We start from the raw sequence: 72,089 nt of genomic DNA on the forward strand, positions 1-72,089 counted from the left end.
TGCGGTTAAACTCAGGGGCCGTATTTTGGCCATGTTTTGGAATGCCCCTTGCCTTAATTTTTGGCAAGTTTTAGCTTATATACTGTGTGCTTGTTTCTTAGGTTTCCTTAGTTTAGGAGGTTGCCGTGTCAGCCTGCTGGCCGATTTAGGCGAGTCCTGTCATCCTGAAGAGGTCGACTTTCGACTCGACTAGTTGTCGTTTCGATCTATTTGAATGATTCGAGCGTATGCCCGCAATAAGGTGTGGTGGCCGTGTCAACCTAAGAGGTTTATTTAGACCAGTCGTGTCAGCCTGAAAAGGCTGATCCCGACTCAGCTAGCTGTCGTGTCAGTCTAATGACTGATTTAGTCGTATGCCGCAATTTTGGACTACTTACCTTATTCATGACGCAAGGTGTGTTCATCACGTTTAAAGCCAACATGGGCGTAACTTAAGCAAGTTTATCGTCATTCTAGAACCAATGGGACGCTGCAGGATTCTGGTAGCTCAGATATCTCTACGTTCCATGTTCGTATACATGCATGCTAGGGCCCTGATTAATTGCGATTAGTGCGAGCTACGTCCAGAGGGTGGTATCAGGGGTAGCTGGGTAAGCGTGTTTAGCTGTCAACCAAGCTCCCTTTCGTATGTTCCACAGTCCGCCTGGTGAGGGTGCTCCTTGTGGAGAAAATAGGTTTGGCATGTTGGAGTGTCATGTGCCTTATCACCCCGCGTTGGCAGTTGACAGTCCTGCTAGATATCCTTTCAACGTACCATAGACACTAGGATTCAGAGTGATGTATTTTGAGAAGCCTGAAAATAGGAAAATCTATTAAAATGATGTGAAGTACCTGACACCATCTCATAGGGTGCCAGAGCAATTAGGGTCCCAGGACGCGGCCAGACCACACCATCTCATAGCAGTTTAAAGTTTGAAACAGTTAGAGACACCAAAAATAGGAATGAAACTGGTGGTATGCCTACCACCGGATTTTTATTTCAAAATGATTTGGCTTTTCGTAGTACATCATTCTGAAGGCTAAAATCTACTTATTATTAAAAGTAATATCTCTTCAGATGAAGTATGTTCCATGGGCGGTGTATGATTTGACCGTCCATAGTCATCGGTCTATATGCACCATGGCCAACAACCCCTTCTACCTGGTATGGTCCTTCCCATTTGTAGGCAAATTTGCCTGCCTTTCAATTCTTAGTGTTTTGAAACACCTCTCGGAGAACCAGGTCTCCTACCTCCAGGAGCCTGACTTTCACATTCTTGTTGTAACTCCTGGACACTAACTGCTTGTAGGCAGCCATACGTATTTTTGCACTTGCTCGCAGCTCGTCTACTGTGTCCAGGCTTCTGACCATCTCTGCATTGTTCAGTTCCCCTGTCATACATCCATACCTATGAGTGGGAACTAGAACTTCTGATGGAATGACTGCTTCTGCGCCAAATACCAGGCTAAAGGGTGTTTGACCTGTTGCTATCTTTGGCGTGGTTCTATCTAACCACAATACCAGTGGCAATTCATCTGCCCACTTTCCTCCTAACTCCTGTAACCTCCTTCTCAGGTTGTCCATGATGATTTTGTTGCTAGACTCAGCTTGCCCGTTGGACTTTGGAGTCCTGGGTGCTGAGTTTTTCAGGGTGATGTTCCACCTAGCACAGTATCCCTCGGTATCGTTGGAGATGAATTGTGAGCCATTGTCACATATGATTTCTGATGGGATACCAAACCTGCAAATGATGTTTCGTTTTATAAACGAAATGACTTGTTTGTCCTTTACTTCTGTGAATGCTTCTGCCTCTATCCACTTGGAGAAGTAATCTGTCATTGCCAGCATCCATGTCCTGTTTCCTGTGGCTCTTGGTAGAGGTCCTACTATATCCATGCCATGAATGGCCAGGGAGAAATGATAGGGTGCAAGGGTTCTGCTGGCTGATGGATCATTGGTGCTGAGCGCTGGTAGGCGTCACACTTGCGTGCATATTCTGTTGCATCTGCCTTCATTGTGGGCCAGAAGTATCCCTGCCTGAGAGCTTTATTTGCCAGACTCATGCCCCCTACATGGTTTCCACACTCGCCGCTGTGGATAGCATGTAACACAGTCTGCGCCTCCTCCTTGTCCAGGCATCGTAAGTAGGGGCCTGCCAGTGACTTCCTGAATAGTATATCGTCAATAAGTATGAACCTGGAGGCCTTTACGCTGAAAGCCCCCACTTCCTTCTTGTCATCTGGCAGCTTGCTATGATGCAGCCAGTCTAGGCAAGGTGTGCGCCAATCCCAGTCATCTGCCTGTTTGGCTGTTTGGTCAGGCGGCTGATCGGCTGGATGAGAGTCCTCACCTACCTTTGTAGTTGTCTGGACTCCCTCTCCGTTCTGTGGATCCTCCAGTTCTCCTCTATCTATTTCATTTGCCTTCTGGATAGAAGGCTCTAGTATGTGTGCTATGGGGATGCTGGACAGTTCTGTCGGTTTGAATGTTGTCCCCAGGGTTGCTAAAGCATCTGCTTCCACGTTCTGATCTCTGGGGATCTGCTTAAGCTTGCAAGTTTGGAATTTCTGCTTTAACTCTTTTGCTACTTTTAAGTATGCAATCATTTTTTAATCTCTGGCTATAAACTCATCATTCACGTGGTTGACTATTAGTAGAGAGTCACTGGATATGTGCAGGTGCCTGACTCCTAATTCTAGAGCTAGCTTCATTCCTAATATCAAGGCCTCGTACTCTATTTCATTATTGGTTGCCTTGAATTCACATCTTACCGCTTGTGCTATCAGGTCTCCCTGTGGTGACCGTAGGATCAACCCTACACCTGCCCCCCTTTGGTTGGAGGCTCCGTCAATATGCATCTGCCAGACCTCTGCCTCCTTGTTCCCCTCCAAGGTGAGGATTTCCTCGTCAGCTAGATTTTGGATGGCTGGACTGAAATCTGACACAAAGTCTGCCAGTGCTTGTGATTTGATTGCTATTCTGGGGTCGTACTGGACATCGTACCCACTGAGGTGTACAGACCACTTTGATATTCTGCCTGACAGTTCCGGCTTCCTCATGATAGATTTCAGCGGGTAGTTGGTCACAACATCTATGGTGTGGGACCCAAAATAGGGGCGCAGCTTATAAGATGCTACTATTAGTGCTAGTACTAATTTTTCAAGAGATGTGTACCTGGTCTCTGCCGGCAGCAGAGACTTGCTTACGTAGTATACTGGCTTCTGCTCCTTTCCCTGCTCTCTAACTAGGACAGCACTCACTGCCACCTCTGTGACGGCCAGGTATAGGAATAGTGGTTCTCCTGGTTTCGGTTTTGATAGCAGTGGTGGGCTGCTGAGGTAGTGTTTCAGCTCTCTGAATGCTTACTCGTGATCCGCAGTGCATTCGAATTTCTGGCTCTTTCTTAGTATGTCGTAAAATGGCCTGCACTTATCTGAGGATCTTGAGATGAACCTCCTCAGGGCTGCTACCTTGCCAACTAGTCTTTAAACATCTTTAGGCTTTTCAGGTGACTCCAGTTGTAAGACGGCTTTGATCTGCTCGATGTTGGCTTCTATCCCTCTTTGAGTTACAATGTAGCCTAAGAATTTGCCAGAGGATACCTCGAAGGTACATTTAGATGGATTTAGCTTCATTTTGTACTCTCTCAGGGTGCTAAATGTTTCTGCCAGGTGCCACATATGATCTTTGGCTTTTTCTGACTTTACCACCATGTCATCAATATATACCTCCATAGTTCTTCCTATCTGTTCTTTGAACATGCAGTTAACCAGCCTCTGGTATGTGGAGCCTGCATTCTTTAGGCCGAATGGTATGACGTTGTAACAATATATTCCTCTTTCAGACATGAATGTCGTTTTCTCTTGATCTGCAGGATCCATCTTGATCTGGTTGTACCCACTCCATGCGTCCAGGAATGTCAACATTTCGTGCCCAGCTGTCGCATCCACCATTGCATCAATATGAGGCAGCGGGAAGGGATCTTTAGGGCATGCTTTGTTGAGGTCGGTGAAGTCCACGCATAATCTCCACTTTCCGTTCTTATTAGGCACCACTACTACGTTAGACAACCATTCTGGATACTTTACTTCTCTTATTTTCTTTGCTGCCAGGAAGCTATCTACCTCCTGGTAGATTACCTTGTTTCTTTCTGCTGCAAACTTTCTTCTTCTCTGTTGGACGGGTTTACACTTTGGGTCCACACTGAGCTTATGCGTTATGATGGACGGATCTATCCCTATCATGTCGTCGTGTGACCATGCGAAATAATCCATGTTCTCTTGCATAAATTTGATTAATTGTTGTCTTAAGCTTCATGTGCATCCAGCTCCAATTAGCACAGTTCTTTCTGGGTGCAGCTTGTCCAGGTTAATTTGGTCCAGCTCTTCTGCTGGGGGCTCGATGTATTCATCCTGGACAGTTGTTTTCAGTAATTGCTATTATGGGGGGGGGGCGGTGCACTTTAGTGCCTTCTTATAGCAGCCTTTAGCTTCCTCCTGATCTCCTCTTATTGTCTCTACTCCCCACGGTGTGGGGAATTTTATGCATTGGTGATACGTTGAAGGGACTGCTTTTATCTGGTGTAGCCACGGTATTCCCAGGATGACATTGTAGGTAGAGGGTCCGTCTATGACCAGGTATCTGATCTGCTTATTGACTCCTCCCACGTAGATAGGGATAACTATCTCGCCTAGTGAGTTGGCTGTCTCTCCGCTGAAGCCTACTAGTGGGATAGTCTTCTTCTGCAAATCCTTCTTGCTGAATCCCATGTTCTCTATGGTTTTCAGCATAATCAGATTGACTGAGCTGCCTGTGTCTACCAAGACTTTTCTAACTGTACAGTTAGCCATTGACAAGGTGATAATAAGTGCATCATGATGTTCCCGTTCGTCATACGTATCTCCCTCATCGAAGGTGACTGCTGGCAGATCACTATGAGAAATTCTGCAAGAATTTGTTGGTCTATCTCCTTTAGTACCGGTGGCATGCCTCTTGGCTGCCGAGTATGTTAGTCCACTTACATTTGAGCCGCCTGTTATCACGTTTATGATCTTGGTGCATGTGGGTGGATTTGCAGGCTTCGCGGAGCCTACCTTATCTTGGTGGTTGCCCCCACGTGGTAATAGGTGGCTCAATTCTCCTTGTTCGTATAGGCGCTTGATCTCTCTTCGTAATGTGTAACAGTCTTCAGTGTTATGCCCAATATCACGATGGAATTCACACTTTTTCTTGCTATCTTTCCGCCATGCCTGCCCTTCTACTGGTGGTTTGGGCCACCTTACTCCATCTCCCATTTCCTTGAGTGCCTTCAGGATTCTTCCGATACCTGTAATGAATTCGTATTCTGCCAGAGTAGGGAATTGTTGATTGTCTTCGATTCTGTTGACTCCCCTTCCATATGGCCTATATCTCTCATCCTTCTTGCTGGTAGTCTGCTTTCTTCCTGATTTCTCCACGGCTGAGGTACTTGAAACACTTGGTGTATTAGGTAGGCTGGCTCTGGCTAGGATGTCTTCTTCCAGTCTGATTGCGACAGCTGCCTTTTATTGTACTGCCTCAAAACTATGACAGGGATGCATAGTCAACTGCTTGTATAGAGTCATGGTAGAGGCCTCTCCTGAAAGCTTCTACTGCTGTCGAAACGTCGCACTCTCGTACTGCTACCTTCTCATTGTTTAATCTAGTATTGTATTCTCCAATGGTCTCTCCTGCCCCCTGGACGATTCTGTACAGATCTTCCGCGTGCTTTTGCGGCTTCCTGCTGCTTGCAAACTGTTGGGTGAACGCGTTTACTAATTCAGCAAATGTGGATATCGACCTGTTGGGTAGGCTGACAAACCATCGAAGTGTCGGCCCTGTTAAGGTGGATCCAAATCCTTTACACATGCAAGCCTCCTTGACTTGCCCTACGGCTGTTACTGTCATCATCTTCTGCTCGAACTGGCTTATATGGTCAAAGGGATCTGCGGTGCCGTCAAAGAGAGGCATATTTGGATTTGTGAATCCCTTTGGCATGGTTGTGATGGATATGGTGTCCACGAATAGTGAGTCGGCATAGCTGTCAGGTGATGCTTTCTCGAGTGGGGGAGGCAATCCTGGGACCCTGCTTAGCATCTCCCTTAGCTCCAAGTACTGCTAGTTCGTTATGCTGCCTGAGTCAGGGGTCCGCTAGTCAGCTGCTGGTTGATTCAATTTGCTACCTCCTGACCCGAATTCTTGAAGGTTCTGATGTGTCCCAGCAGCTAGGGGAGTAGAAGTAACGATTGTTCCCTGCTGCCAGTTCACTTGTTGGTTCCACTCGAGTCCAGCTCCAGGTGTCTGATCAATTGCTGCGAAACTGCTGACAGGGATGCCACCTGTTCGTGCCTCCACACAGCTGGCTGATGGCCAGGTGTCTGGTGTGAGGTATCCCAGCCCCTGTGGGGTTATTCTTCCATCCGTCGGTACTGTAGTTAGATCCAACCTTGTTACCAGTTCGGCTGGTATCTGTCGAAGTAAATTCCTGCTGCCTGATGCCCCATGTGTCAGATCTACTAGTGGAGACCTCCCTTCCCTTGCCCTGCTTATCGAGGTGGCAGACTGCTGTTTCAGGATGTCTATCTGCGCCCAGAGCTCTCTGTCCCTCTTCCTTGCTTCAGCTTCAGCTTTCTTCTGGTCTTCTCTCATGTTTTCCATGGCCTTCTGGAGGTTCTCCACGCAAGGGAGCAAGGTTTGTGTGGGGCTAGGTGGCGGGGTGAGGCCTGAGCTTATCGCTCCCTTATCGGATCTAGCTTGGGTCGTGACAGCAGGAGCTTTAGGAGGCAAAGAAGTTTTTGCTGTTGGTGTGGTTCTTGAGGTATGTCCGGGTGTGGACAGCGGGCCGCCCACGGGGGCGCTTGGCGAGGGGGGTGCTCGGAAAACAAGCGTTTGCATTTTGTAAGGAGTCGCCACCAATTTTTATGGGAAATTGGAACCGTTCGAATACCTCGTGTCATGTCAAGACACAAAGTAGTGACATGAACACTAAGCAATCGTTACCCTTAGCATTCTATGTCTAGAATGACTCTCGTGGATGCCAATGAACACGGGTGCTCACGGAGATCTGGAGTAAGGGGTGAGGGTACGTATTAGGAAGCTCTTTTGATCGAACACCTAATCCCGCCCGCCTCGATAGCGGCCTCTACTAATGATTAGGGAGTTTATTTGTACTTGATATACTGTCGGCTATATGCATGCAATGCAACATCCATTGAATTAATCCTAGCATGTGAAGAATTAGACTAAGTCGGTGAACAATTAGTTTATCATGCAATTTGGTCGAAGTAAGATTTAATATTGATTTACATGTGAAAGCAAGCAAACGATTCAAAACAATAATTATAAGTTACAATAATGAAAATTACATTAATTACATCGGAATAGGCGATTTACGTCGAAAATACCTTTAAAACGGATGATTTAAGAAAAAGGAATAAAAGAAATAAAAGAAATAAATTAACGAACAGAAGTTAGCGATAATACGAATATTAGTTGAATACTACGTATACTAATTAAACTACGTCAAGGCAGAAAAGGAGTTCAGAGACAGAAATCACCCTGGAACAGGCGCAGCAGGCACTGCGCCCTTTGGAAGAGGCGCGGCGATTCTTTGCGTCATTGTTCCAAGGGTGAGTTTCAGGTCGTGAAGCCGGAATCGCAAAACCGTTAATGTCGATTGGTGATTTTAATGATTGATTAAATTATTTTACTCGGATGAAAGTGATTAATGGATTATTTACATGCGATTAAAGTCATAAAAACAGTAAAACATGAAATTTAGACGGATTAAGCGGATTAATTATGTGAAGGGTCGATGTTAATGAATGAGCAATTAGTGACATCGATGAATAGAACAAACTAAACAATTAATTAGACTAAACACGACGAATGACGACGAACATGGATGCAAATATATCAATGACGAATCTCAGAAACCCAATATGAACAGATTGAACTTCTAAAATCCGGGTTTGAACATTAATGACGAAAACCCGCAAATATTGATTATAAGGGATTTAAGTCGGATTGATAACAATTAAAACATGTGAATTATGGATGGATAAAAATACATATGAATTATTAATGACGAATAATTATACGAACGAAACAAAAGAAATATTTTTGATACGAATTAACAGAGGACGAGGAAGAAGAAAAGAGGCAGGAACTGCGGCAGCCTCACGAAGAGGCGCGGCAGGTGCTGCGCTCCTTCGAAGAGGCGCAGCGATTCTTTGCGTCTTTTCTCGACGTCATCTCACCGGAAATCCGCAAAAAAGGTTTTAAAGACGGTTTTAGAAATCAGTTTTAATGAGGTACTTTCGACGTGAGTCTTACAATGATGATTACAATAAAATAAATAACAATAAATAAAATAAGGATTATTACACCCTCAGACTTACATGTTGACGGAACGAGATGAACTAAGAAGATCGATTAGTGATGCTCGACGCGAACGTAAGGAAAGAATGCCCTCGAAAGAGGAAAACGATTTAACAAGTTGATTAATTAGATTGATTGAGTGTAGTGGTCAAATTGGTCGGTCATGCAACGGAGAGGCTGGTACCCGGAAAGATCCGAGCTTACGTGGTCGAAGGTTCAAGCACGTAGGCGCCAATTAGTAAGAACGAAGTCTAGAATGCAAAGGGAGAAAAGAAGGGCGGACACTCGCGTGAGAAATATGAGGAACGAAAGCTCCTATTTATACTAATCACGCGGAGGTTTAGGGTTTCGGAGACTCTTTGGAAGTGAATCTCGGAAAGATATAAAAAAGATACGTAAATCATGCAAAGAAGGGCTTGGGAAGAGGCGCAGCGACCAGCTGCGTCTCTTGGAAGAGGCGCAAAGACTGCGTTGCGTCTATTCCCGGAGGTTTCTCTCTGTTTAAGAAAGATTTCCGTGTTTAAGTTATGGTAGGACGGAATTGATTCGATTATCTTTTGAATATTACGGGATATTATTTGCCAAAAGATAAAATTTGAGAAATATGGAATAGAATTATCCGGAACATTCCGAACATTCGACTCGGGGTTTAACGGCTATCGAGAAGATGGAGACGGTTTTTGACCGGACTCGAATGCACTCTAATTCTTGCCAAAACGACCGTATCGGGACGTAGATGACAACTAAGAGGTTGACATTAATATTTGAGCAATCACTTGACGATAATCTTACGAATTGTCACAAATCGTTCCGCGAACCAAACATGCGGCCCAATCATCACCGGGTGGTTTGCGAGAGGTGCGAAACGAGGTGTCTCTGAGCCCCCACTTTGACCGAGGCTTGGACAAGGCGAAAGTCAAAGTATAGCCATCAGGTCAATCGAAGATTACAACCTGACGACTATGGCGACGCGAGGCGGCTCAAGGGGTCTGAGCCAAGGACCTATCGTCGGGAACATTTTAGAGTCTGTCGACTATCGGGGAGGGTCGTTTAAAGTCCATTAGACTACGTAAGGAAGCTCTTGACCATAAGAAGAGATCATACCTGAGATACCCCTGGGCGAAGCGGGACTGAAGACGCTTCGGAAAAAAAAATCTTTGGTCTGAAGATAACTTGGTGTCTGAAGGCATTAGGGGGTCACAGGGAACTTTGGTCGAACTCTGCGGGGAACAAGAGATATTGAAAACAGCAGGACGTCGGTAGAAAGCTGGCGGGGGAGTCCGCTTGCGTCGGTCTCAAGCGAACTCGGCGAAATTTAGAGGTGAATTTGCTTGCGTTGGTCTCAAGCGAACTCTTGTTGGGGAATATCGATGACTTTGGGGGAATCGCTTGTCTCTGTCCTCAAGCAAACTCTCATTTGGGTGATTGTTTTGACGACTAGGAACATCTTGATTGTCATGGGAGAAACTTGAGTGAGCGATCGCAAAATACTCTGCGCCGGATAAAATAAATTGAGCAATACTGCAAAATACTGCTGCGCGGGGTAAAATGGGTTTGGACAATACTGCAAAATATTGTCGCGCTGGGATAAATATGGGCCGGAACGAAAGAAAATCGTCGAAACGGACCAAAATGGTAAGAAAAAACTTAGAAGAGGCGCACCAAAGATGGGCCCGCAAATAACGAACTCATAACGAACTTTTGAAAGTTCGTATGGAGGGAACAAAAGGAAGAGGCGCAGCAAGAGCTGCGTCTCTTGGAAGAGGCGCAAAGACACCGCGCGTTCTGTTCCCAATTTGGCAATTCTGCGTAAAAACGCGAAATCGAAGGTTTATGTTCATTTATTTTCGAAACTTATTTTCTTCAATTTCTCTCTCAAATCTTCACCATTTCCGTCAAGGTTGGATTCAAAAGCTTGCTTGAAATATGACTAATCGAGGTATGTGTCTTAATCTTGCATTAATCATCCGTATTTGTCGAATTTTGAGCCGCAATAATTAGGGTTTTCGACCCATTTGATCGAAAATTTGGGGCTTTTCCCCCAAATGGATTTGTCTTGCCAAATTGACGTCAGGAATGGATAATAGGTAATGTTAGGAACATAACCATGTATTTGCTTTGAATTTTCATCGAGTTTTGAGCCCTTGAGCGAATTTTGAGACGGTTTCACAGCTAGACCGCTAATGGCTTCGAAAATGGCCTTAGGATTGCCCATTTGTGATGAAATTTGATATTTGGGACCCTTGGGTGATGGGTAAACTTCCTGTCATCTTGGAATTTTGGTTTGTGACAACTTTTGCAGGACACTCTTCTAGGGCATAACCGCCATTGTAGCGAAATGCTGCCGAATTTCCGACTTGAACCCGGAACTAGGCTTTGACTCGGACTTGACTCGACCCAATTTGTCACATGAGTGATCGGGTTGGCGAGAACATGGCCAAGGATGGCCAGAAATGGGGAATTCCCGGGCCTTGGAGGCTCGAAAAATTCTTAACAAAGGCTTGTCGTCACGTGACGCGGCCTGAATTCACTTTAATCTTTGCGGTGATGATGCTTCTACTTCGGGGAGGACCCCCATGGACATAGACGCTGTTACTATTGAGGAGGCTTTGGAGCAGGCCTTCACCGCTGCGGTGATGGCTGCTGCAGACGAGGTTCCCGAGGAGGAGGCCGCTGACGAGGAGGAGATTCCGAGACGGGCCCACCTCGGACGAGGGGGTCGTCGGTGAGGAGCTCCGCGTGGCCGAGACACGGGAGAGTAGGCACCTTGTATGGGCTGCAGAGGGTCACTTATCCTACAGGACGGTGAAGAGTTTGGTAAATAGGAATCCCCTAACTCATTACCTACCCCTTTCTTCTTTTGTTCAATTTACTCAAAACTAAAGATAGCTTTATTTTGAATCATAATAGGAGGCCGGGAACATCCGGTCGTTCTCGGGGTATACGACGGCGATGGAGCACTATGAGCGGCTGTCGGCGGAGGAGAGAGCCATGATCGAGCGTGGAGCGTTTGGTCCTCTGGTTCAGGTCTGGAGGGATATCGTGAAGAGGAAGTTGCGGGCCAACCTTAGCCTGGTTCGCGCTTTCTTGGATCGATTTTGGGATACGACTTCCACGTTTCACCTGCCTTTTGGTGAGGTGGGAGTCACCTTGGAGGACTACGGCATGATTTACAGTGCCGTGCGGGGATCGAGGAGATGGTGTGGCCGGAGACTGGCATGAGGGCGGATTCGGCCGAGGCGAGGAGGTTGATCGGCTGGAACCTGTCGCCGAAGGCTGTTGCGGTGCCGGGTTTGGTACCCAGTACCTATGTTCGAGATTACTTTGCGGGGAAGACCCCGGCATCGGTGGTGATCGATGGGAGGGAGACTGCTCCTCCTCCTTGCACAGCTGAGCAGAGGGCTCGTCTTTGGCTTTGGTGGTTCTTGTCTTCGATTTACCTCGGAGACAAGGGTGAGAGGCTGTCGACGAAGCTTCTCCCCTTTCTTTCTGACTTGAGTTCCCTAGGGCGTTGGGACTGGGTCACCGCTGGTTTTGCGGTCCTCATCCGCTTTATGAGGGCCATGGTTCGTCCGGAGTTGATGGAGAAGGGGACTTCTCCTGGCGCCGTCGGACCTGGGCTACTGTTGGAGGTATGAACCTTTCTTTGGATCAAAGTAAGTTCTTTTCTTTGTTGAATCACGAAAGATCGTTATTGATTATTATGCTTTGCAGGCGTGGGTGTACTCTTACTTTCCGGGCCTCGCGCCCAAGAGGACGGAGCCACTGGAGAGGGCCTACCCTGTGGTGAGGGTGGGTCGGGTCATGTGCCGGACGAAGAGCAAGCGCTCTTCTCACAATGTCTACCGGCGGGATGTGAACGCTCTTCAGCCGAGCAGCGTGAGTATCCTATTTGTATGCACTTTATTCTTCTCATACTTTGTTTTAAATTGGTCATAGGAATGACTTTTGCCTTCATATCATCGCAGTGGGTGCCCAGACCTTGGGCGGAGTACGCTGGAGCGCCTCCTTTTGTCGCTGAGGTCCTTCGACCTAGGAGCTCGAGTCGGCTGCTGTTGTGGACGTCGATGGGTCTGTGTGGTATCCGGGCGGCGGTTAGCTCGTCGGTGCTTTCGGGGCGCGTTGCGGTTCCCGTCGATCCTCCTAGGACGATGTTTAGGGAGCCTTCTGAGGCTGAGAGGGAGGCGGACTCGGCGGGTGCTAGTGGCGACGACCTTCTTCTCCCTGACGAGGATTACTCGGCGTTCCTTTACGGGAGGTTGGCGTATTGGCCGGTAGTGGTGAGTATCTTTTGTTTCTTGTTGGATTTTGATTTTCGAGAATTGCGACAAAAGATCATCGACTAACGAGAGCCATTTGTCTTTGTAGGAGGTTGAGGCGGCGGGCATCGAGCCCCCAGAGTACCCCGAGACCCTCGAGTACACTGACGCTACTGGGAGGACGACGATCTCCGAGCTGCGTGACTTTGACGTGGCTGTGACGGACGCTGGCCTAGATGACTGGCAGCATCTGATTCGGAGGGTAAGCCTCTTATCTTACGCAGTTTTCGTGATTGAACTTGTTCAGCTTACTGACAATTCTTTTGAAATGCAGGTCGCGCCATCTCGGTTTGTGGCACTCTGGAGGGTAGCCAACCGGCTACGAGCTACGGCCATCGAGGCACTCGTCGGCGGTCGAGGTCGTCAGGTATGAACCTCATTTGTTTTTCATTGATCTTTGTTTTTTCAGTTTTGTTTGAATTGATTGACATGAGCCAATTTCTTGTTGTCCACAGGCCGATCGAGAGCTGGAGCGAGAGTTGACCCAGTCTCGGGAGGAGACGGCTCGTTTGTCGAGGGAGCTCGAGTTTCGGGATGCCGAGATCGCCGCTCTTATGGCGAGGGTTGCCGAGCTGGAGGGTACCCAGCAGTAGTCTGCTTGGTTTTGATTTTGAACATCTTTTTTTTTGGATTTGTTTGGGGCGCAAGCCCCCAGTTTACATTTGGACTTGTTTGGGGCGAAGCCCCCAGTTGCACATTTGAATTTGTTTGGGGCGAAGCCCCCAGTTGCTTGTATATTTGCTTTTTGTTGTATATACGACGGCCTGAGTGCCTTTTGTTGCTGGGTTGCATTATTTGTACCTGCAGGTTAGTTTTTGGACAGGTTTGGTAGATAACGGTTTACACCGTCATGCTGCCGAAATTTACATAGGCAAATCACGTAAAACATACATTTTTATACACATAAGGCCTTTAATTAGTGCAAAATGAGACTCGAAGGGATGTGAAAGTGCAAAAATTTTGTCGGAAATGACCGGATGGTAGGGAGGGTTACCCCCGAAAAAAAAGAAAAAAAAGAAATCTATAAGTTAGAAATTAGAATTAATAAAAAAATAAGAAAATGAAATGACTTAAGTAAATGTTGAAATAAAGAAGAATTAAAATGAAAATTAAATATAAAAGTGTGAGAAAAATGTCGGAAAATGTCGACGTCGCCTCGAAATGCGCGCTTGCGGATTAAGGAAACCTGAAGCATGGTAAATTACTCGGATTTACCAAAATAAAATCCCGTAGGAATAGGAAATTATTCGCTTATAGAATTAGGAAAGATCCAAACGCGGAAATCACAGAGATAAGGCTGGGGAAGAGGCGCAGCATGAGCTGCGTCCCTTTGAAGAGGCGCAGCAAGTGCCGCGCCTGTTCCCAAGCAGGTCGGTTCTGACGGATTTTTGGAAACAGCAAATAGTATAAATAGAAACGTCGACGAAGCTTTAAATCATATAATTCTTCCGTCTCTTCTTCGTCGATTCACACATAAAAATTCTCAATAAATTTTCAAGAGAAAATTATCATCATGAATACCTTAGAGGTTCGCTTGAAGGAATGGACTAATGAGTTTTCGAACATTGAGAAACATGACATGGGTGCTTATAACCTTGGATCTTTGCTGAGTTTGAAACTCATTAAGGTTGTAAAACCGTTCTTGGACGCTTGCCTTGATTATTGGGACCCAAATTACCATGTTTTTGCGTTCCCAGGAGGTGATATTTGTCCTTTTCCGGAGGAGATTGCTGCTATTGGGGGGTGGGACCCCGAACATTTACCTGCCATCCCTTCTCTTTGCTCGGGGTATAAGAGCAAGTTTAGAGATTTGCTTGGACTTACTAGACTTGAGGTAGATCGCCTTGTTACTCCGAAGGGCGTGAGGATGCTAGATTTTATAGACCGATTCATCAACAGGGCCGACCCTACCGTCTCTTATGTTGCTAGGAGGAGAGCATTTGGCTTCTGTTTGCTTCATGTTTATGTCTTTCAGGGACATGTTGATGAAGATTTGAGAGGTGACCCTCGTCTATTGGGCCTTATTGAGCAAATGGAGCTGCGCAGGAGCCCAGCTTGTCTATGTTTGGGGGAGATCATCTTGGGTTTGGATAATAGGAAATCCAACCGCGATCTTCCATTTTTGGGGAGTCCCGTTATCCTACAGGTAAAAGACACCCTTCTTTTTTCTTTTTTCTTTTCTTTTTTTTTCGTTTTTTTTTTTTGTTTTTGGTGTCTGATACCTGTTTTTGGTAGGTTTGGCTTATGGAATGGCTCCGATTGATCGAGCCCCCAGTTCATGCACTTTCCTATCATGCCCGTATGATTTCGATGAGGACACGGCTGTACATGGTGGACTTCACCCGGGTCTGCGATTATTGGAAGAACAAGCTGAAGAATGATGATGGCCCGCTGATCAGATGGATCATTCCGTGGTGGCACCTCAAGTCTGTCACTGGAGTGTCTTCTTTGGATCCTACTAGGTCCGTCCGCATTCCTGGATTGGAGTTTATGGTGTGCATCTTTCCTGAGAGATTGATGAGGCAAGTCGGGTTGAAGCAGATGATCCCTAGGCTTGACACCGTTCATGATTGCTATGGCGCTTACTACGAGAGAGCCGAAGAGAGTGGGCTATGAAGTGGGCCCAAAGAAACATGTGGTTCTTGAATTTCTCCTCCAATGCCTTGTGGGTGTCGGACTCTTATCTGATGTGGAGGAAGGCTTCAACTTCGGAAGAGCGTGAAAGACTGAGGAAGCGCGAGCCCGTTGACTACAAGGTGCGCGAGGGAGAGAAAGAGAAGGAGAAGCATCTGACTGAAGGAGAAGAAGAAGCCGGATTCCAAGTCATTCATCCTTCGAAGAAATCAAAGACTACTCTGTCGCGAGAGATGGTGGTTGGCAAGAATGGAAAAGTCGGGCCTCGAGAAAGACCGTTGGTGATTAGGTGCGAAGTGGTGCAAGAGCGCCGGCTCGAGGTCGTGACAAGAAATATGACAAGAACGACAAGGGCAAGGGAAAGATGGAGGAATAGCCCGAGTCCTTATTTATTATTTGATTATTATTATTATTGTTGTAATAAAAGGGAGGGATTTTTAGAATCCTAGCCTATTCTATTTTTTTATTATGTAACGTATTATTATTATTAGAAATTGAATGAAATAAAAGAGGTTAAGTGGTTACGAAACCGTTGTGATTTTCCTTAATTATTCTTGTCGAATTTCAAATGCAATGCAAATGTCCTTCTATTTACATTTTAAATATAATGGTGGGTTGAATCCCGTGAAGGATTGCCTACGTATTCACTTTAAGAAAGCGAAATCAAACCCTTGCGCGTAGTTCAAGTAAATGTAAAAGAATAATTGTTCGAAGCAAGAGCTTGTAATGAACATGGAAAATAGGCATGAGCCTTTGCTTACTCGGGAGGTGCGAATTTAGTTTGTTTGATGATATGAGGATGACAAGTTTGCCAAGATGCACGAGCATAGTGACATTCAAATGGGCCAGGGGCCGTTTATTTAGTGCCACAAGAGCGACACGTAGGTTTACGCGAGGCGCGTTTTTGTCCCTACTCTAGGCATAGTATCGTTTCAGTTGGTCGAGATTTGTGGGGTTTGAGAACTCATTCCCGTCTAGGTCTGTAATTCTAACCGCACCCCCTGGGAGTATTGATTTGACTAGATATGGTCCGGCCCAGTTAGGTTTGAATTTTCCCCTTGGGTCGACAGGTAAAAGAGCTCTGACCGATTTGAGAACTAAATCTCCTTCTTTGATGTTTCTTGGCCTAACCCTTTTGTTGAAAGCTCGTTTGATACGTGCTTGATATGTTTGGACATTATGTAAGGCACGAAGCCTACGCTCATCCAGGAGGATGAGTTCTTCGTATCTATCCCTCTTCCAATCGGCCTCTGGGATTTGACTCTCTAGTAGGATGCGCAGGGATGGTATTTCTAGCTCGACTGGTTGTACGGCTTCCATGCCGTAAGTCAAATAGAAAGGAGTAGCCCCAGTGGGCGTCCTGACGGATGTTCGATACCCCCACAGAGCGAAGGGTATTTTGCTTGGCCAATCTCTATAGTTGTCAGTCATTTTCTTGAGGATTGTGACGACATTCTTGTTAGCCGCTTCTACCACGCCGTTAGTCTGTGGTCTATAGGGCGAGGAGTGGTGATGCTTGATTTTGTATTTGGCTAGCAATTGTTCGGTTTCGGCTTGGAAGTGGGACCCATTATCACTGATGATCTCATGTGGGCAACCATATCGACAGACGATGTTATTTTGGATGAATTTGGCCACATTTTTGGCCGTAAGAGCGGTGTAGGAAGCCGCTTCTACCCATTTGGTGAAGTAGTCAATTGCTACTAGAATGAAACAGTGACCTCCTGTTCCTGCTGGGGTTATTTTCCCAATTATGTCAATTCCCCATGCGGAGAATGGCCAAGGAGATGTCATCGTGTAGAGCAATGAAGGAGGGACATGTTGTACATTCCCGAAGATTTGGCAATTGTGGCAATGTCTCACATATTTGATGCAATCGGATTCCATTGTGGTCCAATAGTACCCTAGACGTGTGATTTTCTTTGCCATCATAGGTCCACTCATATGAGGACCGCATTCTCCGTCGTGGACTTCTTCCATCACCTTTCGTGCCTGTGAATGATCAAGGCAACGTAGGATTACACCAAGAGGTGTTCTTTTGTATAATTCTCCTTGCATGAGAACGTATTGTGAAGACAATAGGCGTATAGCTCGTTGTCCCCTCTTATCCATATCTGGAGGATAGGTGCCATTAAGCTTGAAGTTCAGGATTGTTTGGAACCAGGGTTCCTGTGCGATTTCTTCTTCATTGGTAATTTGATGGACGTAAGCCGGCTCCGACCGTCGTTCGATACACAAAGGCATTTTCATCATGTAATCTGGCATGTTTATCAAAGATGCAAGTTTCGCAAGAGCGTCTGCAAATTGATTTTCTTCTCGAGGTAGGTGTAAGTAGGTTACGTGATCAAAGAATTGAGCGACTTGGTCTATCCTAGCCTGATAGGGTGCGAGGCTTTCACTTCGGATTTTCCAGGATCCCGTAACTTGGTTGATGATTAGTGACGAATCTCCATGCACTCGGAGGTTTTTGATGCCTAAGCTTACGGCTGCTTGTAGTCCAATTAGACAAGCCTCATACTCTGCGGCGTTGTTTGTCACCTCGAAGTCGAGTTTTGACAATCGGTGTATGCTCACCTTCAGGAGAAATGAGCAACACTCCTATTCCAAATCCTCTTAGGTTTGATGCTCCATCAAAGTATAGGTCCCAGGAGTCTACATCTGTTTGAAGTATATCCTCGTCGGGAAACGACCAAGTATCTATGGTTTGTGCGTCGTCGATGGGATTTTCGCAAAGAATTCGCGCGACGGCGCGACCCTTTATTACTTTCGGTGGCACATATTTGAGGTCAAATTCCGAGAGCATCATGGTCCATCTTGCCAGGCGTCCGTTGAGGACGGGTTTCTCGAAGAGGTATTTGATTGGATCCATTTTGGAGAATATCTTGACGGAATAGCTAAGCATGTAGTGACGTAGCTTCTTTGTTGCCCACACAAGAGCGAGGCATGTCTTTTCGAGTTGTGAGTATTTGCACTCATATTCCAAGAACTTCTTACTTAGATAGTAAATAGCTCTTTCTTCACTTCCTACGGTTTGAGCTAGCATAGCGCCCATGGCGGTTTCAGTTACCGTGAGATACAAACCAAGAGGTTGATCTTGTTGTGGTGGCATGAGCACTGGTGGTTTAGCCAATATCTCCTTGATTCGGTCGAACGCCTTTTGACAATCATCGTCCCACATGGTGTGGTCTGTTTTCTTGAGTTTCTTGAAGATAGGCTCGCAAATCATTGTAAGTTTCGATATGAATCGACTTATGTATTGAACTTTTCCCGGGAATCCTCGACTTCTTTTTTGTTTGGGGTTGTGGCATTTCAATCGAGCTTTGATTTTGGAAGGATCTATCTCTATACCTCGTTGGCTAACGACGTATCCTAGGAGTTTACCAGACGTTTCCCCAAATGTGCATTTCTGAGGATTGAGTCTCATGTTATACTTAGTAGCCTGGCGAAGAACTTGCGAAGGTTCGCAATATGTCCCTCTCTCTCTTTGGACTTGACGATCATATCATCTACATATACCTCAACTTCTTTGTGCATCATGTCGTGTAAGAGTGTAGTTGCGGTGCGTTGGTATGTAGCTCCGGCGTTGATCAATCCGAACGGCATTACTGTATAGCAATAGGTTCCCCATTGGGTGACGAACGCGGTTTTATGCATATCTTCCATGGCCATCTTGATTTGGTTGTAACCCGCATACCCATCCATGAAGGATAGTAATGCGTGGTCTGCAGTATTATCCACCAATATGTCGATGTGAGGTAGAGGGAAGTCATCTTTTGGACTCGCTTTGTTCAAATCCCTAAAGTCAACACAAACTCGGATTCTCCCATCCTTTTGGGTACGGGTACTATGTTAGCTACCCAGTCAGAATACTCGGAAACTTTGATGAACCGGCTTTGAATTGCTTATCAACTTCTTCCTTAATCTTGAGAGCCCATTCTGTTCTCATTCGTCGGAGCTTCGCTTCACGGGCTTGAAACCCGGCTTAATCGGAATTCTATGTTCGGCAATATCCCTGTCGATCCCTGGCATGTCTTTGTAGGACCAAGCGAAGACGTCTTTGAATTCATTTAGGAGGTCTATGAGGTCGGCCCGTTCGGTAGAGCTCAAGGTAGTCCCTATCCTAAGTTCTTTGGGTTCTAGTTCAGTTCCTACATTGATGGGTTCGGTGTCCTCATTCTTGGTCCCCCTTCCCTTTCTGTAATATTTCTTTGGCTACATAGGGAGGTATTTCGGTCAAGTCTGGGTCTTGGTCATCCTCAGTATCATCATAAACAGAATTGCACTCAAGATAACGCAAAGAGTAAGCAGAACCTGATTTATTCATATTAAGATTCGAGTAAAGTTGAAACAAAGAAGCCAACTGATCCATGGTCAGTGGCGGTAAAGGAACAGTAATTGGGGCATTTCCCGAACTACCGTGACTACTCGATGCTAGGCTAGGAGAAACGAAGGGAGTGGGGATGACAACAGGAGTAGACTCTCTAATGACTTCTCTAGACTCCGACTCTGACTCCGACTCGAACTCGTCGTCTTCTGGTTCTCCTTTGAACATCTCTCCTTCTCCAGTAGTGAGCTTGAAGAGTCTTCCTTGATTGTTGGTCCATTTGATCGATTTTCTCCATCCTTTCTGCTGTTTTGTGTCGATTTCTGTGATCAACGCGGTGGGGTTGAAGCGATCGTCCTGAAGTATCATAGTAATGATCTCATCCTGCGCGGCCCTAATGAATCGGTCCTCTCCAAACAATAGGCTAACGGCTTGTTCATCAAAGCAAGGTGCTTGACGGGTTTTGACGGTAGGAACCGTTTCGGGAGGAATGAAGTAGCAATCGTGAAAGATCTCGATTCCGGCTAACTTCCTTTCAAGGTAATGCCAAGGTTCGGGAAACCCGTGAAAGAGTTCTGAACTTCCTTCTTGAACGAAGTATCCATTTAAGGTGGGGAGATATGGCCTCATTTGGACTCCTACATACTTGCGATTTTGGACTTGAGCGAGCATTTCGAGAACTTCTTCAGTTGTGGGTTTGTACCCTAGTCCAAGTGGTATTCTCGATGAGTTGCCTTTCTTGTATGGCGCGAAGGTGTTCTTCCGAATCGGGTTCAAAGGCATTCCAGGGAAGTATCCCTGATTTTTGAGTATGTGGTTGACCACCAAGTTAGAGTAGGGATTATAATATAAGGGTGCCAACTCACTTTCTATGACATTTACACTTTGGAAGCCCCCAAGTTCGTATATGGGATCCGTAAGGACTTGATTGTTTGATTGCTTCTCAATTATTGCCTTGATGGGCGACGAAGTGATCGTCACAACTTTGCCATTGAGTGGGATCTTGATCTTTTGATGAAGGGTGGATGTTACTGCTTTGGAAGCATGAATCCAAGGCCTTCCCAGAAGTATGTTGAATGAAGCTTCGATGTCCACTATTTGGAAGTTGACCTTTCGCTCGATTGGTCCCGTGGCTATGGTTAGGCTAGCAAGTTCAACCACTTTTCGTCTTGTACCGTCGTATGCACGTACACCTTGATTGGTGGGAGTCCAATCCGACTCTTTCATGCCTAATTTGTACGCCGTTTTGAGAGGTATGACGTTGACCGCGGAGCCATCATCTACCAAGGTCATTGGCACATTCTTCTTTAGACAAATGACGGTGATGTATAAAGCAAGGTTGTGACTAGCGCCAAAAGGTGGCAAGTCTTCATCTGAGAAAGTAATAGGATTACTTAACCTCGGTGATTCTTGGAAGACCAAGTTGACTACATCTTCGGGAGTAGAGTTATGCGCTACATTCAGTTTGGCCAAAGCTTGCAGTAAAGCTTGGCGATGTGGAAATGAGCTTGCCACTAGTTGCGGTGAAAGATCAGCCTTGGTTTTCTGTAATTGCTTGAGCAAATGATCAGTGGGGTCGTCTTCGTTGTCATTTGGTGTGATGACATTGGTTGGACCGTTTTGAGTGGTGCTTTGGTATGGACGACCCGAGCGAGTTAGGTGATCCACATCTTGGTCTTCGCCATTTTGGACTATTTCTTTGACTAAGGAGTTTTCGATGAGATACTCGTCTTCGTCGTCATCGGCCCAAACCCCATTGATTGCAGCTAGTTCCTTCATCCTCATGATGTCACTTTCTAGTTGTATGATTTGACTGACTAGCTTGTCGACCACGGCGACTACTTCTTGCATAGTGGCATTTTGAGAGAAAGTCAATGGTACGCGTTCTTTAGGCGTTGCCTTAGGATCACGTAAGTTTGTTACCATACTTTCTAGTTCCCACACTTGTCTATCTACACTCCTTGCCCATGCGATGAAGTCGGAAATGGTAGGGGAGATGGTAGAGTAGAGTCTTTCTTTTTCAATTGCATGAATTTCATCTTCGGTGGGAGAAATGAGATGTGAGCAATCTAAGGTAGATTCGTCACTTGTAATCACTAGAACTCCAAGAGGATTCTGAGTGTTGTTGGGTTTACCTCCTGGTGGGATTGGGAGTCGACCGTCTTCAATCATATCCTGAAGCACGTGTTTCAACTTGTAGCATTTTTCTGTATCGTGCCCCTTGCCTCTATGATATTCACAGTAGGAATTTTCGTCCCAGAATTTGGACTTCCTTTCAGGTTCGGGAGTAGGCCCAATGGGTTGGAGTTTACCTTGCTTCATTAGTCTTTTTAGAGCGTTGGAGTATGTATCTCCAAGGTTTGTGAACTTCCTTGGTGGGCTAGTTTTCTTGGATGGCTCGAGAAGGTTAACTTCGTCGGTCTTGCTAGTAGAGCCGTATGAACGACTTGTGGACCCTTGGTATCCTCGACCTACCGTTTTGGACAAGAGTCCTTTACGGATGTCGTCTTCAATTCGTGTCCCTAGTACAGTTAAGTCTTTGAAGGTTTTGATGTTTTGATATCTCAAATGGTTGGCATATATGGGCTTGAGATTGTCCACGAACTTTTCCACAAGAGTGGCCTCATCCGGGCGTTCAACTAGTTGGGTACTAGTCTTCCTCCACCTACTTAGGAAGTCGGTGAATCCTTCTTTGTCATTTTGGGTAAGAACCTCTAGAGTGCGCATGTTGACTTGGATCTCGGCATTATCCGCGTATTGTTTCGAGAACTCGATGGCGGCGTCCTCCCAAGTAGCGACCTTTTTGTGATCTAAAGTGTAGAACCATTGCTTTGGGATGGTGTCGAGAGATGAAGGAAAGATCCTTAAGAACATCTCAGGTTTGATGCCTTTGATAGACATGTAGTCCTTGAATGCGCGGATGTGGTTCAAAGGATTCTCTTGTCCTTTAAACTTAGGGATATCCGTCATGCTAAAGTTAGTGGGCAATTTGGAATTGACGGCTTCATACTTACGATTATTGTTCTCCTGTAAATGTCATTCCCCTTAAGGTACATCAATTGCTCCTCTAGGTATTGGAGTCTTTTCTCATTGCGGTCGTCCCTTGGAAAGGGTTCTCATCTTTAGACTCGTCATCAGAAAATTGTAGTACTTCTTTTTCAGGAGAAGGTAACTTTCCCTCTACATCAAAGATGCGGCCTTCGATAAGTTCGAGGCGGTCATAGGTTTGTTCTTGAGTGATTTGCATTTGGGCTATCGCGGCTAGGATTCGATCACTATTTTCTTGAAGTTGCTGGAGGTTTGTTTCATCGCTTGACCCAGGCATCTTGGAAACTGGATAAGAGATCGACGACGAATCAAAACACGATCGACCATTCTATCACACTTGCTAAAAGAGGAAAAGTCTTGACTCGTGAAGTGGGTGTGTGCCACTTGTGTTGAGTGAGTTTTGAAAAAAGACAAGGTCTTTGAAAATGTGTGTCCTAGCCAACTGTAGTGTAGTTGTAGGAGTGGACTCGAGGTGAGGTTTGAAATGGGCTTGTGGCCCGAATTTTGACACGACAAACGGACAGAGTTTTGACCGGATTTTGCGCTAATTAAAGGCCCCTTTTTTCGAAATTTTCGATTGAAATTGGGTTTTGATTTTTTGAAAATTCGTCATGATTTGTTTTGAAATGGTGATCACGTAAGGTTTACACATTTATACAAGCATTATAACGGGATGCTGAGTGCATTTAGAAGGGTTTTGGTTTAAAGGGTGGGTTGCCATACCGAACCATCAAACCCGAAGTCTGTGGAGAGGCTCGTGCCAAACAAGAGTAAGGCCGATTCCTAGTCCATTTCCTCAAGTAGTGAAGGCCCTTGATACAAACAAGAGTAAGCATCATGGTATGGATGACGTCAATCGCTATCCATCCTTAGGCCCAAATAAGAATTAGGACCGTTTAGACGGGACGATTGGTCGAATGGGTTGGGTTGGGCCTAGGAAGGCCGAATTAAACGGTCTAGGAAGACCGAGTTATGAAAACCGACAATTGTCTTGTACAAACTTATTCCCTAACCTTGTTCGAGTTTCACCCTAGCTACACGTAAGTGTATATCCCAATGAGTCGCCAAACGTGGACAGCGGGCCGCCCACGGGGGCGCTTGGCGAGGGGGGTGCTCGGAAAACAAGCGTTTGCATTTTGTAAGGAGTCGCCACCAATTTTTATGGGAAATTGGAACCGTTCGAATACCTCGTGTCATGTCAAGACACAAAGTAGTGACATGAACACTAAGCAATCGTTACCCTTAGCATTCTATGTCTAGAATGACTCTCGTGGATGCCAATGAACACGGGTGCTCACGGAGATCTGGAGTAAGGGGTGAGGGTACGTATTAGGAAGCTCTTTTGATCGAACACCTAATCCCGCCCGCCTCGATAGCGGCCTCTACTAATGATTAGGGAGTTTATTTGTACTTGATATACTGTCGGCTATATGCATGCAATGCAACATCCATTGAATTAATCCTAGCATGTGAAGAATTAGACTAAGTCGGTGAACAATTAGTTTATCATGCAATTTGGTCGAAGTAAGATTTAATATTGATTTACATGTGAAAGCAAGCAAACGATTCAAAACAATAATTATAAGTTACAATAATGAAAATTACATTAATTACATCGGAATAGGCGATTTACGTCGAAAATACCTTTAAAACGGATGATTTAAGAAAAAGGAATAAAAGAAATAAAAGAAATAAATTAACGAACAGAAGTTAGCGATAATACGAATATTAGTTGAATACTACGTATACTAATTAAACTACGTCAAGGCGTAAAAGGAGTTGAGACGAAATCACCCTCGAACAAAGCGGCGAGTAATCTGCGCCCTTTGGAAGAGGCGCGGCGATTCTTTGCGTCTGTTCCAAGGGTGAGTTCTCGGGCCGTGAAGCCGAATCGCAAACCGTTAATGTCGATTGGTGATTTTAATGATTGATTAAATTATTTGACTCGGATGAAAGTGATTAATGGATTATTTACATGCGATTAAAGTCATAAAAACAGTAAAACATGAAATTTAGACGGATTAAGCGGATTAATTATGTGAAGGGTCGATGTTAATGAATGAGCAATTAGTGACATCGATGAATAGAACAAACTAAACAATTAATTAGACTAAACACGACGAATGACGACGAACATGGATGCAAATATATCAATGACGAATCTCAGAAACCCAATATGAACAGATTGAACTTCTAAAATCCGGGTTTGAACATTAATGACGAAAACCCGCAAATATTGATTATAAGGGATTTAAGTCGGATTGATAACAATTAAAACATGTGAATTATGGATGGATAAAAATACATATGAATTATTAATGACGAATAATTATACGAACGAAACAAAAGAAATATTTTTGATACGAATTAACAGAGGACGAGGAAGAAGAAAAGAGGCAGGAACTGCGGCAGCCTCACGAAGAGGCGCGGCAGGTGCTGCGCTCCTTCGAAGAGGCGCAGCAGTTGCTGCGTCTTTTCTCGACGTCTGTCTACTGGAAATCCGCAAATAAGGTTTTAAAGACGGTTTTAGAAATCAGTTTTAATGAGGTACTTTCGACGTGAGTCTTACAATGATGATTACAATAAAATAAATAACAATAAATAAAATAAGGATTATTACACCCTCAGACTTACATGTTGACGGAACGAGATGAACTAAGAAGATCGATTAGTGATGCTCGACGCGAACGTAAGGAAAGAATGCCCTCGAAAGAGGAAAACGATTTAACAAGTTGATTAATTAGATTGATTGAGTGTAGTGGTCAAATTGGTCGGTCATGCAACGGAGAGGCTGGTACCCGGAAAGATCCGAGCTTACGTGGTCGAAGGTTCAAGCACGTAGGCGCCAATTAGTAAGAACGAAGTCTAGAATGCAAAGGGAGAAAAGAAGGGCGGACACTCGCGTGAGAAATATGAGGAACGAAAGCTCCTATTTATACTAATCACGCGGAGGTTTAGGGTTTCGGAGACTCTTTGGAAGTGAATCTCGGAAAGATATAAAAAAGATACGTAAATCATGCAAAGAAGGGCCTGGGAAGAGGCGCAGCAGCCACTGCGTCTCTTGGAAGAGGCGCAGCACCTGCTGCGTCTATTCCCAGGAGGTTTCCTCCTGTTTAAGAAAGATTTCCGTGTTTAAGTTATGGTAGGACGGAATTGATTCGATTATCTTTTGAATATTACGGGATATTATTTGCCAAAAGATAAAATTTGAGAAATATGGAATAGAATTATCCGGAACATTCCAGAACATTCTGACTCGGGGTTTAACAGCTATCAGAAGATGGAGACGGTTTTTTACCCGGACTCCGAATGCACTCTAATTACTGCCAAAACGACCGTATCGGGACGTAGATGACAACTAAGAGGTTGACATTAATATTTGAGCAATCACTTGACGATAATCTTACGAATTGTCACAAATCGTTCCGCGAACCAAACATGCGGCCCAATCATCACCGGGTGGTTTGCGAGAGGTGCAGAAACGAGGTGTCTACACCGGGAGCCTGCGTTACCACTGTCGATGCTGGGTTTTGAGTAGAGGTCGGCGGTGGTGACGGTTGTCTGCCCCCTGACACGGATTTTGATGCTTGCTTATCCATTGCGTTCTTAGATTATCAACGATTGACGACCACAATGCCCCACGGTGGGCGCCAAACTGTTTTGGTATTTTTTTACCGACTTGGTTGATTCGGGTCAATGCGGTCTTACTCGTCGGATGTTTGATAGTTTGTTTGTATGGCGATATTTAAATAAGGAAATAAAGTACGAAATATAAATTAACACGTAAGATTTGGTGACGCGAAAAACCCAATGTGGGGAACAACCGCGGGAGGGACGGTACCCTGCCAAATATTGCACTAGCTTTAAATAGGAGGATGATTACAATTGTATCGTAATGCTAATCTTGCTAGCACGAGGTATCGAGCTTGTATGATCTTGGACGAATGTATGTGTGCGTATGTGAATGTGTGAATGTCCTTCTTTGATTGCTCCCTTGGCTATTTATAGGGTAAGAACCCTAGTCATATCCTTCCTTGATTATGGAAAGGGAATATAACTTCCATAACAACTCTTTCCATGTTTGGTCGTCTCCCTCAATTCTCCCTGATGTCCCTGACTTCTCCCTAACTCCTCTTTCTTAATTCCATGCGTCTCCTCCAATGGGCTTTTGGTCTTTTCCCGCATATGCCAGCCCACTCCCCTTCCCCCGTGCTTTACTCCAACTATAGGCTCCCCTTCTCCTTATCCTTTCTCTTATGACCCATTATTTGTTGAGTGGGCCTTTCCCTATTATGTGATTTTTAGCCCAAACAGTGGAGAGGATTCTCCGGATTATCGCGAACTGTAACTGTAAGTAGACCGGACGTCAGAATTTGCTCAGCTAAAATAGAGAAATTGTCCCGCATTGCGCAGAATAAGATGCGTAGGGGTGAGCAAATTTTGGTCCGGACCGGAAAAATGGACCGGACCGGACCATTTGGTCTGGACCAAACCCGGACCGAATTATTTTGGTCTGGTCCTCCGTCCTCATTTTTTCAAGGTTTGGTTTTCGGTCCTCATTTTTTCAAGGTTTGACCAAACCCGGACTGAATTATTTCTCTATTATTCATTGACCCGAAACAACCCGGCCCGCTTAACCTGAAACAGACCCCAAACCCGAAATGACTCGTCCCTACTCGAATTAACCCGTAATCAATGAGAAACCCGAACAGCCCTGACCCGAATTGGCCTGACCCGAACCCGACTCGTTGACCCGTTTTGCCAAGTCTAGTGATATTATAATATCTTTATTTAAAAAAACTATGAAAATAATATAACTAGATTCGTGCTAAAAAAAATGCTATCATTATAGTTTAGCTTTCATATAATTTGCCCATATTTTAATTATGATAAAAAAAATTGAAAAAAACGTACGATTATTAATAGATAGCATAGTATTTGCTCATTATTAAACCGGGTTTGTTGTCGAATTAGGTGCGAAATGTATGGTGTACTTCTAAATATATTATTTGTCCCACATTGAAAATAATGTGGGTGTGATGAATATACTACATATAAATAGTTGAATTTTCCCACATCAAAATATTATCATAAGAAGGGGGTGATCTCATGACTATAAATACAAATAATTAGACATAAGATGTACCAAGTTAATTATCCCGTTGCAACGCACGGGTGTCAAACTAGTATAAGCAATAAAAGTAACAATAATAATAGCGGGCGTAGAGAAAGTAATAGTAACAACAACTAGAGTTGTGAAAATAACATTATTAAATGGGGAAGTAGTGAAAGAAATGGTAATGACGGCGGGAGTAGTGAAAGTAACAGTAGTCACAACAAATGTAACGAAAGTAATAGAATGGTAAAATATTTTATTTATTTAAATATGAATTTGACAAAATTAACGGGAATTGATATAACTGTAAAACTAGCGTGAATAGTCAAAGTAATAATATTAACCGCGGTCCGCGGGAGTGGTGAATGTGTCTCATAATTTGTTGATAAATTTTAACATTTCAGTATAAATGGTAAACATACGAGTTAAGAAAGTCTAACGTAGCCTAAAAAAATAAAAAAAAATTGACAATAAATAGAGATAGCTCGGACAAGTTCGGATGGAGCATAAATTGATTATGATGTGAGAACCATACCAACTCATCACATTATATGTCTCGGCCGTAAGCCTTAAACAATATCCCTTGATTGACCGCTTGATTTTATCTTTACCACAACTCTTTTATGACGGGCCCAAAAATGGTTGGTGCACTACCCCACGGCCCACGGTCCTCGAAAATGCGTAATACTCTTCGTTGAAAAGTATAGCCCAAGTTACACTCCAGAAGACCAAGACTTAAAACCATAGATCAACCTTAACCATAAGACCTAAGACTTGACTAATTAGAGCGAAGATTCAACATTCTTTAATAATCACACATTTATCTTACTTAGCTTCATTTGAAGGATATGGGTCATTCGAGCAGGATTTTGGATCAGGTCATTTTTTGATCCCGGTATATTGGGTTGAGTTGTTTTCGAGTCGAGTCACTTCTCCCGTTGTGTTTGGGTCCTAATTTTACTTAATTGTCCAAGGATTATTCGATAGACAAAAATTGTTTTTCTTCTCTTTGCAACTGTAGTTAACAATGATTTTGTCTATGAGGCATCCCTAAAGGCCTACATAAATTCCCATTTGTGACGGACATATCCATCGCAAGCTTGCGACGGGTCAAGTACTACCTATGTGGGTAGATAAGACAAAAGCAGAGTGTTTAGAGAGTAGCAATCCGTTTTGTCTTATCTACCCACATAAATAATACTTAACCTATCATCATAAGCTTGTGACGAATATGCCTGTTACAAGGGAGACTTTGTGAAACACCTAAGCTTACTTAGCTAATCCTTATGTATTCTAGAAGAGGTTTAATTAATCATGATTAAAAATAATCAGTTGACCAAGACTTTTGTTCAACCATAACCATACAAGTATCAATCATGATTAAAAATAATATCAGAAGACCAAGACTAAGCAAGTGCGAACATTCAACTATTCACCATCGTGTTTAACTATAAAATATAAATTTTATTAAATTTAATAACAAATATATTTTCAAAAATAAAATCGTACATATATAACTATAAAATATAAATTTAAATAACGTTTCCCGTGTCCTAAATGTGCCGTGTCTCTTTATCCGTTTCCGTTTCGGTGATACCTAGCCCAAGAGTCCATTATCTCCATCAAAGTAGAATGTGATTAAAATTATGCACTGCATTCTACTATAAATAAATGCACATGACAACCTTCTAATCAATATAAAAAAATATTATTGTTACCCAAAAAAAAAATCAATGTAATAAACATTATTCTCGAATTAATTCTATTTATACTTCACCATTTTGAAACAATGACTGCCCATTTCTTTCGTGGATCATATAAACACCTTCTCATTGTATTGTTCAGTGTTTGGCTAACATACTATAGTTGCCATGGCTTGGTAGGGAGGTCTGCGGATCGATCCCCCACAACTGCGATTGGGAGGGGTTTAAATACCGTAATCCTTGGACACGCCCCGAAATCCGGATTAGTCGGCCCAATGTGGTTCGGATTACCGGATGGTTTAGACCAAAAAAAAAAATAGTTGCCATGCCGGATCATTGGAGGTTAATAAAACCCACTTTCAATGTGTGGAGAGTGAGAGAGATGCCCTGCTTCACTTCAAACAGGGCCTTAGTGTTGACCATTGTGGACTCCTCTATTCTTGGGGACACACTCAGGATTGCTGCCGATGGCCCGGTATTCGCTGCGACAACCAATCCGGTCATGTCATTGGTATCAAACTTCATGGTTCTCATTCCGATTATGCCTTTGGCATTGCGGAATCCTACAATCCTTGTTTTGAAGGTACACTCAGTGTTTCTCTGATTAATTTGAAGCATTTGAAATATTTGGACCTCAGTTGTAATAATTTCAGTGGGCAATTACCCAAGTTTATAGGTTCGCTTGCTAGTTTAGAGCAACTTAACCTCTCCCACTCTGGGTTTTGGGGTGTTATTCCTCAAGAGATCGGAAATCTTTCAAGATTAACATCCCTCGATCTTAAGGTTGAATATTTATATGAAGACTATAACATGAGTCCGATGAGGGTGGATAACTTGTGGTGGCTTTCGCGTATGAGGTTGTTAAGGGAAGTGGACTTGAGTGGTATTGATCTGAGTGCAACTACAAATATCTGGCTCTCTATTGTTAACAACCTACCTTCTTTACGAGAGCTTCGTTTGGGTAGTTGTCAATTATCTCAAAACTCACCTTTTTCTCTTTCATATATTAATTCATCAACAACCCTTACTGTCATCGACCTTCATTTTAATAACTTGAATGACACGTCAATATTTGAGTGGTTGTTCAACTTGAGTGGACTTAAGACCAACCTTATATATCTTGACCTATCCGATAACGAAATGTTTGCTAATAATATGCAATTATCTTTACATGCTATGAAACTTCTTGATAACTTATGTAGCTTGCAAACCTTCGACATGGCAAATACCAATCTCAACTACAAGTTTTCTGACATCCTCCAATCATTTTCTACATGTCCTCACAAGGCATTAGTGTCTCTAATATTAGATGGAAACCAAGTTTGGGGCTCGATTCCTGACAACATTGGGGCATTTTATTTCTTAAGGGAATTAAGAGTTGGAGAAAATAACCTGAATGGGACCATTACTCAATCCCTTGGGAAACTTACGATGCTCGAGATATTGGATCTTGCAAATAACTCATTGAATGGAACTCTCACAATTGCTCACTTATTAAACCTTTCAAAACTACGTATTTTGAATTTGGCAAGTAACAAAGAAGTTGTGGTTAACATTAGTGTTGATTGGATTCCTCCATTTCAGCTTGATAAGCTACTTCTAGGTTCATGCAAGATAGGCCCTTATTTTCCAAGATGGATTAAAACTCAAAAAAACTTGTTGGTGCTTGATATATTCAATGCTAGTATTTCAGACACTATTCCTATTTCCTTTTGGAGCTCGAGCTTCTTGTCGGGAATTGAGGCTCTAGTCATGTCTTGCAATATGATTTATGGTATGATACCAGATGTATCAATCATCTTTAATAACTCCCCTATAATTGACTTGGGTTACAACTTCTTGGAAGGCGTAATACCCTCATTTCTAAGGAATAATGTATCAATTCTAAATCTAAATAATAACAAGTTTTCAGAAGGCCTTTTTAATTTATTGTGCCCACACCCACAAGTTATCAGAAGTCCTCTTTCCGAACTTGATATATCCAATAACTTGCTTTCAGAAATGTTTCCAAACTGTTGGAGCTATTTCGATCAATTAGTTAGCTTGTATCTGGAGAACAATAGTCTTTGGGGAAACTTATCAACCTCTATGGGTGCGTTAGACCAACTTCGTGGTTTACACTTGAGTAACAATAATCTATCAGGTGAGATACCAGCATCCCTAGTAAATTGCAAGTCATTGGCGTTTCTTGACGTTGCAAATAACTCATTGATTGGTCACATACCCCCTAGCTTTGGGCATAGTTTCAGGAATCTTGTCATTCTTAACCTACAAAATAATGGTTTTACCGGAGTCCTTCCTATAAGCTTTTGTGATCTTTCACAACTTCAACTCATGGACCTTTCAGGCAATCACTTCTCTGGTACTATTCCAAAATGTTTATACAAACTGGTAAGCATGTCTAATCTGTTGGAACATTATCTAGACGATGATGACGGCTATGATAATACACGCGTGATGTGGAAAAGAAATGAACAGACATTTGGTGTCAGAGATTCATTAGGATTACTTAAAGGCATTGATATTTCCAACAATAAGCTAGAAGGTCATATTCCAGAAGGTATATCAAGTCTCGTTGGATTAAAATTCTTAAATCTATCACGAAACAATCTTACGGGTTTTATTATGCCAAGAATAGGTCAACTGACCTCTTTGGAGTCACTTGATTTATCACATAACCATCTTACCGGAAAAATCCCACCAAGTTTGGCTCAAGTTAGCTATCTAACTGCATTCGATATTTCTGCCAATAACTTGACCGGGAAGATTCCAGTTGGTACCCAATTGCAAAGCTTTGATGCATCAAGTTACATGGAAAATCCTGGGCTTTGCGGAGCACCGCTCCCTACATGTGCTGGAGATGAAGCACCCACCATCGCGCCAAATGGTTACCACGAGCAAGACACGAAAGACGACTTTATGCTAGGACTTTACATAAGCCTGATACTTGGATTCATCGTAGGATTTTGGGGAGTTTGTGGCACTTTAGTCGTGAAGAGATCTTGGAGACATGCCTATTTCCGATTCTATGAAGAAATTAAAGACAAGGTGTATGTTATATGGGTTGTTAACATAGCTAGAGCTTGGAGGAGATCTTAAAGCTATTTTCTTAATCTTTGTATCATAATTTTGCTATAACATCAGTAAGTGTGTAGTTTAAGCTTCTTTATAATTCCTGATCAATAATAAAGTTTGAATGTTCTTTTCTTTCTTGGAATTGATGTATATGGGTCTGATTTTTGGGGGTTGTTTGCGATAATAAGTTACCGCGTTATATGTTTAGGCAAATTGGTAACGATATCCTTGTCGACAAATTGGCATGTACTACTACGTATATGCCAAGGGCTGTCCTATGAAGGTGGTTAGACAATTAGAGTGACGACCAAACTAAGGTAACGATAGTTCTTGTTGTTAGATTGAGAATTACTTCGTATATGTACAGGGCTGTCTTAAGAGAGTCGTTAGAAAGTTATTGTGACCGACCTAACAAGGTCTCGTAGTTGCGTAGCTGTCGGATTCCTTAACAAGATTAATCAAATCCTTAACATCACAAACTTGAAAAAATGATAACTCAAATGATCCAATTATCTATAGCTCTCGTGTACCCCTGAACTTTTTCGTAAGATGTGCCTCTCATTTTTCACACAAAAAAAAATTGACTGACAATAATTCGATGTTATGAGTTCAGAAAACGGTAATTTTTTTTTTCAAACCAATTATCTCGTCAAGACCCTGAATTTGAAAAACAAAATCACCGTTTTTTGAACTCATAGCCTGTAGCTATGGTTGGTCAAAGCTTTTTTAACGAATAAGCTTTGATCCACCATAATTCTCAACTACGAGTTGAGACGTCGGTAAATTCTTTTCAAACTGAATATCTCTTCTGACGGTCAATTTGAAAAAAAATGTTTTATCGTATTCTGAACTTGTAACCAAAAGTTATTAACGGTGAAAGTCTTTTGCAAGAAAAGAGGGTATATCTTAGAAAATGAAAAAGTTGAGGGGTACACAAGAGAATATCCTTATATTTTTGAGATTTTCACTTGTACCCTCGAAATAAACATGTAGAATCACTGAGAAAATCATTGTATGGATAATAAATTGGCAGGTTGTCATGTATAGCAGCAATAATAGTCTACTTCATCGGAGGAGCAAAACAGTATGGCGTTCAATTACCCGAGTCAGGCCGTGTGTCGTCATTACGCAGTATTTGGGTTGATAATACAAATTGTTACAAGGTTAAACCTGGGATATTTGATGCAGCTGCTGCATTTTCTTTTGGTGCTGCATTTCTTGGAATCATAACTTACCTTATTTCGATTTCCAAAAATAACGGGACAGAAATTTCAGGTACTACTGAGTTTCAGAATCATGGTAATTCTCCTGATCATATGGATCGTCCGACTGACATAGCAGTAGTGCTACCAGACGTCCCAGCAACACCAGTGCGCCGGTTTATGACAGCTGAACGATATCAGCTTCCATCAGAACCACGCCGAATTCCTGTGATGGTACAATCTTGAGTAAAGGATTTTTCCAATTTCGAAATGAATGTATCAAAATCTATGATTGGACTGGAAACTGAGAGTCTCTTTATTACACTCGAAGTTATTTAATTTCTATTTTCCATGTTATATTTAGTGGGAGACGGTCTCTCAGAAGACCGACTGATTGCTAAATAACGGTGATTCAGTACTTCACATCGTCATTTCCCCGTAAATCCCATTTCTCTTTTATAATCTAATTCATATTCACTAAACCTTTTTTTCTCGGAGACTTATTGTTATTTGTTAAGTCGAGCAATTTCTTTATCGTTGGTTACAAGGTGGAACCTAGAGTTACTATCTTAGCTGTGCATTGAGTAAAAACCCGAGTCAAAACACAAACTCGGAGAAAAGGGGCTGCTAGTCTTTTTTTTTTTTTTTGAAAGTTGGGGGTGCTAGTCTTATGTAAAATATCAATCATGCAATTTGAAGTCAATGAGTCAATGATGCTGATGTTTTATTGACTACCCAACTTGTTTAGCATATAGCCATAATACTACGAGTACTATGGTACTCCGGTATTTAGACCTGACAAACGGGTCAACCGGTCGGATCGAGGAGGGATTATTATCAACTTTTTTAGCCATATTAGTACGTCTGCGATAATATCGGGTCAAGTTAAGCCAAGTCAGGTCGGATTATTCAAGTCAATCGGGTCAGTTTTGTCAGGTCTAAATTAGTATTCCATCATTCTTCTCTATTAGAAATATAAGCATAATTCTAAGATTATCTTCAAACTTCTCTGCTTCAATCCTTAAGAATATGACCCCAATTTCTAGGTCCATCTCTATATTTGTGTTTATTATCCTGTCATATCTAGATACTAAGTACGGAGTATTATGTTTACTATTCTACTAAATACTCCTAATTGATACTCCGTACTTAAAACTTAGGACTAAAATGACCTTTTCCTGCATTACATAAACCAGGCATCATATAAAACAAATCTAAAAAATACCGTGTTGTAGCACGGGAACTATACTAGTATGGTAAACAAATAAACATGGTTGTCTTAGTATTACCACTGTTAATCCTCACATCCCTATTAGCCGGTCTCTGCAATGGGGCCAGAATTGCCACGTATTGGGGTCAAAACACGGGGGGAAGGCACCTTAGCAGCCGCTTGTACGACAGGAAATTACAAATTCATAAATATTGGTTTCCTGAATGTATTTGGAAATGGTCAGACACCTCAACTGAACTTAGCTGGTCACTGCAATCCAAATATTGCAGGAAGTTGCAGTAGCATCGAAAACGATATCGCTAGTTGCCAAAGTAGCGGTGTTAAAGTATTTCTCTCTTTGGGTGGTGGTGTTGGCACTTACTCCCTTTCCTCTCCTTCTGATGCTCAGCAGGTTCTTACTAATCCCTCCTCCTCATACTGTAACTTCTGGCAATTTGGCCTTACAGATTTGAGTAGATTTGTAAATTTATTGTTAAAATGATTTAGCGATTTATCTTTTGTTTAGATACAAGTCAAGGTTTCCTCTACAGTTCCTGGTAGAAAAAAAAAATTGATGTTGACGGGGTTTGAACTCCTGTCATCAATATCACTTCTTATTATTGACTTTATCAGCTAAATTAGATGGACATCAGCATACAAGGCTGAATATAAGGCCAATAAATATTAATGAAATTTTCTCATTTATTCCTTTCAATTATTTATTTTTCTCACTTGTACAGTTGTACCTCCGTTCTCTTTTTTTTTTTTTTTTTTTTGAAAAAGAAAAAAAAACTCTGACTAGGCTAAAATCTTTCTCCCCCCAAAAGGATTGTTTTTACGATATTTTCGATATGACAAAAGAAACTGTTTTTGGAACTTGTATTAAGAGTTCTAGTCGGTCAATGTTTTTTTACGGAATAAACTTTGACTGCTTAGGATTCTCAGATAGTTAAAAATCCCTAGACTTTCGGTAAAGAGCTTGGTTCTTGTAAGTTAATCATTTGTTAATTTCTATCTTTTCTATAGGTAGCAACCTTCCTATGGAACAACTTCCTAGGCGGAACCTCAACCTCGCTCCCATTTGGAAACGCAATTCTAGACAGAATAGACTTTGACATAGAAGTCGGGACAGGAGCAAACTACGACGTCCTAGCCAAGGCCCTCTAAGGACACAGTACCTCACAAAGGAAAGTCTTTCTATCTGCAGCACCACAATGTCCTTTTCCTGATGCACATCTAAGTGCTGCAATCAACACCGGTGTTTTCGACTTTATTTGAGTTCAATTCTATAACAACCCTTCGGCTGCTTGCCAATACAATGGCAACACCAACCAATTACTTAGCTCCTGGAGTAAGTGGTGTACAGTAAATGTTGGTCAGGTTTTTTTTGGCATTCTTGCTGCTACTGGTGCGGCGCGTAGCGGGTTTATTCCCTCTCAGGTTCATATATCTCAAGTCTTACCGACTATTAAATCATCGCCTAAGTATAGCGGGGTGATGCTCTGGTTTAGGTTTTTTGATACCAGTTATAGTAACTCCATCAAGGGTAGTATCTAATGGTTCCATTCACTAGACTAAATGAAGGACCTCCAATGTTTTTTTTACTGAATAAATGAAATGACTGTAATTCTGTCTCTTGTGTGAAATTACGTCTTTCCGGTTGAAATGAGTTTAACTGAATTGAATTTAATTGAATTGAACTGGATGGTTCTTAACTGAACTAAACTTAATAGAATACGGCTAAATTGACTAAGATAATCTAAACCTATTGGAGCTGAACTGATGAGACTAAGGTTGAACTTAACTGGACTGAATCGAAGTAAACTGAAAAAAAAGTTAGAAAGAACACGGTCTTGCTTTTCTCTATAACTCACACTACACTCTTGAATGTGGGTCTCGGCCTTTTATACCGCATTTTTTTTACAACGATAAACTAATATAAAATTAAAAGAAAGTCCTACATAACCATCAATCACATATTACCCACTTTTAAATGGGCGGTACCAAAAACTTCTATACAACTCGACATCCAATTAACCGAACTAAACTGTAAGGTAGAACAAAGTGAAACATCAAGACGACTTTTCATGGTGGGTAGTAGTCGTCGAACAGAATTGGGTAGTCGTCGAGCCTCTTAGTCTTCCTAACTACAATACAAGTATTGGTGTACCTGCAAAAAGAAGATAAACGGGTGACAGAAACCGAAACTCTCTTCTTCAAACTAAAAGTGGCATGAGCCACTCGACCACGAGGAGAGGAACGAATTCTTCTATGGTAGACGTGCTCTTTAACATGCGCCCTAACTGCTTCAAATTTATACTGGATTATGGAAACCTTACTAGCGGAAGAAATGTCACAAGAAAGGCTTTTCTTTTTATCTGTTTGGACGAAGTATTCAGCTTCAACCGATGCTTCATCCACTGAACCAGAATGAGTTTGCAGATGGCCAGTTGCTTCCTTTGACAGACTTATATTCGGCAAAGGAACAGACATAGGAACTTCTGCTTCCCATGACATATCGCCATGGAGAGTTCTCGGCTGGATAGGTTTTGAAGTGAGGGGTCGAACCCTCAAAACTGCCCCAGATCTGGGGTGAAAAAACTCGATATTCTTCCCAAATAACAAGTTATTTTAGTCTTGAGCCGAAAGATGTAATTTCTTGTTGGCTTGCTTTTTGTTGGTAAAGACAAATTTGGCTTGTTCTGGGGTAGAAGCAGAGGACGGATCATCAATACTGGCTACAGCTTCAGGTGCTGACAAAGAGTAGTCTTCATTCATGGAGTCAAAGATTACTTGGGCAGGATCTGAGGTAGTGTTTGTGGCTGAAGCAGGGTCAGAACGCCTATAACCCTCAAATGAAAAAGACGGTTGAAGGAGTTCCATTACCTCTGAGCTAGTACCAATCCCGTCTTGAACACAAGGAATATCAGTGGTCAAAGACGATTATGCAAAACTAGAAACTAAGCCTTCTTCAGAAGGAGGTAAACCATTGTCAGCTACACCAAAACTCCAAACCAGTTTCTTACCCTTTTTGCTTAAAAATGCGGTATCGAGATAATTATTGTACTTCAACCATCAGCGTGGACTTTTTTCTAAGGAAATTCACGAGGGTACTAATTCATCTATACTAAATTTATTTATTTATCTTATTAAAATTCCTTGTATTGTACTCCGTATCTGATAAGAATCGCTAGCTATAGGCCTACGGTATTTAATACGGAGTATAAACTTACTACTAGGATTCAAGTCCGAACGTTGACTCGGTCATCTCGGTCAATATCCAAACAATAACTGCACAGTGTTTTTCAAGAGGTTAGTGCTGAAAATATTTTTTGAGTTACATTAGAAGTACATTATAAATTGAGCTTAATATACTTGCCTAATTATGTAAAACTTGACATAAAGTTTTACAACAATGTTCAAAAACTTTATAATGAACTTAAAAACCTAAAAATCCTTGCGCCAATTAGGGTTGAGCAAAAATATACGATACGGTGTCATAATACGGGTACGATACGGTATACGGTTTTAGTCATACGGATTTCTGTATATACGATACGAAAATCCGTATATACGATACGGTTTTATAAAAACCGTATCGTATATCCGGGTTGGGCAAAAACGAAACTGTATATACGGTTTCTGACACGGTTTGAAGTTTTTGTATAAACAATTTTTTAAAATATGCAAAGTTCCTCTTTCAACTCCACTCTTTTAATGTTTTTTACGACTTTTTTTTACTAACTTATCTCAATAAACAAAAATCAGCCATTTATAAGAAGTGATTATGTTAGAGGTAATTATTAGCTCTTGAATAATTACAATGTTTAATTGGGCATTTGTCACCAAACCGTATCCGTATATACGGATATCATATACACGGTTTTTCAGGGTACCCAAAAACAGTATATACGGTTAAACCGTGTATCTGGTTAAACCACATTGGATCCGTATAGTGATGTTTTGCAATATACGGTTTTGAAAACCGTATCGGCTACACGGTTTTTTCACCCCTAGCGCCAATCGAGCCTGCCAAACCCTCCTTACAATTCACGACACGATTAAGGGTGAGCCTGACCCAGGATCGGGCCATTCTCCTCACGGGTGCGGTTCGGCAGGTGGTCACCTTTACAGGACATCACTTGTTGATTACTTAGAACTAGTTAAGATCCAGTGCTAAAGTACGGCATTTGCGAGGTTTAAATTAATTGAGCTTGTAAAAATTAACAATTTTTACATAAATGAGTTATAGTTATAATAGCATGTTGTAATGTACTGATTATAATATTAATAAAATTATAAAAAAAAAAGGTTTACTATTCAAAGGACTTTTAGATTAAGTTTTTTTTGTGTGAATCTATTTTTATTATTAAAAATAATGATAGCCGGCTATTATGGAATAACATAATCTAATAGGGTCAGTACTCTGTTATTATCAAGCCCATATTGACCTTATAACGGAAACATATATAAACAATATACGACACATTTAGAAGGACGATTTACGAACAATTAAAAATACTATTTACCCCTATATTCTTTTTTCTTTTATTTTTAGTGGGAAAATTAGAATTATTGATTCTTACTCCTTATCATTTATGAAGAATAACCCATATTAATAAATATTGTATTAGTTAACTTAAAAAAAAGGACAATTTATTTTAGAAAAAAACACAAATAAAATTGAAACTTTATCAACTTCAACCACCAACTTAAAAAATAACAAATTAGAATATTACGGGTATATTAAGCGTGAATAATGACAGTGTTAAGCCTATTTTTAGTTGGCGTTTGATTTGATTGTAATATTTTATTTTGTGGATGGAATGTTTAGTCAATAAATTAAAAGTCATAATTTTAATGTGGGTCATCATATTTATCAATCAATTGAGCGGGAAAATTATGAGCAACTCTTATTCTTTTAGTTTAGTGGGGATGAATGAAATAAATTTTGCCTAACTATAGAAGCTGCGGTGTTTGATAAGATACTTTGACACATAAAGACCATATATTAGGTCCAATACATATCTAGATAAAGTTAGGCCCAATTTCTAGTCAAAAGCATTTAAGCGATTTTTTTTTTTAATTTTCTTATTATTTTAGTTTAAGGGGATGTACCGCTATAATAAAAAGAAAAAATTTGTTCTAACTTAATTAAAGGTTGGTTCAAGCCCTAGAAACGCATCCGTTTTAAAATTTGAGGTTCTAAGTTGCTCAAATCTTGACTAATAAATCCGCATTCTTTTCCCTTGTGGCCTTTTGCTATCAGACAATCAGATATCTAGGGATTGCTAATATTAGAGTACTAGTATTGGTGCCCGGCTTTGCCCGGCTACCTCTACTTACCATTAGTTTTTTTTTCATTAAATAAAATTACTTAAAGTTGCATAACCCTTAAATTTATCATTAATATATTTTTCAATGATATATCCTAAAATTACGATGAAACAAATTTTGAGACAAATTCACTACTCCCGCTATTAATATTTTACTTTTATTAATGAAACAATAGTAATAACATTTCACTACTTGCCCGTAATCATTATTACTTTCCCTACTCCCGCCGTAATTATGTTACTGTCAGTATTGCTGCATTAATATTGATAATTTCACTACTCCCGCAGTAATTATTGTTGCTTTCACTATTGCCGCATTAATATTGATTATTTCATTACTCCCATTGTTGTTTCTACCACTTTCTCTAATCTCGCTAATAATATTGTTACTTTTACTATTCAAATGAGTGATTACTATCATATAACTATATCCAATGTTACTGCAATTCTTTTCTTTACTGACGAAATTACTTTTACTACTTAGGCATGCAATTTTAAGCGGATTATATATTTATATAAATATATTACATATATGCATTAAATCAAATCGAAAGAATTATGCAATATTATATATTATGGAATCTAACTTGAATTATTTATAACCTACTTATATTATATTTTTTGTATGTTAAATAATTAACATATCTATACATCTAATCAATACTATATATTAATTCCAGAAACCAAGGGACTTCCATGTAATTAAATAAATCTATACACATTAATTATACTATATAGTTTTAAATCGCTACCGCCGTGTGATGGACCTGAACAAGGGACTTCAATGTAAATATTATATAGTTTTAGTTAAAAGTATAAATTTAGAGAATATTAGAATATGGCGAGTTTCCTTAAAAAAACGGGTCCCACTTATGATATTAATTAGTATAAATATGTTAGTTATTTAACATACATAAATATAATATAAGTATATCTTATATTTTGGAAACTATTAAAAGGTAAGTAAATCAATTCAGATTTCTAAAAAATATAATATTCCATAATTCATTAGATTTGTAATTTAATTAGTAAATGATAATGATTGCTCTTAAATAATATTCTAATCTAATATTTCAGATTTATTTAAATATATAAACGGGAGTAGTGAGAGTCATACTAGCAACAACGGGAGTAGTGAGAGTCATACTAGCAACAATGGGAGTAGTGAAATTAACAATAATAAATGCGGGAGTAGTGAAAGAAAAAAGAATGACGGCGGGAGAAGTGAAAGTAATAGTAGTCACAACACATGTAATGAAAGTAACAGTAAGAACAACGGAAAGAGTATGAAAAATTAACTAACAATTCGATTTTAAGAAAATATTAATTTATTTAAATATACGAGCTTGACAAAACTAACGAGTTAACCGTAAAAATAGCAGGAATAGTAAAACAAACAACGAAGAATCAAGAAGTAGTGAACGTAATAATATTAACAGGGGATGTAGTGAAAGTAATAATATTAACAGCGGGAGAGGTGAACGTGTCTTATAATTTGTTAATTAATTTTACCTCTCATCATAATTTCAATATATAAATTGTAAATGTATGTGTTAACCAAATTTAGAGAAATCATATTTCATAGAAAATTAAATTTAAATGTTAAATAAAGGTAGCCCAAGCGTAGCGGGCACCAAACCTAGTAAACTATAAAGTTTAATAAAATTGCATAGATTTTAAATTTAATATATAATTTTATGATGATAATAATTAATACCATAATTGTGCATGTTTATACTAATTAATTATTTTATTTTAAGAAATTGACCATATTCTAATCTTCTATAAATATTTAGGAAAATTATCAAGCATCTTTTTTTCTTTTAGTCCCTTTGAAATTGACCATCTTAATTAATTATTTTATTTTAAAGAAATTGACCATATTTTAGTCTCTTATAAATATTTAGGAAATTTACCAAACTTCTATATAATCTAATTTTAACCCAAACTATATAATATTTGCATTGAGGTCCCTTAATCGGGTCCATCACATGATGCTAGTGATTTAAAACTATGTAGTATAATTAATTTGTATAACTTTTTTTATTTACATTGAAGTCCCTTGATTTCTGGATTTAATATATAGTATTGATTGATAACTAGTATTGGTGCCCGGCTTCGCCCAGACTACCTCAACTTACCATTCATTTTTTTTTTCATTAAAAAAATTACTTAAAGTTGTATAACTTATTAATTTATCAATTACGATGAAATAAATTTTGAGACAAATTCACTACTCCTGCTATTAATATTTTAGTCTTATTAATGAAACAATAGTAATAACATTTCACTATTTGCCCGTAATCATTGTTACTTTTACTACTTCCGCCGTAATTATTATTACTGACACTATGCCGCATTAATATTGATAATTTCAGTACTCCCGCCGTAAATATTGTTACTTTCTCTATTGCCGCATTAACATTGATTATTTCACTACTCCCGTTGTTGTTTCTACCCTTTTCACTAATCTTGCTGATAATATTGTTACTTTTACTATTCAAATGAGTGATACTATCCAATGTTACTACACTTTTTTCTTTACTGATGAAAATACTTTTACTACGTAGGCATGCAATTTTTTAAGAGGATTATATATTTATATAAATATTTTACATATATGCATGAAATCAAATCGAAGGAAATATGCAATATTATATATTATGGAATCTAACTTGAAGTATTTATAACCTACTTATATTATATTTTTGTACGTTAAATAATTAACATCTCTATACATCTAATAAACTATAAAGTTTAATAAAATTGCATAGATTTTAAATTTAATATATAATTTCATGATGATAATAATTAATACCATAAGTGTACATGTTTATACTAAATAAGTGTGCATGTTTATACTAATTTATTATTTTATTTTAAGGAAATTGATCATCTTCTAGTATTCTATAAATATTTAGGAAAATTACCAAGCATCTACTTTCTTTTACTCTCCTTAAAATTGACCATCTTAATTAATTAATTATTTTATTTTAAGGAAATTGATCATCTTAATTAGTTATTTTATTTTAAGGAATTTGACCATGTTTTAGTGTCTTACAAATGTTTAGGAAAATTATCAAGCTTCTATATAATTTAATTTTAACCCAAATGATATAATATTTGCATTGAGATCCCTTAAACGGGTCCATCACATGGTGCTAGTGATTTAAAACTATATAGTATAATTAATTTGTATAGATTTATTTAATTACATTGAAATCGCTTGGTTTCTGAAATTAATATAGAGTATTGATTGATATATTTAGATTATCTAGTTTTCTTAAGTCGAGTTCTCGGGTTTTACTATATAATGATTGTATCGGATTGCCCTTATCAGTTATCACAACAACTCAATAACATAATTCAATCTTATATATGAACTGAACTACTAGTCTCCGGATCTCCCCTCTGAAATTCCACAGAGAAGATGACGTGTTTGATATATGATGTATTTACACCTAATTTCCCTCTTTCTTTTATGCACTCCGACTCATATCGAGTCGGTTTCGTGTGCCTTTCCTTGCATTTTGTGCCCAATCCCTGTACTTGTTATTTTGTGTATCCTTTTGCAGGAACCGAGCCGAGTATAGAGGAATTGGGGCAAGAAAGACATTCCAATGCCTTTACATGAAGAAGAGGTGAAAAATGCTGAATGTTGTGTTCTGCCGGCAGACCGACAGCCGGTCTGGCCACCGGCAAAACACGTCCCACAGCCTTGCCAAAGAAAATGAAGAAATGACCTGAGTATTGTGTTCTGCCGGCAGGCCGGCAGCCGGCCCACCCCAGAGAACACAAAGCAGCCTTGAATTAAATTGAATTGGAAGAGAAAAAAAAGAGGCTTGACCTCGCGCACGGTTGGAGCACCTAGGAGTCGGTCCTCCAAGCAAGACGCAACATCAAAGGTATTTGAAGATTTCGAAGACAAGTGTTCTGCCGCAAGAGCAGCCGGCAGCCGGCCCACCGGCAGAACACACTTGCCAGCTAAAATTCAACTTGGAGTTCATTTTTGACCGTCCTGCCGGTAGGCGAACCGGCAGCCGGTCCACCGGCAGGACGCAGCAGCTGACGATGTCCACCGGCAGGACGCAGCAGCTGACGAGATTGGGCTTTTCTCCTATTTACTCCTCTTTTCTTCTTAATCTTGGGCAAGACTATAAATACCCGCTCCTAAAACCCTTTGTACACACAACCCTAGATCTGAAAATTCTCCATAATTATTGTAATCTTTCCTTAATCAAGCTTTAATCTTTCCTTAATAATTAGTAATTACTTAGTGAAATTAGTTAGTATTAGTGAGTATCAATTGTTTACACTTGGTTTTTGAAGATTGTATTGGGAGATTTTGGAGGTTTTCCTTCATATTATTCAATCAAAGCAATCACCTTTACTTTGTTGGTACATCTCTTCCCTCATTCACTTGTTAATCAATTGTTTACATTTTGGTTTGTCTCTTATAATTGCTATAATCATTTCTATGTCTTCTCTTTATGTTGTTTGTTCTTCTCTTTTTGTTAGCATGATGAATTTCAACATGAGTGAGTAGTTACCCTTCTAGGGTTTATGGGTAGTCTAAATCGGATTATTGGGCATGATAAGTTGATAGTTTTGAGTCTTTGGTGTAGAAATTGTCTTTCTTTGCATTGCATACAAGGTGTTTGACGAATTGTCTAAGTGAAAGCTTGTGCCTTTTATCTTGAATGCTTAATTCCTCAATTAAATAAGAGTTTGTTGGTGGTCTTGTTGCATGTTTTAGAATGGGTAGTTGCTCAATGAGAGTTGGTGATCACCTATAGGATAATCAAGAGATTGAATCCGTCCTAAGACAAACCTACGCCCTAGACTAGTTTAATCGACTTGCTTGCCCATAGTTCACTTAGATGACCCCGAAAACCCTAGTCTTTAATCAATCGAATACATACTTCTCTTAATCACTTGCATTAGTTCAACTAGTTTAAACAAAACTCACCTCTTTACAATTTTTGACTAGACTTGACTCTTTCCTAGACTAAGTAGAAAACCCCGCCGTCTTCGTGTTCGACACCCGACTAAATACTACATTTAATTGGGTTTTTATAAATTGTTTTGATAAGGGTAGCGACGACAAATACCCACTATCAAATGGCGCCGTTGCCGGGGATGGCGCTAGGTTATGCTTAGTTTTTGCTTAGAGTCTTTGCTTTAGTCTTATCTCAATTGTTATTTTGTTTTAGTAGTTGTGTTTTCTTTGTAGAGTGTGTGATTTCTTGCCTTCCCCTAGTGTGTAAAAACACTAGGAGACTAACGATTTGTCAAGTGCATGCCTAAAAGGAACCACCAAGCTCTTCTCTTCAACTCCGACCCCGAAAGGCTTTTTAGAACCTTGAGGACAAGGACCCTTAAGAGAGTTAGGAATAGTTCCCCTCAAGCAAACTTTGACCAACCAAGTTCACACATCCCACAAAATATTGATACCACAACCACACTTCAACCAAACCTCACAATTGAGACTCTACTAGAAAACCCTTTTCATAACTTCCCTAATTATAATAGCCCACCTCAAACACCACCACATCAAATACCAAATCCACCACCACAAATGGCTCTTAGAGATCATAACCGGCCTAACCATAATGATTCATGTAACCCTATCAATTTCGGCACCTTGGCCCCAAACAACTTTGAAATGCATCCCGCCCAAGTCGGGTTAATTGAGAAGGATTTGTTCGGGGGGCATATTGAAGAGGATGCCCATGCTCATCTCCGGAAGTTTAAGAGGAAAGTTTCAATGATGAAGAAGAATGGGGTGTCCGAAGACACCTTGAGAATGATGTTGTTTCCGTTTTCGTTGACGGGCAAGGCGGACCGATGGTTGAACATTCACCTACCGGATACCTTCACTACTTGGGATGCCTTGGCTAAAGCATTCATGGCCAAATATTACCCTTCCTCAAAGACCGCGATGCTCCGTAATGAGATTCATACATTTCAACAAGAGGACGGGGAGTCTTTGGGTGAAGCTTGGGACCGTTATCAAGACTTGATAGCAAGTTGCCCCCACCATGGAATACGGGAATGGTACATCACTCAAACATTCTTCCAAACTTTGCTACCAAGGACTAAGGAGATGGTAAATGCCTCCGCGGGGGGAGGATTTGATCACTTGAGGGATGAAGAGGGCACGACATTGATCAAGAAAATGGTAGATTCGGAAGCAAACTATAGTTCTAGAGGAAACATGCTAAGAAGGAATGAGAAGTTTCCTAAGAAAAACTCCTCCAACTACGAGATAAATGCCAAGCTCGACTTACTCACAAAATAATTTGAGAAGTTTCAAAGAAATCAAGTGCACCAAGCCGCAACCTCACATGGGGCACCCATGGAGGAAGTGGCTCAAGTCTCAAGTTGTGAACTTTGTGGAGGAAGTGGTCACACATATGACTTGTGTGCCAACAATTACAATGGTGTCTACGATGAAAATGTGCAAGAGGTTAACGCTTTTCAAAGCTTTAACAACAATTCAAGACCCACAAGACCACCTTTCAACAACCCAAACGTCTACAATCCAAATACCAATTTCTACCACCCCGGTTTAAGGAACCACCCCAACTTTAGTTACAAAAGAACCAATGTTCAAAACCCACAACACCTTCAACCACAAGCCCCAAACAATCCACCCGGTTTTGCTCAACAAAGGGGAATATTCCCCAACCCAAGACCTAATCCCGGGAATCAAAACCAATGGCCAAACAACAATCAAAACCAAAATTATGGAAATCAAGCACAAGGATACCAAGATTTTGGTGGAAATCAAGGCAACCAAGGGTTTTACCAAGGGAATCAAGTGAACCAAGCAAACCAAGGATTTGGGCAAGGGTATGTTCAAGGGTTTCAAGAACAAGGTCAAGGATCAAACTTCAACAACAATGGTCCTAGAGCTAACTTCCAAGGGGGGCAAAACAACAACCAAGGTCCCAATGCTCGGTATGACTATGGGTTCCCTTTACCCATAGCCAACCAACCTTATCAAGAACCCCAAGGTGAGCTCTCCCAAGTTGAGCTTTTGAAGATGATAAAGAACATGCAACTTCAACATAGTCAAGAGATGGCAAATTTTGATAAGGCAACTCAACAAGAACAAGCAAACTTGAGGGCTACCTTACTTAAGGACATGAGGGAAATGGAATCTAGGATGGCTTCTCATGCTATGGCTAACCCTCAACGGCCGCCCGGTGGTTTGTTGGCCCAAGGACAAAGCTCCAAGGATGCCTCAAATAGCCACCATGCTCATGCGGTAGTGCTAAGGAGTGGTGTAGAGCTTGAGGACCCCTACAAGGACCCTGTGGTAGAAATGGATGAAGATCCCAAGAGGAATGAGTTGGAAGTGAATGGTGAAGAGGAAAGCTTACCCATTGAACCATTGGGTAAAGCTAGTGAAGACAAGAAAGGGAAGAAAGCTTGTGAAGATTTGTCTAGAAGGGTAATACAAGAAGACAAGGATGTTGATGGATATGTGGAAGACCTCCCTTATGAGGAGGAAGCTATTGAAGAAGTGCCTTTGCAACACTCTAAAAAGGTAACAAAGAATTCGGATCCTCCAAAGGTACCTTCCAATTCTCAACTTGTTCCAAAAATTCCTTACCCTTCAAGAGCCATAAAGAGTAGGGAAAACCTCAAGTATGCCAAGTTTTGTGATATGCTTAATAAACTTGAGGTTACCCTACCCTTTACGGAGGTGATTATGAACATGCCAACCTACTCAAAATTTTTAAAAGATATTTTGACAAAGAAAAGAGTCTTGGGTGACCAAGAGATAGTGGCTATGGAAGAAGCATGTAGTGCTCATATCCTTAACAAAATGCCCACTAAACTTGGTGACCCGGGGAGCTTTTCAATCCCATGTGTAGTTGGTGGCGTCCCCATATCTAGAGCTCTTTGTGATTTGGGAGCAAGTGTAAGTGTTATTCCTTTGAAGGTTGCCAAGAAAATCGGAATTCAAAACCTTGCTCCCACTTCAATGACTCTCTAATTGGCGGATATGTCCGTCAAGCACCCTATGGGGGTGCTTGAGGACGTACCCGTCAAGGTTAGAAAGCTTTAATTTCCCACCGATTTTGTTGTCCTCGATATTCCGGAGGATAGCCACACTCCCATCATCCTTGGTAGGCCATTCTTGGCTACCGGAGGAGTTCTCATTGATGTAAAAAATGGGCGGCTAACCTTCCAAATTGAGGGCAACAACATCGAATTTAACCTACCGAATTTGATGAAAGGACCAAAGATGGAAAGGTTGAGCACTATTGAGTTGGTAGATGAGGTGGTACATGAAGTAGCCCGTGAAGAAGCGGAGATGGAAGAGGTTTTTCAAATCTCCTTGCATGATGAGGCAATGAAGGAGGACCATGAAGTTGATGAGGAACTATTAAAGAAAGTGGAGGGCTTTCTCCCTCCAAAGGTACAACTCAAACCCTTGCCTCCCTCACTAAAGTATGCTTTCCTTGATGAGGGAGAGGCCTACTCGGTGATCGTTAATGCTAACCTACGTGAGTCCCAAGAAAAGAAGCTTTTGGAAATCTTGAAAACTCATAGAGGGGCACTTGGGTATAGCATTGATGACATCAAGGGCCTAAGTCCGAGTTTGTGCATGCATAGAATAGTTTTGGAAGAGGGGAGTCAACCCAAGGTTGACGGTCTTAGGCGGATTAACCCAAAGATGGCCGAGGTGGTGAAAAATGAAGTGTTGAAACTTCTAGAGGCCGGTATTATATACCAAATTACCGATAGTAAATGGGTTAGTCCGGTCCACGTGGTACCAAAGAAAGGGGGGGGGGGGTATAAATGGTTGAACAAGAGGATGGCACCACCATACCTACTAGACCCGTGACCGGGTGGCGCATGTGTATTGACTATCGGAAGCTCAATGCTGCCACCCTAAAAGACCATTTCCCGATTCCCTTCATTGACCAAATGCTAGAAAGGCTCGCGGGCCATGCATACTATTGCTTCTTAGACGGTTATTCCGGGTTTTTCCAAATTCCCATCCACCCGGATGACCAAGAGAAGACGACCTTCACTTGTCCAATAGGAGTCTATGCCTACCGTAGGATGCCAATCGGGCTTTGCAATGCGCCCGTCACCTTTCAGAGGTGCATGATGGCAATCTTTTCTGATTTCCTAGAAAAAAGCATGGAAGTTTTCATGGACGACTTTAGTGTCCATGGAGACTCGTTTGAACATGGTCTTGAGAACTTGACTAGTGTGTTGAAGCGATGTGAGGAGCACAACCTCGTCCTTAATTGGGAAAAATGCCATTTCATGGTAGAGGAAGGGGTTGTACTCGGTCACATCGTCTCAAGTAGGGGTATTGAGGTCGATGGGGCTAAAGTTGCCGTCATAGAGAACTTGTCACCCCCTTCCAATTTAAAGGGAGTGAGAAGTTTTCTAGGCCACGCCGGGTTCTATAGGCGTTTTATCAAGGATTTTTCAAAAATAGCAAAGCCATTGACCTCACTACTCCTTAAGGATTCCCCCTTTGTGTTTGATGAATCTTGTCTTGAAGCTTTTCATAGGTTGAAGAAAGCATTGGTCACGGCACCAATAATCCGGGCTCCGGATTAGAACCTTTCCTTTGAGATCATGTGTGACGCTTCGGACTTCGCGGTTGGTGCGGTACTTGGGCAAATGGTGGATAAGAAGCACCATGTGATATATTATACAAGCAAGACCCTTGATCAAACACAATGCGGGTATTCTACAACCGAGAAAGAAATGCTAGCAATTGTTCATGCCGTGGAAAAGTTTCGGCAATATCTTGTTGGGTCTAAGGTGGTGGTTTACTCCGGTCACACCGCCTTGAGACAATTGATGGTGAAGAAGGATGCTAAGCCCCAAATTTTGAGATGGGTGTTACTCCTTCATGAATTTGATCTAGAGATTAAGGACAAGTCGGGATCCGAAAACCTTGTGGCGGATCATCTTTCGAGGTTAACTAAGGAGTCCCGAGGGGACAAAGACGATGAGGTCCCTATTGATGAATGGTTACCCGACGATTCTATCCTTGCTATTACCCATTCCACCCCTTGGTATGCGGATATAGCCAATTTCTTGAGTTCTAGCTTTATCCCCGAAGAATTTGATAATCAAGCTAGGAAGAAGTTGAGATATGAAGCTAAGAGATATGTATGGGAGGACCCTTACCTCTATAGAAGGTGCAATGATGGGATTTACAAGAGATGTGTTTCTCAAGAAGAAGGCCGTGAAATTCTCCAAGCTTGTCATGCTACCACTTATGGAGGGCACTTGTCCACATCTAGGACCCAAGCTCAGGTTCTTCATTGTGGCTTATATTGGCCCTCCTTATTCAAAGATGCTTATGCCATGGTTCACTCTTGTGATTCTTGTCAAAGAAGAGGTAACATTGGAAGGAGAGATGAGATGCCGTTGAACAACATCTTAGAAGTTGAGCTTTTCGATGTATGGGGTGTGGATTTCATGGGACCATTCCCATCTTCATTTGGCAACCAATATATATTGGTTGCGGTGGACTATGTGTCCAAGTGGATCGAAACAATAGCCGCCCCTACCAATGACTCAAAAGTTGTTTCCAAGCTTTTCAAAGACTACATTTTCCCCCATTTTGGAGTACCCCGGGCCGTTATAAGTGATGGTGGTTCACATTTCATCAACCGAACCATTTATGCACTCCTCAAGAAGTACGGTGTCCGGCATAAGGTAACTCTTGCTTACCACCCCCAAACCAATGGGCAAGTGGAAGTATCCAATAGACAAATCAAGGCTATATTGGAGCGGGTTGTGAACAAGTCTAGAAAGAATTGGAGTGCTAAGCTCAACGATGTGTTGTGGGCTCTAAGAACCGCATACAAGACCCCAATCGGCACTACTCCTTACCGGTTGGTTTATGGTAAGTGTAATACTCCGTATTTATATGTCTTGGGGTACTCTATCGAGTAGCCCTTACTCTGTCGAGTATGGGCAAGTTGCGAAATAAAATAGTTTCTGACCTGTTGGGTACTCGATCGAGTAGCTGGGGTACTCGATCGAGTAAGGGGGTACTCGATCGAGTACCTTGGGTACTCGATCGAGTGTCCGGTTTTACGGGGAGTTTTCTCGGGTTTTGTTAATTATGCGATTAAGGTATTTAAACATATTCGTCATTGTTTTAATTCACTTTTACAAAACCTAAAACCTGTTTAAGAAAGAAAGCAGCCGCTTCATCTTCCTAATCGCATTCTTAGCAATTCCCGGAGTTCAGACGGTCAGTTCGTGTCGTAGTTCGTATCGTTGGATTCCTTGCGTCGAGGGTAAGCTTTTAATACAATTTTTATAATGTTTTGTTGGGATTGATTAAACCCTAATTTAGAGATTGGGGGTTTTATGAGTAGTAAGTAATTGGTAGTCCTTATGTGCTATATGATAGGAGGAGGATTCGTAGAAGAGGCGTTTTGACTGTTTGTAGATACCGTCGCTTGTTGTGCTTTCCGGTAGGATTTCCTACTCAAAGTATTAGTCCCATAATGGGATATTGGTGATGTCTTTGTAATTAGTTGTTTGATATGATGATTGTGATGGTGACTGTGATTGTGATTGGTTGTCTGTGGTTCTCGAGATGCGTTCTCGGCTGAGTGGGGTCACTTGCGGGAGTGACTTCACGCCCTAGTTTTGCCCTCCGTGGAACCCGCCAGGGAAGGGGATGTGCACATTAATGGGACAGGGTTATCGCTCGTACGATGAGCGGGGCTTAGGTGGGAACGGCTGCGGTCCCCCATCGACATGTGGCTGGTCCAAAGTGGACGATCGAGTATTGAGATGATGGGAGTTGGTGGTGTGTGTGTGTGTGTGATTCATTATCTGTTATCTTATTATTGTTATCTATATTGATTGTGTGATTAGTACTGACCCCGGTGTTGTTTTGTAAACCAGCGGTGATCCATTCGGGGATGGTGAGCAGATGCTGAGCAGGTATTGAGATGAGTACTGGGATAGCTGGGATGCCACGACAGATGATAGGAGTCTTCCGCTGTAGCCTTAGTTTATTTTACATTTCAGTTAGAACAGTCGTTTGGGAATCTTGTATCGTACTTTGGTTTGGTTTGAGGATTGTATTTATTCATTAAACTATTTATAATAAATGTTGTTTCTGTTTTGTCTATTTGATTATCATACCTCGGGCGACCGAGATGGTGATGTCTTCATACCCGAGTGGTCCTGGTAAGGCACTTGGAGTATGGGGGTGTTACAAATGGTATCGTAGCGACGATCCGAAACCTCGTAACCAATGAACTTAATGAACATAGGGAGTCAATTAAAATGAACCCGGGGTAAAAGTTGTAGGAGCTAGTGCAAAGGCTTGGGAGACGTCCTAAAGTCGCGGGGGTCGCCCTACAACTTTGAACCGGTCACATGGGGGAAGTGTTTGTCGAGTCATATGCGTGCTTGGTTAACTTGTTAACAATGTGATGAAGTGTGTGATTGTTGGATGTTGAAGGAGAAGTTGAGAATGTGAAAGAAAAGTAATATATGTGTAGGCTTGATGTTGGAATAACATGTTGGATGTTTACAATGTGGTTTTAATGGCATGATGAATTGATCTCGTTGATAGTAGAATAGATGCGTAGCATATTTATTATGATATCATGTGGTTTTATAAAGTCTAGCATGTTAGTATATGACGTAATATGCGGGTAGCTCTTACGTATTAGTGGTACTCGATCGAGTGAGACTGACTCGATCGGGTGGGTTTTTGGCGATTTTGAGTCCAGAATCGAGTTTTGGGGCACTCGATCGAGTAACTAGGGGTACTCGATCGAGTAGGGGGTCACTCGATCGAGTAGCCTAGATACTCGATCGAGTAGGTAAGAGATCGGAAGGTCTGTTTGGTTCGGAGTTTGGGTACTCGATCGAGTACGTGGGGCACTCGATCGAGTAGCCCGTTACTCGATCGAGTGTGTTTGGGAACTCGATCGAGTGGGTTCTGGGCATCGTGTTTTCGTGTTTTGAGGTTTAGTACGTGTGTTTATGTTTACCCCTTTCTTATATAGCTTCAAGATGCAGCCCAAGAGAACTGCTTTGTACGCGAGAGCTGAGCTTATGACCACGGATGGCATCGTTAAGATGTTAGAGCACCAGGATGCTCTTACTGAGACCCTGAAGAGAGTGAATGAGGACAAGGATAAGAGTAAGGAGAAGGAGGTTGATCATTCGAAAATCAGCCTTTACATTGCGAGGTTTAACCCGAAAGAATACAAGGGAGTTGGGGAGCCTAATCTGCTGGATAGTTGGCTGAGAGAGATGGAGAACATCTTAGACTTGGTTCATTGCCCTGATGATATGAGAGTGGAACAGGCTGCGTTCTATCTGAGGGAGGCAGCAGGCAAGTGGTGGGATTCGGTGAAGGTGAGTGCTAAGGAGATATACACCAACCAAGGCTTACCTGCTATACCTTGGGAGGAGTTTCGTAGGGCTGTGAGGAAGGAGTTTGTACCGGAGCATGTGAGGAGTAAGTTGAGGGAAGAGTTTGATAAGTTTAAGATGACCGAGATGTCGGTGAGCCGAGTACTACGCAGGCAGTTCAATGAGAAGTCCAGGTATGCTGAGGATATGGGTTTGAGTGAGGAGAACCTGGCGTTGAGGTTTGAGAGAGGGTTGACTACCACGATTATGGATAAGTTACCCGTAGGAATCCTTACCGATGTCAAGGAAGCTTATGAGAGGGCTGGAAGAGCTGAGAGGTTGGTGGAGATGGCTCAGGAGAGGTCAGGTGGTGAGAAGAGGAAGTCTGAGAGCGAGGGTGGTGGCCAATCGAATCACAAGAAAGGCAACCACAATCAGTCTAAGGGATTTTCTTCTGGGTCTGGGTTTAGTGCTGGGGCGTCCTTTGGGCGTGGCCGTGGGAGTGTGAGTAATAGCTGGGGAGTGACCTGCTTTGGTTGTGGTGGCGTAGGCCACAAGAGACATGAGTGCACGAGTGCACCGGGATCTTTTCAGAGACCTGCGCAGAGCTTCGCGAGCAACAGACCGGGCCTGGATCATGGCCAAACCGGGAAGTCGAGTTACAGAGTGGAGGCAACCGCAACGGCGGTAATTCTTATCCGAAGACACCGATGAACAACAACAACAACAATCAAGGGTCGGGTGCTAAGCCGACCGCATCGCCCAAGATCTTGTCCAGGAGGTGGGGCGGAAGACCGATGGCAAGTTATTCATGATGGAGAAAAAGGCGGTGAGGAAGATGCGCACGTTATCACCGGTACATTCCTTGTTAATGGTATTCCTACGTTTGTTTTGTTTGATTCGGGGGCTTCTCAGTCGTTTGTGTCTTCGAGTCATGTAAAACAGTTGGGTTTGAGAGTATATGAGTCCGTTAGGGAGCAAGTTTTCATACCTTCGGGTGAGTCCGTATCGTGTGGGAGGTTGTTTAGAGATGTATCTTTGATAGTTGGGCAAGTCGATTTCCCTGTAGACTTGCTAGAGTTTCCTTTTAATGGTTTTGAGATGATAGTTGGGATGGATTGGTTAGGAAAGTATAAGGCTAAGATAGACTGTCATCAAAAGAAAGTGTCCCTAAGAGGTCCTAAGGGTGTTAGTGTGTCTTACCGTGGGTTTCTAGTCAAACCCAAAGTTAAGTTGATTGCAGCCGTCACCTTGAAGTCGTATCTGAGGAAGGGATGTCCTCTGATTTTGTGCCATGTGAGAGATGACCGGATAGAGAGCCCGGCAGTTGACGAGATACCAGTGGTGGGAGAGTTTGCAGATGTTTTCCAGAGGAGATTCCGGGGTTGCCACCGAAGAGGGAGATAGATTTCACCGTAGAGTTGAAGCCAGGGACGGGGCCAATCTCTAAGGCACCGTACCGTATGGGTCCTAAGGAGATGGAGGAGCTTAGGAAGCAGTTGGATGATTTGATAGAAAAGGGATACATTAGACCAAGTGTATCGCCTTGGGGAGCACCAGTTCTTTTCGTGAAGAAGAAAGATGGGAGCTTGAGGCTGTGCATAGATTACGAGGGGGAGCCGAACCGTGTGACGATAAAGAACAAGTATCCTTTGCCAAGGATAGATGACCTGTTTGATCAGTTGAGCGGTGCAACAGTCTTTTCTAAGATTGATTTGAGGTCGGGGTACCATCAGGTGAAGATTAGAGAGATGGATATACCAAAGACAGCTTTCACGTCGAGGTATGGCCATTATGAGTATGTGGTGATGCCGTTTGGGTTGTCTAATGCGCCGGCAGTGTTTATGGATTTGATGAATAGGATCTTCGTACGTTCTTGGACCAGTTTGTAGTGGTGTTTATCGATGATATCTTAGTCTACTCTAAGACTAAGGAGGAGCATGAGGAGCATCTGAGGATCGTGTTGCAGACTTTGAGGGATCATGAGTTGTATGCTAAGCTGTCCAAGTGTGAGTTCTGGTTAGAGAAAGTTGCTTTTCTGGGGCATGTAATCTCTAAAGATGGGGTAGCTGTGGATCCGGCGAAGATTGAGGCAGTGACAAAGTGGGAAGCACCAAAGAATGTTGCCGAGGTTAGGAGTTTCTTGGGTTTAGCTGGATACTACAGACGGTTCGTGAAAGATTTCTCCAAGATAGCTAGACCAATGACAGCGTTGATGAGGAAAGAGAACAGGTTTCGTTGGGATGAGAGTTGTGAGACGGCGTTCCAAACATTAAAGGAGCGTTTGACCACAGCTCCTGTCCTAGCATTGCCTGAAGGGAGCGAGAATTTCGAGGTTTATACAGATGCCTCGAAGAATGGGTTGGGATGTGTGTTGATGCAGAATGGTAAAGTGATTGCCTATGCTTCTAGGCAGTTGAAGCCTTATGAGGAGAACTACCCTACTCATGATCTGGAGTTGGGTGCAGTGGTGTTTGCTCTCAAGATTTGGAGACATTACCTTTATGGAGCAATCTTTAAGGTATTTTCTGATCACAAGAGTCTCAAGTACATCTTCACGCAGAAGGAGCTGAACATGAGACAGAGGAGGTGGATGGAGTTGATTGGCGATTACGACATGGAGATCATCTACCATGAAGGGAAGGCCAATGTTGTTGCTGATGCTTTGAGTAGAAAGAGTGTACATTCCCTGTGTACAGCTCTATCTTTGATGAGGCTGAGGGATGAGGTAGCAAGCTTTGGGATTCATATGATGCAGAAAGGGGATACCATGGGTGATATGACAGTACATATGGAGTTTTATGATGACATTCGAGATAAGCAGGCTTTGGATCCTAAGATAGTGGAATGGAGAGCTGGAGTAGAGAAAGGGACAGTGTCCCGGTTTTCCATTCATACAGATGGTAGTTTGCGGTTTGATGGTAGGTGGTGTGTTCCTAATGATGAGGAGTTGAAAAAGATGATCATGACAGAAGCGCATTGCACACCATATTCAGTTCATCCAGGGGGAGACAAGCTATACAAGGATTTGAAGAAAACGTTTTGGTGGCCTGGGATGAAGAAAGAGACAGCTGAGTTTGTGTCCCGTTGTTTGACTTGCCAAAGAGTAAAAGGGGAACAGAGAAGACCACAAGGTAAGATTCAGTCTTTAGAGGTGCCTGAGTGGAAGTGGGAATCCATTTCCATGGATTTCATTGTGGGTTTGCCTAAGAGTCAACAAGGTAACAACATGATTTGGGTGATAGTGGATCGTCTGACCAAGTCAGCTCACTTTGTTCCAATGAAAGATACATGGACTAAGGCACAATTGGCTATGGCCTATCGAAAGAACGTGCTTAAGTTACATGGAGTCCCTAAGGACATAGTGTCTGACAGAGATGCGAGGTTTATATCGAGGTTTTGGAAGGAGTTGCAGGAATCGTTGGGAACAGCTTTGAAGATGAGTACAAACATTTCATCCGCGACGACGACAGGCAGATCGAGAGAACAATCAAGACCCTTGAGGATATGTTGCGAGCTTGTGTGATGGATTTTGGTGGTAGCTGGGAGCAGAGGTTGGATTTGATAGAATTTTCTTATAACAACAGCTATCACACCAGTATTGGTATGGCACCGTTTGAGGCTTTGTATGGGAGGAGATGTAGGAGTCCAATCTGTTGGGACGATAGTGCTGAGGCAATGGTTTTAGGACCAGAGATGGTGCATGAGATGGTGGAACATATTAAGATGATCAGGGAACGGATGAGAGCAGCCCAGGATCGACAAAAGAGTTATGCAGACCTACATCGTCGGGACATAGAGTTTTAAGTTGGGGACAAGGTTCTTCTGAAAGTGTCTCCGATGCGTGGAGTTATGAGATTTGGGAAGAAAGGCAAGCTAAGTCAGAAGTTTATAGGGCCTTATGAGATCTTAGAGCGAGTTGGGGAAGTTGCTTATCGTTTGGCTTTACCAGCTGCGTTGGAGAGAGTGCATAATGTGTTTCATGTGTCGCAGCTGCGGAAGTATGTGAGTGACCCGTCACATGTGTTGGAGGCAGAGAGCTTAGAGCTGGATGAGTCTTTATCATACCTTGAGGTGCCTAAGCAGATCCTAGACCGAAAGGTTAGAAAGACCAGGAGTGGTGAGACAGTTTTGCTTAAGATCCTTTGGTCTAACCACGAGACCGAGGAAGCTACATGGGAGGCAGAGGATATCATGAAAGAGCGTTACCCTTTCCTTTTTGATCAGGTATGTATGGTTACGGGGACGTAACCTTGTTTCTTTTAGGGGGGTAGGAGATGATCGCGAGAGTTTTTAAGAGTTTTATACACCTTTTATATGTTGTGTCGGTATGTTTGTCGGGATAAGTTGGGGTTAGTATCATGTTTTACGTTGTGTTTTGTTTGACCTTCGAGTCGGGAGGCTTATGGGAGTACCTTTGTTTAGTAGTGGTTTGAACTTCGGGGACGAAGTTCCTTTTAAGGAGGGAAGACTGTAATACTCCGTATTTATATGTCTTGGGGTACTCTTGGGGTACTCTATCGAGTAGCCCTTACTCTGTCGAGTATGGGCAAGTTGCGAAATAAAATAGTTTCTGACCTGTTGGGTACTCGATCGAGTAGTGGGGTACTCGATCGAGTAAGAGTACTCGATCGAGTACCTTGGGTACTCGATCGAGTGTCCGGTTTTACGGGGAGTTTTCTCGGGTTTTGTTAATTATGCGATTAAGGTATTTAAACATATTCGTCATTGTTTTAATTCACTTTTACAAAACCTAAAACCTGTTTAAGAAAGAAAGCAGCCGCTTCATCTTCCTAATCGCATTCTTAGCAATTCCCGGAGTTCAGACGGTCAGTTCGTGTCGTAGTTCGTATCGTTGGATTCCTTGCGTCGAGGGTAGGCTTTTAATACAATTTTTATAATGTTTTGTTGGGATTGATTAAACCCTAATTTAGAGATTGGGGGTTTTATGAGTAGTAAGTAATTGGTAGTCCTTATGTGCTATATGATAGGAGGAGGATTCGTAGAAGAGGCGTTTTGATACAGCTGTAGATACCGTCTGCTTGTTGTGCTTTCCAGGTAGGATTTCCTACTCAGTATTAGTCCCATAATGGGATATTGGTGATGTGCTGTAATTAGTTGTTTGATATGATGATTGTGATGGTGACTGTGATTGTGATTGGTTGTCTGTGGTTCTCGAGATGCGTTCTCGGCTGAGTGGGGTCACTTGCGGGAGTGACTTCACGCCCTAGTTTTGCCCTCCGTGGAACCCGCCGTGGGAGGGGATGTGCACATTAATGGGACGGGGTTATCGCTCGTACGATGAGCGGGGCTTAGGTGGGAACGGCTGCGGTCCCCCATCGATGTGGCGGGTCCAAAGTGGACGATCGGTATTGAGATGATGGGAGTTGGTGGTGTGTGTGTGTGTGTGACAGTTCAGCTGTCTGTTATCTTATTATTGTTATCTATATTGATTGTGTGATTAGTACTGACCCCGGTGTTGTTTTGTAAACCAGCGGTGATCCATTCGGGGATGGTGAGCAGATGCTGAGCAGGTATTGAGATGAGTACTGGGATAGCTGGGATGCCACGACAGATGATAGGAGTCTTCCGCTGTAGCCTTAGTTTATTTTACATTTCAGTTAGAACAGTCGTTTGGGAATCTTGTATCGTACTTTGGTTTGGTTTGAGGATTGTATTTATTCATTAAACTATTTATAATAAATGTTGTTTCTGTTTTGTCTATTTGATTATCATACCTCGGGCGACCGAGATGGTGATGTCTTCATACCCGAGTGGTCCTGGTAAGGCACTTGGAGTATGGGGGTGTTACAGTAAGTCTTGTCACCTACCTCTCGAGTTGGAGCACAAAGCAAGATGGGCCCTCAAGGAGCTCAACTATGACTTAGATGTTGCGGGAAACAAGAGGTTTCTTCAACTCAATGAACTTGATGAGTTGAGGATGGATGCTTATGAGAGTGCAAGACTTTACAAGGAAAGGACCAAGAGATGGCATGACTCGAAAATCACAAGAAAGGAGATCGTTGTGGGTGACAAGGTACTACTCTTCAACTCCCGTTTTCAACTATTTCCCGGGAAGTTGAGGTCTCGGTGGTCGGGACCCTTTGAAGTAGTCACCATGTTTCCTTACGGTTCCTTTGAGTTGAAGAATGACAAGGGAGAATGTTTCAAGGTGAATGGTCATCGAGTTAAGTACTTCTATGAGGGTCTACCCATTGAGACCCGAAATGAAGTTGATTTGGAAGACCCCCCATCCTTGGGGGATGATTGATTTCAAAATTAAGCAAGCCTTGGTTTGGTGGAGTTCCTCAAGAACCACCATTTGTATATAGCATGCATTTTAGGTAGATAATGAGAGATTTGGAACCGTACTTTGTCAACTTTGGATTGGTGACAGAGGTCACATTTGAAGAAAACAAGCATTATTTTCGTTTGACCCGAAATCCCGACATGATGCGTCGGCGTAGTTGTGGAAAACACGAATCCCGAGGTCAACGAAAAAGCTCGAATTCCGAGTTAAAGAAAATTGAGCAAGTTGAAGGAAAACAAGTGAAAAAGAGCTGAAAGTAGTGCTCTGCCGGTAGGCCGGCAGCCGGTGCCCCTACCGGCACCGAGACCAAATTATTTTGGGGAAAAATTGAATGAGTGTTGTGTTCTGCCGGTAGGCCAGCAGCCGGCTCACCGACAGGACACACATGGGTTTGCTGAAAACACGAAGAATTGCTGATGTGGAGTGTGTTCCGCCGGCAGGCCGGCAGCCGACCCACCGGCTGAACACATCTGAAGACTTGAAGAAAAAATTGAAACCTGGTGAAGGGGAGTACTCTGCCGGCAGGCCGGCAGCCGGCTCACCGGCAGAGCACTCATGCCAAATGTTGAGAAGTTGATTTTATGAGTGGAGTAGTGTTCTGCCGGTAGGCCGACAGCCCACTCACCGGCAGGACACGTCTGGTGAAGGAAAATTCAAGTGAGGGGAGTGTTCTACCGGTGGACCGGCTGCCGGTCCGTCCACCGGTAGAGAGGTCAAATGTCTTGAGGAAAAATTCACGAAAATTGAAAAAATGAAGGGGTGCTCAGCCGGTAGACCGGCTGCCGATTCACTCACCGGCAAAACGCATCAACCAGCCCCAAATTAAAACCCGTGAAACCCTTATTCCTCCTTCATTTCAACTCATTCCTCCTTCACTCCTCCTTCATTTTTCCTTCTTTTTCTCTCTAACTCCCTCAAATCTCAACCAAACTTCAATCAACCTTCACCAAATCACTTCTAGTCATCAAAATGTTGGGAAGAAGGACAAGAGCGGATGTAGCAAGGGATCAAACGAAGTTGATTGCTCGAGCCGCAAGTGACACTAATCCCGATCCGGATTTTCCTACGGTTGAGTTTACTACCCAAACTCAGAAGGGTAAGTTTATTCTATTCAAAAATCGTCCCCTCACCCCCACTAAGTTTTTGCATCATCCGTCCTTGTCGGCCCTTGGGTTAGCTAGGGAAATGGAGACTCTTTTTGCCGGGGTAGGAATGCGGGGGATGTACTCAATGCATGAATATACTTACCCCCGTATCACTTGGGAATTTTTGAGTAGTTTGCGGATTACAAAGCACCGACAAACAAATTTAGTGGCCACCTTTAGTATCCGCCTTATGAACCGGGAGCACAATATTACATTGGGTCGGTTGGCTAACATGTTTGGGTTGGAAAATGCCCCATCACATAACCCACCCGCTGATTTTCATTATTCCTGAGTGTGGAAAGCAATTTCCGGCCCAGAGGATAAAGTTGGAGTGAAAAGGCCCGCAATGAGTTGCCACAACCCCGTCATTCGGGTGTGGCATCGATTTATGGGATGCAGTGTTCTAGCGGTGGATGAGCCGTGGGTTTTCCGGACCAATGAACTTGAAATTTTGGGGTCCTACTTGTTTACAAAACCCAACCCCTTCAGAATTAATGTGGCTCACCACCTTGCCATTCATTTGTCTAAAATTGCTAGTTCCCCGGGGCAAAAAGTCCCAATACATGTGGGTGGCATCATCACCCGCATTGCCCGTAATTTGGACCGTCCGGTAGACTTTTCTACCATGAATTGGATACCCGGGGACACTTATTTGACCAAGCATTACTTGGGGACCAAGCTTGGTTGGCTTAAGACCAACCCCATTGACGACAAGGAGTATTGGAAAATCAATTACAAGAACTCAATCCCGCTCCCCAATGTCACGACAATCAAAATTGAAAAGGACAAGGATTACTACCTCCTTGATATTGAAGAAGAACCACCCACCGACCAACCTCCTCCTAATATTCCACGTGTATATACACGAGACCGTAGAATGGACACTCCTTCCTCCCTCCAATACCCACCACAAACCCACCAACCCTCACCATGGCAATTCCAACAAGGTGAGGGGTCCTCCTCGAGCCAACCTTCCTATCCTCCCTTACCACCTTCTCTTACCGAGTGGATGGAGAGGATGGATATTGCCACGGCCAAGGCCACTAGTGAGAGGGATATTTTGGGGCGGAAGTTGGACTGTATTTACTATGATCAATCCAGCGGTACGTACCCGATCTACGACGACTTTTGTAGACGGGATTATCTGCCCTTTGATGACCCTCACCCTTCCTACTTTACATGGCCCGATGGGAACTACCCGAGAGCGGATGGGACTATGGTCCACGGAGGTCTTAACCTCCAACCGGACTACTTTTCCGCCCCTATCTTTCCACCGGAGGGGCATAACGCCCATTGGGTAGGGGCATTTGGCCCTACTTTGCTAGTGATGTGGGTGCTTCGGGGTCCGGTGGGGCCTTTATGGGAGATGCTTCTACGGGAGGTGATGGCAGTGTGATGAACATGAGTGGAGACTTCACGGGAGGTCTCATGGGCGGCGGTAGTGGAGGTGATTTCACCTTCAACTAACCCTGAGGACTTGATTCAAGGCTCCGAGTTTACTACCGGAGAAAATGATGATGATGATGATGAGATGGACTCCTAGTCCCGAGGGCCGAGTTGGTGGCCCAATTTCCTCCCTTTTCAATCCAAAATGACAAGTATGACCTCTTTCTTAATCCAAATTCTCTCATTCATGTTTAATTTTTCGCATGCATTTAGTTAGAAATTCACTTAGTTGCATTCATATAGGATTGCATTAGATTTCAAATTTGTAATATATTGTCACATTTAGTTATTGCATTCATATAGTATAGCTTGCATTGTATTTCAATATTTCATATAGGTTAGATCATGCATTGCATGCTTATTTGAAAAAACCACTAAAAATTTGAAAAATCAAAAATCACCAAAAACACGTATTTCATTTTCGAATTTCCTCCACACATTTATTTTCATCGGAAATATGTAAATAAATAAGTGCGGGGAGGAAATTCCGCCTATTTAAAAATACAAAAACATGTTATTTCTTTTCAAATATTTAAAAACCCAAAAACAAGTTCTTTTATTTCTCCAACTTGCCCTCCCATGTAAATGAATAAGTGTGGGGAGGGCCTAAAAAAAAACTCAAAAATATGTTATTTCTATTTTCAAAAATTTCAAAAATACAAAAATATGTTCCTTTCTTTTACCTATTCTCTTCCTAGACTTGTTCCCTTGGAGACTTACTCAGGGACGAGTAATGTTTAAGTGTGGGGAGGGAAATATCCACTTTTTTAATTATATTTGTATATACCTTTAAATTCGATAAAAATTCAAAAAATGCCTAAAAATTGAAAATTTTCAAAAATTACAAAAACATTGCATTGTATATATATGTTGTTTGTTGGCTAACCTTTGGCATAGACATCGACCATTCGAGGCAAAAAGGAGCTAAAAGACGCTTGGTAAACTCGTTCTAATCTCTTACTCCTTTACCGTTCTTTGTTTTTATCTCTTGAATATATGAAGGAGAATGGGATTTTGTGCCTTGGATGTTCCCTTGAGGAACTTGTGGATTGTTGGTGTTGATGTGTTGCTAGGATTAGTCAAAATTGTTGCATGTTTACCTTATGTTCATTTCCATTTCTCGCATGCATTTGTTTCACATGTATATATATGTTGTGTTCCCTTCTTGTTGCATTGAGTTTGTATATAAAGATTTGAACAAAATTTGGTCTAGGAAGGGAGTATGATACCCTCTATGATGATATTGTCTAGGTCGTGTCTTTCCCCTCTTAGTGGCTTGCACTTTGTGACCTCCTTGTTAGGGTGTTTGCTTGCAAATACCCGGGAAATGAGGCTAGACCGGAAAGTTTTGACCACCATGTGAGACCAAGACCGTAGACTAGGCCTAGATTTTGACATAGCTACTCAAATGTGAGGATAGAGCCTCCTTGGGATCGGTACATCCATACCCGGTCTCCCATAGGTGTGAGTAGGCTCCTTGCGTGGCATGTCACATCACGATGCACAAGCATGACGTCCTTTTCTTTTAGACCATAAGATGTTCATTTATATGCATATTTTGAAACAACTAGTTACATTTCATTGTTATGCCTCACATTGCCAAATAAGCCTAATTTTTCGACCCTTTAGACTAGGTCCTGTTTTGATAACCCTTTTGAGCTTGAACCTTTTTCTTGGCACCTACAAAACTAGCTACATACCATAAACAACCTTCCCTTATCAAGAAAGTTGCTTACATGTTGTTGGTTGTATGAAGAAAGGAGTTTTGAGTCCTAGTTGATGATTTGAGTCGGAATAACTGCCTTCATTTGGTTGGTTTGAATAAAGAGGTTTTGAAAAAGAAAAGAAAAAGAAATAGAAAAGTGAAAAAGTTATGAAAAATCCAAAAAGAATTAGTTGTTTTGTATATATTTGTGTTAAGAAAAGAAAAAGCCAAGCAACACTCCATTCATCATTGGGGTAGAAAAAGGCGTTGCAAGAATAAAGGGGCACTTGATGTTTTTCCTAAGTGAGTCGGGTTTACACAATTTTTGTTTGATTTTGGCAAGCCGATTTCTTGTTAGGGTGTAGACGTTACTCATTGGTTGTAATAAGGTGATAATTTTTGTGTTTTTCCAAAGTGAGTCGGGTTTGCACAATGTTTGCATAAATTCGGGAAACCAATTTTTGTTAGGGTGTAGACGTTACTCATTTGTTGTAATAAAGTGGAAGAAATGGAAATTTGGCAACTTCTTGATGTGTACCTCCACATTTTTTTCCCAAAATGGTGCTTGCACCAATCCCGTTTCGTCCCGTCACCTAGCCCCGTTACAACCCTTATTTCTTTTATGCATATTTTCCTTTTTTGCATCTCATTAATGGTCTTGTAGGAGAGGATTCCATGTTAGATTGCGGGCATGTCTCACGAGTCGAATAGTTGAGTGATTTTGGTTACTTTTTGCACAAAAATCACCCGTTCTAAAAAGAAAATGAGAGACTAGTGAAACCCGTGAGGAAGTCGGTAGTCTTGGTCCCCTTAGTCATGGGTCAATTTGGTTGAATCTTGAGTGTGTCATGTGATTCTCGAAGGTTAGGCTTTGCTTCCCCCTTTCCTGCTTTTGAATTTGTTTTTTAGGCATTCGGTTGTCATATTGAGGTTGTTTGAGGCACCATTAGGGGATTGACATCCCACCAAGACTTTGAGACGGTATCTCCCGACCAAAACCTTTGATTTTTCAAAGCAAAACGGCCGCTTGGATGAGGGAAGCGGTTTGACCTTTTCCGATGCATCTTATTTGTTGATGTGTGCCTAAATGATTGATTGCATCAAAATTTTTGTAGCAAGACCCAACTTGCCTTGCAATAGGGCACTTTTCCCTCATGAGTGTCAAATTATGAGTTGAGGGGGCGTTGAGTGCGCTAATACTCGATCGGCTTAGGTAGTAGCTTAGTTGAGTGATGCTTATATTGTGCACCCACTCTCCATATCTATTATAGTAGGGACTTGTACATTGATTTTGGACTTACTCGAGTACGAGTAAGGTTTAAGTGTGGGGAGGTTTTATATATGATGTATTTACACCTAATTTCCCTCTTTCTTTTATGCATTCCGACTCATATCGAGTCGGTTTCATGTGCCTTTCCTTGCATTTTGTGCCCAATCCCCGTACTTGTTATTTTGTGTATCCTTTTGCAGGAACCGAGTCGAGTATAGAGGAATTGGGGCAAGAAAGGCATTCCAATGCCTTTACATGAAGAAGACGTAAAAAATGCTGAATGTTGTGTTCTGCAGGCAGACCGGCAGCCGGTCTGGCCACCGGCATAACACGTCCCACAGCCTTGCCAAAGAAAATGAAGAAATAACCTGAGTATTGTGCTCTGCCGGCAGGCCGGCAGCCGGCCCACCGGTAGAACACAGCAGCTTGAATTAAATTGAAATGGAAGAGAAAAAAAGAGGCTTGACCTCGCTACCGGTTGGAGCACCAGTAGCCGGTCCACCGACAAGACGCAACATCAAAGGGATTTGAAGATTCTGAAGACAGTGTTCTGCCGGCAGGCCGGCAGCCGGCCCACCGGCAGAACACACTTGCTAGCTAAAATTCAACTTGGAGTTCATTTTTGACCGTCCTGCCGGTAGGCGAACCGGCAGCCGGTCCACCGGCAGGACGCAGCAGCTGACGAGATTGGGCTTTTCTCCTCTTTACTCCTCTTTTCTTCTTAATCTTGGGCAAGACTATAAATACCCGCTCCTAATACCCTTTGTACATACAACCCTAGATCTTAAAATTCTCCATAATTATTGTAATCTTTCCTTAATCAAGCTTTAATCTTTCCTTAATAATTAGTAATTACTTAGTGAAATTAGTTAGTATTAGTGAGTATCAATTGTTTACACTTGGTTTTTGGAGATTGTATTGGGAGATTTTAGAGGTTTTCCTTCATATTATTCAATCAAAGCAATCACCTTTACTTTGTTGGTACATCTCTTTCCCTCATTCACTTGTTAAACAATTGTTTACATTTTGGTTTGTCTCTTATAATTGCTATAATCATTTCCATGTCTTCTCTTTATGTTGTTTGTTCTTCTCTTTTTGTTAGCATGATGAATTTCAACATGAGTGAGTAGTTACCCTTCTAGGGTTTAGGGGTAGTCTAAATCGGATTATTGGGCATGATAAGTTGATAGTTTTGAGTCTTTGGTGTAAAAATTGTCTTTCTTTGCATTGCATACAAGGTGTTTGATGAATTGTCTAAGTGAAAGCTTGTGCCTTTTGTCTTGAATGCTTAATTCCTCCATTAAATGAGAGTTTGTTGGTGGTCTTGTTGCATGTTTTAGAATGGGTAGTTGCTCAATGAGAGTTGGTGATCGCCTATAGGATAATCAAGAGATTGAATCCCGTCCTAAGACAAACCTACACCCTAGACTAGTTTATTCGACTTGTTTGCCCATAGTTCGCTTAGATGACCTCGAAAACCCTAGTCTTTAATCAATCGAATACATACTTCTCTTAATCACTTGCATTAGTTCAACTAATTTAAACAAAACTCACCTCTTTACAATTTTTGACTAGACTTGACTCTTTCCTAGACTAAGTAGAAACCCCCGCCGTCTTCGTGTTCGACACCCGACTAAATACTACATTTAATTGGGTTTTTATAAATTTTTTTGATAAGGGTAGCGACGACAAATACCCACTATCAGTGTTCCGACAATAAAAAGATTTATATGATTCAGAATTTGGACCGGGTTTCGCAATTACCGGACCCTATAATCCTTAGTATATTATCTCGTCTTCCATTAGAGGATTATGCTCGAGCATCCATCTTATCTAAGACCTGGAAAAACTATTGCAGGCTATACCCCATTCTTTATTTCGATCATAACTTATTTGTATTGCAATCCCTTGTTTCTGCTAATGAAGTCGGTGGTGGAGAGCCTGATTTTAGTCAACTAAGGGAGATGTTTATGGATGATGTGGATCATCGATTGACTAGTGCCAGACAACTCGATTCACCTATTCGGAAATTAGCATTGAACGTGGCCTTCAATGATTCCACTTTCTTTTCTCGTGTTGATAATTGGATTGAATTGGTAAAACAAATTAATGTCGAAGACTTGTGTATTACTGTGTAAACGCTGCATTTCTTGTGGCATGATACCGTTAATAGCTCATCTATAGCATATGAATTTCCGGCTTCAACGCTGACTCCAAAAGTCTTGCGCAAAGTTTCTATTCGAGGGTGCAAGTTGGGTTGTGACCCAATTAACCGATTCTGGTCTCTTGAGCGACTCTGTTTATCACATGTTGTTATGGACTATGATGCATTGGAAAACCTGACAAATTTTTGTCAGGGGATTGAAACCCTAATCCTCGAAAACTGCAGTGTCGAGATGAGATTTCTAAACCTCTCGACATTTCCTAATCTGAAAAAAGCTGTTATCGGAATACAGTGCGGCGAGCTTGATTATATTGACATCGTAGACACTAACCTTGAGTGCATAACCTGCGATGCTCAAACCGAACTTTGTGGCAGCGCGGCTGCTTGTGCCAGCATTAAAGAGATCGACTGTGCTTGATGTACCTTCGACCAGCCTACCTTGTTAAAAGACTTTACTTCTATATTTCTGCTTCTTGAAGAAGTACGTTTACAGATACACGATACAAATACATTTAAATCAGCTAATAATCTTCTCAGGGAGTTAATTTTGCTTAGTAATGATAATGATTTCGCTTGTGTAAAGGAGGTATATATTGATTGTCCGAGTTTAATATATTTCGATTGTTGGACTAAAGGTCTGGAAGAGTTACATCTTAATTGTCCGAAACTGAGAGAGTTCAACTTTGCGGGCACGATAGTTCCAAAGCGTGTTCTGTGTAGCTCATGGACTGAGCTAGAGAAGAGCGGCTGGAATATAGTTATGAGGGACGCTTATGACACGACGTGGTTGATGAACCTGAGAGAATTTATCGTACCCTTAATCGGAAATAAGACCACTGTTTCCGTGAACTTCAAATTGCCAATGGTGAGTACCCAGTTTTCTTTAGGCACTTTCATTTTCTTGCTTTTATACATAATAACTTTATGGAGTTAATTTGGTTTTGGTAGGCAACATTCCAACTTGAGCTAGTAGAAGCAATTGAAGTTTCCCCGCGACACAATTTTTCCTTATATTTGGAGCTTCACTACGAAGAGGAAAATGTAGCTGCTCTTGTGGATGGCATTCTCTGGATTATTCGTCCAACTACTTTCATTATCGATTGTCAAAATTATTATGTCGTTAAGGTATTCTATTCAACTATATAATTTAAGTTCCAACAAAGTTTTGCAAGGTTAATTTATGCTTCTTTTTATCGCGGAGTAACACTCATTAGTAGTAAAACAAATGAGTGTGGCTCTACGATAAAAAGAAGAATGACTAGTTTAGAGAACATAGGGAGTTTTAAACCTTGGACTTGTCGTCCCTAATACCTTGATTGTATTCTGATTTGGTGTATGAATTTGTGTTACTGATTTGCTTTTGTGTTCGCAGTACTTGTGTGAAAACTTGGTTAGGAAAGCAGAAGAGAGTATATGTGATGAGCAGTTAACTCATCCTTGTTGGATGCTTCAATTGGAAAGTTTCGATGTGGAGTACGCGTTGGATGTTCCACATACAAACGGTAATTTAGCGGCTTTACCTGAGGAATGTCGAACCCTCCTCAGAAATGCACTTAAGTTCAAGTTTCAGTGGTTCATGACTTCGTCAAATAAGTTAGAACCGAGCTATATATAGAAACATGACGGATTTGGTGGACCCTACTTCCGACATTGTAGAGTTTCCCGTGGAACGGTTCTAATTATTATGTGGATTTATATATTTTTAGAATATGTATGAAATGCGAAGATTAAATGTCGCATATGTAACTTAAATTTAAAAGAGAATTTATTTTATATAATAATGGTGCTTCGTGCTTATTAACAATGGATATATATATATATATATATACTTTTCAGTTTTCTCTAACCCACAGCAATTCGCGGATATATATACTTTTCAGTTTTCTCTAATCATATTCACCAACCTAGAATCGTGACGGAATACAACAGAAATTCCAATGCTTTTGCAGATCCTGACACTGAACTGCTGAAGATCAGCATGCATCCACTACACATTGAAATATCGGAGAAGAGTTGATGCGATTTGCCAAAAGGATAAGCCTTTGGTTGAAAACAGCATCGACCATATCTTCAGAACAAAATAATGTCAGCTATTAAGTGTATCTAAAAATGCTGCTTTTGTTACGACGACGCTGCTTTTGTTCCTAGTGTGGCTGTCCCATTCGTGTTGTAGATACTTTTACTTGAAAATTTTGAGGCTTGGGTCCAGCCTTATATCACGGCACATCTCAACCTGCAATACGTTTATTTGGAAGCAATCAATTCCATATGTTCTCAACAGTTACAGTTGTGGTGATAAACTGTGTTTGGGGACAGGACCATGTCGTACCCATCACTTGGAATCTGTAGCCGATTTTTCTAATCTTTTAGGCCCTTTTATTGGCAATGAGTTCTTGGCAATGAGTTCTAGAGCCGTTTATCACACAGCTCATCAATCAAATCTAGAGCCGTTTTCTCACTTCTGTTCTTGGCAATGAGTTCTACACAGTTACTCCACACCAATGTTTTTGCCAGCGTCAGATCCTCGTGTTCTAATGCTATGTGCAAAGGAGTGGCTTTACTAATACCTCTGAGGTTCTTCATCTTCTGCAACCTATCTGGAATTTCCAACAAATTCTTGTACAGCTCAAACCAGTATCCATTGGCAGATTTAATAATACAGTGTTCTTCGATCATATCAAAGGCTGTTTTACCATTCTTGCTCTTAATGTCAAATTTTATGCCTTTAGTCTCCAGCAATGCCGCAGTTAGTCTTTCATCTTTCAGTTCTATTGCTCGGTGCAAAGGCGTATATCCATTGACGTCAACCTATTTTTCAATTCCTGCGTCATGAATGGACTTGCTAACAAATGTTTATACAGCTTAAAGAAAGCATCATCGCCACACTTGGCCTCAAGCAAATCCAATGCTGTTTTATCATTAAGATCCGGAATGTCGAGTTTTATGCCCTTAGTGTTTATGAGTGCTTTTGCTAGTTCATGGTCATCGCGTTCTATGGCTCGATGCAGAGCTGTAGCTTCATTCTTGTCACCCCGATTCTTCAATTCCTGCGTCATAACTGGTTTTTCTAGCAACTCTTTGTACTGCTCAAAAAACTCAAGATTGGGTTTGCACTTTTCCTCTAGTAATTCTAAAGCTGTTTTATCATTCTGATCTGGGATGTCGAGCGTTATCCCCTAAGTTTCTAGCAATGCCTTTGTTAGACCAAAGTTCATCCGTGAAATGGCTAGGTGCAATGGAGTGGCATGATTGCTGTCAAGTTGATTCTTCAGCTTCTGCATCACTGGATTCGCCAACAATTTCTTATACTGCTCATATTTTAGCAAATCTATATGGTGAAGAGGCGTTTGTTCGCTGTTTTGACAAAGCTTGATGAATTCTTGATGATCACATTGCTCAAGAAAGGCAAAATCTGTGGATAAGTGACCCTTGGCGCATGCTATTTGCCATGCCGGTGTAGAATCGTTTATCAAAGTACTGTCTCCCTCCAAAAGCAATTTTGCAAGCCAATCTTCCCCCCTTTCCGCTGCTTCTTTAAGGTGCGTCTTTGCATCTTTCTTTGGGCCTTTCTCGAATATGGAAAGTCCTTTCATTACAAGCTTTCCGGCAATCTCTGATCTTAACATTTGACTCATCGCTTGCAGAAGCAAAATGAAAGATTTAGCAAACAAAACAGAGAAAGATTGAACCCCTGAACACTCGAATCATAGGTAAGGGGTTGATTTATCTTAACCAATAACCTTGGGATGCGGAGTTAAAACCGAATAGAATAGAGTGGTGCAAAAAAAAAGACACTCCTCTATGAAGTATCTTAGATAAGTTTAGAGAGATCAGACTTCTTCTTCAACCATTCCCTTTTTTATCATCTCATTTTTATTAGTCATTTGAAAACAGCATTCGAATACCATGTTAGAAGAAGTCAGTTTACAAAATCATTCATTTAGAAATTTAGACAGGAAATGTAAGCTTCGTAGTCCAATGAAGTAATTTAAGTCTCAAACCTGCATCTCCGGAAGCAAAATGGTGGACGATCTTGAGAACACTGGGATGGAGTTTGTCACCCTGTTGTGACCTCTTAAATATCGAACTTTTAGATTTTTCACATCCATTTTGTTCAGCGATCTCGTAAGCATTTTTCAAGCAGCAACCTGGATACTAGCACTGCATCATTGTTTTTAAAAAAAGGTAAATATTTGTCTTACTGTAATAGATTCTCATCCATCATTCCTAATCTAAATCTGACAATCTAATAGACATGATCTACTTCAAGTGTTGAAATGTCAAAAAAAGCGTGGTCTAACGTGAGATTGCTACTT

At 41.8% G+C, this 72,089-nt stretch overlaps 1 protein-coding gene, 1 long non-coding RNA gene, 1 other non-coding gene and 1 pseudogene across 3 annotated transcripts in view; 2 read left to right on the plus strand and 2 right to left on the minus strand.

Annotated features, from left to right (window-relative positions):
• The first annotated feature begins 6,329 nt into the window (after positions 1-6,329).
• LOC141600776 (receptor-like protein EIX1) lies at positions 6,330-34,044 on the plus strand. Its single transcript, XM_074421025.1, has 4 exons — positions 6,330-6,574; positions 6,668-6,815; positions 29,978-32,571; positions 33,630-34,044. Exons 1-4 carry the CDS (start codon positions 6,330-6,332, stop codon positions 34,042-34,044), a joined length of 3,402 nt encoding a protein of 1,133 aa, XP_074277126.1.
• Positions 34,045-35,068: 1,024 nt separating this feature from the next.
• LOC141602551 (acidic endochitinase-like) lies at positions 35,069-36,654 on the plus strand (annotated as a pseudogene).
• A 9,631-nt stretch (positions 36,655-46,285) lies between these two features.
• Positions 46,286-46,392, minus strand: LOC141603499 (small nucleolar RNA R71). The gene has a single exon (XR_012525370.1). It is a non-coding gene; the product is annotated as a small nucleolar RNA R71 (small nucleolar RNA).
• Positions 46,393-69,598: 23,206 nt separating this feature from the next.
• Positions 69,599-72,089, minus strand: part of LOC141602552 (uncharacterized) — a 4,417-nt gene continuing 1,926 nt past the window's right edge. The window contains exons 2-3 of the long non-coding RNA XR_012524518.1: positions 71,775-71,934; positions 69,599-71,410 (exon numbers count right to left, since the gene is read on the minus strand). This is a non-coding gene — a long non-coding RNA (uncharacterized LOC141602552). The remainder of the gene's footprint in view (positions 71,411-71,774; positions 71,935-72,089) is intronic.

The sequence above is a fragment of the Silene latifolia genome, chromosome 9 (genome assembly GCF_048544455.1).
Source record: "Silene latifolia isolate original U9 population chromosome 9, ASM4854445v1, whole genome shotgun sequence".
In the NCBI taxonomy this organism is placed as follows: Eukaryota; Viridiplantae; Streptophyta; class Magnoliopsida; order Caryophyllales; family Caryophyllaceae; genus Silene; species Silene latifolia.

Excerpts from the sequence above, each read along its gene's own strand:
- LOC141600776 (XM_074421025.1), top strand. The coding sequence starts at position 6,330 with ATGCCACCTGTTCGTGCCTCCACACAGCTGGCTGATGGCCAGGTGTCT. Across the intron at positions 6,575-6,667 it reads GCAGACTGCTGTTTCAGGAT|GTTCTCCACGCAAGGGAGCA; the intron begins GTCTATCTGCGC and ends GGCCTTCTGGAG. Across the intron at positions 6,816-29,977 it reads CTGTTGGTGTGGTTCTTGAG|GATTGCTGCCGATGGCCCGG; the intron begins GTATGTCCGGGT and ends GGACACACTCAG.